General features: G+C 40.2%; 1 protein-coding gene across 1 annotated transcript; it reads left to right on the forward strand.

Moving 5' to 3' along the window:
- The first annotated feature begins 370 nt into the window (after nt 1-370).
- Nucleotides 371-48940, forward strand: TMPRSS7 (transmembrane serine protease 7). The gene is made up of 18 exons (XM_054023348.1): nt 371-421; nt 2827-3028; nt 3888-4018; nt 11962-12029; nt 13991-14184; nt 15347-15385; nt 18568-18796; nt 22216-22346; nt 24505-24617; nt 28937-29043; nt 36900-37036; nt 38218-38325; nt 40268-40378; nt 41727-41843; nt 43861-44038; nt 45147-45415; nt 46273-46409; nt 48696-48940. The coding sequence occupies exons 1-18, from the start codon at nt 371-373 to the stop codon at nt 48864-48866; spliced, it is 2493 nt and encodes an 830-aa protein (XP_053879323.1). The 3' UTR covers nt 48867-48940.
- The last annotated feature ends 5197 nt before the right edge of the window (nt 48941-54137 follow it).

Consider the following 54137-nt stretch of genomic DNA (forward strand, 5'->3'; position numbering starts at 1 on the left):
TAATTCTTGTTCAGTTAATTTCAGTATCCTGGTTTTGGTGCATTAACATGCTGCAGGAGTCTGTTAAAACTCTTTTTTTTTTTTTTTTAAAGACACCTTTCCTCTTCCTCTTCACCCCTCCTTCCACCCCCCCTCCCCAAACATTTGGAGACTAAAGATACTTGATAGTGTCCTTTTAATGCTCACAACAGAGCAACAAGGCAGATGAAATTACAATTGGAAATTCATGAATGTAAATTGATGCCTTCCTTAGCAAGTTGTCCTGGACACTGGTACCAGTTCTCCTTGGAACAGAGCTGGGAATATGGCCTAGGAATAGGTGCAGCGTCTCTTTTAAACCTGGTGTGAACTTGACAAGTAAGTCTCCAGAATGGATGAACAAAACAGACACGCGTCCGCCAAACCTGAAGATAACCTAAGTGTAAGTAGATGATTTAAGTGCCCTCCACCATTGTACCAGACCTTGCACTGTGCATAGAGGGTTAAACCTATTCATAAATTGACAACCTCTAAATTTTTATTGTTAATTTTGTTTTATCACTTTGAATTAAAAAGTCAATCTATTCTCCTGTCTTCTGATGCATTGCAATGAGCATTTACTGACAGAATTGAAATGTCAGTATGACCGTATGTAAGGGTTAGACTGGTTTCATGACAAGGAGCAAGTTTTTGCTAAGAAATCTATTTCCTGGAAAGAAATCCAGCATTCATCTAAGTATAGCTACCTTTCAAATGTATAACTAAGGCTATCACTGCACTGGAGATTACATGTGGCAGAAAGAATGAGGAGTCATTAAATAATTTAGTGTATTGTGATACTTAAATTGCTTTATTAGCTGAACTGCATTATATAGTGCAAAAACTGACCAGAAGCAGGAGAAAGTTGCATGGTTTGAATAAAACAGAAAACCTAATCCACGATGTTTTAAACTCTTATTGCTTCTATTACTATGAAATGTTTTGGGTTAAACTAAATAACTCTTCTCAATAAATCATATTGTGTAACTATACAGCTTAGCCATTAATGCTGCTGTTATCAACTCGGTGCTCCGGCATTATGCACAAAAGCTTGCCATGCTCAAAAGACTTGATACATTAAGTTCATTTTTTTCCAGCTAAAATGATAGTAGCTAACAGACTGATCAACAAGTTTGAAGTATGAATTTACACTTGCACTCATTAACAATGCAAATACTAGGCAGCCATCATGCATTCCTATAGTTTGAGGGAGTAAGTGGATCTCCTTCCTGCACTAAAATTCTTTTAAACATGCCCATCTTTATGATTAGGCCCTAAAGAAATTAATAGGAACAAGATGGCTAGGCTTCTATAGAAATCAATCTTGACCTGTAAGTGCAATTAGTGATTTTTGGGGTGCTCTATTTGATATCTTAAAAGAGCCTGACTCTTTTTTTTTTTTTTTTTTTTTAATATGATGTGTCTTCAGTGTTTTTTGAAGATAGGATCCTTAAGCTGTCATGTTGGACACCGAAATTTACTAGTTACTTGAGAAACTTACTTGAAAACTTTTGACTGCAACTGTCAAATCGACAACAATATCCGTTTTCTATTTTTAAGCTTTCTCTATTACTATATTCAATAGGATAGCTTAAAAAAAGAGAAGATGCCTGTTAAGTCTATGGTGCTTTTCCATAAGGCTATAGAAAATTGATTTTGTTAATTATTTAGAATCTGACATAACATAATAGACTGGTTCAATGCTAGATGTTTAAGGGTTAAATACAGGCATTTTATACCTTCCTATCTTGCTACATCTGTAGTAAACAAAGTTAAGGATGGTCTAAGAGGCTGGGGGCATCTGAGAACAGCCCATCCTAGCTGACTGTTGTTGATTTGTATTGTATTTTATCTGTTCTTTCTGTAATGATGTCAAGAGCCCTTCTATTAAAGGAGTAACATATTAGGGAAGTTAACATACAGCTGCTTTTGTAACTAAAAAGCCAATTAAATCTGGCTTAGGCTGGTCGTTAAGCGATGGATGTGCATGCTGCTCTTAACTAGAGCTGCACAGAAAAACAAACCTTTGTTGTTGATAGAACCAGTGTGAACTTTGCTGGATTTGCAACAAGCAAAATACATAGTATTTCTTCCCAAAATGTTTTTTCTGATGAAAGGGGAAAATTAGTTTTGTACTCAAACCTCCTTCTCTGCCCCAATTTGTGCGAATGCCTCCTCCTAACTGAGCTTCCACCCTGCCTTCTGCTGCTGCGCTTTGCAATCGATTGCTCATCTGCTGAAATACACAAAAAAGGAAGGACATAACCAATACTCTGAGGGATTGGAAAGGATTTTCTGATACCTATTTGCTAAGCTCCACCCCAAAATGGAATTGGTCAGCAAAGAATTCTCAAAGCAAAACTTGCATTCTCACAGCTCTATCTACCATTGCACTGTGATAGGCGACGTTGTTCCGTGGTGCTTTTTTATTACTACCCTAAGCTGCAGTAGCTGCTGTCTCTTTACTTTTCTATTCCTGCTAAAATGATACTTCCCCCATGCGGGGGCTGGTCATGTACAAATGCAGTGTGGGTTTCATACATAAATTTAGATTGTAAATTGTTTGGAACTATCTTTTTGTTGTGTTTGTATGTGCTCAGCACAACTGGGCCCCACATCATATGGAGGGTGAGGGGAGGTTCCTAGATACAGTACTGCCTTAATAATAAGTTGGGTTTGTATAGTAACTTAGGGGGAAAATGTGTAAAGAAAAATCTCCTCTCTTCTGGGTGCAGGTTAGCTGAAGCGCTGTTTGAAATGTTCCCCGTGGCTCACTGTACATTGATTTTATTTATTTGTTTGTTTTAGGTATCAAATATTTCAGTCCAAATAGTAAATGCAGAAGAGAAATTGGCAAAGAAGATACTTGCAAGGAAAAACTATGGCAAATCCAAATCTAAGAGGAAAGTAAAGAGAACAATATGGAATTTTCAAAATAAAATAATTCTTTTTACGCTGGTTCTGTTTGTGATAGGTGTTATAACTTGGACCTTACTGTGGCTCTTCATTGGTGAGTTACTGAAAGCTCATGCATATTTCATACATCAGTATGTTACTGAAGGCACTCAGTAAATTGCTGTTAGGACCCCAGTTGATCCGAGGTTTCTACCTGCATTGCACATGAATTGTTTCAAGACGCTCTTTTAGGATACTTTCCTTTGTCCCTTATGATATGTCTGCACTGCAATTACACACCCATGACAGGCCCATTCCAGCTGACTTGGGCTTGCCGGGCTTGAACTAAGGGGCATTTAATTGTGTGTAGATGTTCAGGCTCGGGCTGTAGGACCCTGCGAGGTGGAAGGGTCCCAGAGCTTGGGCTGCAGCCCAAGCCTGAACATCTACACCACAATGAAATGCCTTCGTGTGAGCCCAAGTCAGCTAGCATGGGTCAGCTGCAGGTGTCTAATTGCAGTGTAGACGTACCCTTGGATCCTCCATCACAGTGACTTTTGCTTCAGCTGAATGTTGGACATGACTACTGCTAGAATAACTCATTGCAGCTCCAAGCATCAGCCACTTCAAGTCGCCACATGCAAAGCATGCTCTTCTCACGATGGCTAACCATGCTAACTTGAATGCTTGTGTAACACTGACAGATCCCAGTCGTCGGTGGGCAGGATCAAATCGGGGACCTTTGAAGCTTAATGCATGAGCCTTTACCACATGAGCTAAAAGCCAACTGGTTCTTAGTTAAGGCTATAGAGCAGACTAATTTTATCTTTCTTTAAGTGGTCTTGGTGCCACTAGATGGGACAGAACACCACACCCACAAGGTGTGTGGGTTACATACTTCCCCTAGCTGAGTTGCTATTAAAAAGGGATTTAAAAAAAAGAAAGAAATTAACCTTCCTCTATCTGTTTTGCAGTTGAAGCAGAAAACAAAGATGCCTTGTATTTCGTTGGATTATTTCGTGTAGCCAACATAGAATTTCTCCCGGAATATAGGCAGAAGGAGTCAAGAGAATTCCTCTCAGTGGCACAGAACGTGCAGCAAGTGGTAAGAACATAGATCATATTACAGTGTTAGCAAACAGTTTAGAGCCATGAATGCAATTAGAAAAAGCTTCAGTTTTGGCAGTGACACTGGCTGTATAAAGGGTTTGCTGCCTGGAGGAATCCTGGAAGTTTAGGCCTGGAAGGTACCTTCAGAAGTCATCGTGTCCAACCTGCTGCTCTGAGGCAGGACCAAGTAAATCTAGATCATTCCCGACAGGTGTTTGTCTAATCTGTTTTTTAAAAAACCTCAGATGACCGGGATTCCACAACCTCCCTTGGAAGCCTATTCCAGTGCTTAACTCTTTCCTAATATCTAAACTAAATCTCCCAAGCTGAAGATTGTGCTCATTACTACGTGTCCTGCCTTCAGTGGACATGGAGAACAACTGATCACTGTCTTCTTTATAACAGTCCTTTAACATATTTGAACACTTTTATTAAATGTCCCACTCCCCTTCTCCCTCCCCTCCCCCCAACCTGCAGTCTTCTTTTCTCAAACAAGAGAAACAAGCCCATTTTTTTAACCTTTCCTCAGGTCAGGTTTTCTAAACCTTTTACCTTTGTTGTTTGTTCTCATTGTTGTTACTCTCCTTGACTCTCTCTGCAATATGCCCACATCTTTCCACCCAGAATTGCACACAGTATTCCAGCTGAGGTCTCACCAATGCTGAGTAGAGCGGGATAATTACCCCCTCTCCCCCATGTCTTACATCCAACATTCCTGTTAATACACCTTACAATACAAATATTAGCCTTTTTTGCAATTGCATCACATTGTTGACTCATTGAATTTGTGATCACCGTTACCCCCAGGTAATCTTCAGCAGTACTGCTATCTAGCCAGTTATTTCTCCTCATGTAGTTGTGCATTTGAATGTCACCTTGTTGAATTCAGACCAATTCTCCAATTTGTGAAGATCAGTAATTCTGTTCTCCCAAGTGCTTGTAACCCTTCTTAGCTTGGTGGCATCTGCAAGTTTTATAAGCATACTCTCCACTCCGATATCCAAGTCATTTAATATAATTATTGAATAGTACCAGACCCAGGACTGACCCCTGTAGGACCGTACTACAGATATCCTCCCAGTTTGATACCAAACCATTGATAACAACTCTTTTAGTACAGTCTTTCAACCAGTTATGCACCCACCTTTATAGTAGTTTCATCTAGACCGCATTTCCATACTTAGCTTATGAGATGTGAGATTGTATCAAAAGCCTTACTAAAATCAAAATATATCTACTGCTTCCCCCATCCACTAGGCCAGTAAGCCTCTCAACGAAAGCAATTAGGTTAGTTTGGCATGATTTGTTCTTGACAAATCCATGATGATTATTCATTAAAACCTTATTATCCTTTAGGTGCTTACATATTATTGTTTAATAATTCGTGTTCCAGTATCTTTCTGGATATTGAAGTTAAGCTGACTAGTCTATACATTTTTAGGTCCTCTTTGTTCCCCTTTTAAAGATAGGTACTGTGTCTGCCCGTCTCCAGTTCTCTGGGGTCTCACCGTCCTCTGAGAGTTCTCAAAGATAATTGCTATCAGTTCCAAGGTTGCTTCAGCTAGTTCCTTAAGTACTCTAGGATGAATTTCTTCAGGCCCTGCTGACTGAATGCATCTAACTTCAACCTGTTCTTTCCCTGTTTTGGCTTGAATTCCTTCCTTCCTTGTTACTCAACACGATTAATATTAGCATCTGGTTCAACGTTTACCTTTTTTTTTGAGGGGGGGGGAGACTGAGGCAAAATAGGCATTAAACATCTTTGCCTTCTTGATATCCTCAGTTATTAGCTCTTCTTCCCCACCAAGTAGAGGACCTACTCTTTCCTTCATCTTTCTCTTGCTCCTAATGTATTTAAAGAAACTCTTCTTATTGTCTTTTATGTCCCTTGCTAGGTTTAACTCACTGTGTGCCTTAATCTTTCTGATTTTATCCCTATCTGCTCGAGCTATTCTTTTGCACTCCTCCTTAGCAATTTATCCATGTTTCCACTTTTTGTAGGATTCTTTTTTGATTTTTCCCATTGTTAAAAAGCTCCTGATGGAGCCATATTGGTCTGTTCTTATTCTTCCTATCTTTTCTTCGTATCGGTATAGCTCGCAGTTGTGCCTGTAATAGTGTCTCCTTGAGAAACTGCCACCTCGCCTGAACTCCTTTTTCCCTCACATTTTGTTCCCATAGAAACTTATTTATCAGTTCTGTGTCTGTCTGCATTTTTGATGTGTATTGTTCTTATTTTGCTGCTCATTCTTTTGTTTCCTGGAACTCATGAAATCATCATTTCATTATCACTTTTACCCAAATTGCCTTCCAGAATCACTACCAAATCAGGTCTAAAACGGCAGTTTCCATGGTTACTCCCTCTACTTTCTGAAACAACAAGCTATCCCCATACATTCCAAGAACTTATTTAAATTTTGTGTTTTCTCCCCTGTCCCCCATATTACTTTTTCTAACAGATGTCTGGGTATTTAGTACCCCACCCCCTTACTACCAGGTCTTGTGTTTTGATGATTTCTGTTGTTTGTTCTAGAAATCCCACATCCTCTACCCCTTCCTGATTTGGTGGTCTATAGTAGACCCTTATTGTGACAGTGTCTGGAGTGGCTCACGAATATGAGTATCAATCTCAGGGGAGACTGTTACAAACCAGGGTACAACCCCAAACTGTCTCTAAGTTCTATACTTAGATTTCACTAGCCAAGTATCAAGTGTGAACTCCTCAAGCATTGCAACAGCCTTAAAATGGAGTCACAGACACTCCAGTTTGTCTTGCCACCCAGGCAAGTCTGCCTTTGTGACGGGATGGGGCCTTGTACCAAAAATCACAACAATATTCAGCTTACTCCTAGTCCCAAGGGACAAGTCACTTAACCCAGGTCAAGTGCACCCTAGATCTCACATCAAAGACCTCACTGATAGACATTCCTATGATAAACTAACTAAAGATTTATTAACTAGGAAAAAGAAATAAAAGAACTATACTTACAAGATTAAAGCAGGTAAATAGTCACACGCAAGTGAGTTATAGTCGTAGGTTCCAAAAGTAATAGAAGCTGTTGTAATATGCAAACTCCTTAGTCCTAAACGACATATGCAGGTTGGGGATCCCTTGCTTATGCAAAGAAATATTGCTCTCTCCAAATTCCAAGAAGGATAACGATACAATTTCTTCTTGACAGGGATTTTTATCCTCTTTTCCCAGAGCTAAAGTTTGTGCACATCTCCTCTTCATGGTATGGGGGGAACAATCCACAACATCTTTTGTCCACTGATGTTCCACAATGGCTTGTCTGATGTCTATGGGCCTTCTGTTGTTGGGCAAGAGATGACACCTCTCATGGTAAACTAGTATTTCACACTTGGTAATGCTTCTCTCCTGGCAGTGTGAGTTTCTGGTTTCATCGCAAACACTTCTATAGTTATAGAGCAAAACACTTATCTATATCTCATGTTATGAAGCAATATTTATTATAAGTGAGATTAATGCATTCCGCAACTCACAAGCTTTTCATCAGGTCTAAACACATTTTATAAATCTAATACCTGTGTGTTAGTATTGTTAAAATAGGTGAGCCAGACTGATTTCTAGCTATGCATTTGTCAGTGTTCAGTGAGGTCTTGGCATGAGCTGGCCCCTGTCTGCCAGTGTCACAAACATCACCCCCTTTTTGTTTTTTTACCCCTTTTCATCTTTATCCAGAGACTCTCAACTGGTCTGCCTCTCACCTTCTTCTGGACTTCAGAACAAGTGTATATATTAATGCATAATGCAACAGCTCCTCCCTTTTTACTGTGCCTGTCCTATCTGAACAAGCTATACCCCTCTATACCAATATTCCAGTCATGAAACTTATCCCACCGAGTCTGATGCCAATTAAGTCTTAATTTAGCTTGTGTACTAACTTCCAGTTCTTCCGTTTTGTTCCCCATACTCATTGTATTGCATATAGGTAGCTAATATATCTTTTATTTATATTTATATAATATAAACATATACACACTTACCTGTGGGGTTTTGTAACCTGCTTCTTTTGAACCTAGTTTAAAGACTTCCTCCTTAGATTGGCGAGTGTGCAGTGATGTTCTTCCCCTTCTTGGTCAGGTGGATCCCATCCCTTCCCAGTAGACCACCTTCTGGGAACAGCATCTCATGGTCAAGGAAGCCAAAGTCCTCCCATTGACAACATCCGTGCAGCCATGCATTCATCTCCAGGATGCACATGTCCCTACCTGGGCCCTTACCCTCAACTGGGAGGATGGACGAGAACACAACCTGTGCCTTTCACCCTTGTTCCCAGAGCCCTGTAGCCACTTCTGATCTGCTCAGGGTCATACCTGGCAGCCTCAGTAGTTCCCACATGGATGGGACTAGCATGATGTATAGTCAGAAGGATGGATGAGTTTCAGTAACCTCTCTGTGACATCTCTGACATTGCCCCCAGGCAGATAACACATGTCCTGGGACACTGTGTCTGGTTGGCAGATGAATGTGTCCATCCCCCTCAGAAGAGTGTCCCCAACCAACTGCACCCTACATCTCATCCTTTTGGGTTTAGTGGCCAAGGGCCTCCCAGCCTTGGGGGCGGGTGGCTTCTCCTCTGCCACTGGGGTCTGTTCCTCTCCCCCTGTTGCCAGCACAGCTTACCTTGATGGACAGAGGGCCTGGAAGTGGGTGGAGTGCTGTCCACTGCCCGAAGTGGCCAGCAGCCAGTCTCCATCCTATAGAGCAGCCAATCCTTCCTCCTCCTCCTCTGGTGTCACTGTTGTCATCTGTAGTCAGTTATCATGTTTCCACACACATCCTGTCGCTGTAGTCCTTGTGCTCCTGGATGTTACAAAGACGAGCCACCTCTTCCTGCAGCTGGCTTACTTGCTTCCTGAGGGATGGCATTGACAGACCCCTCCCACACCCGATGGTTCCCTCTGCCTGGCTTTTGTCAGTGGGGACGTGCAGGCCACACGCCCAGCAAGTCAAAACCAGGGCCTAGGTGGAAACCTCTAGGATCAAGATGTCTGGTGTAAGATCCCACAGGCAGAGGAAAAGCTAGGGGTGGTGTTGGTGACATGCCATTTTCCTCCTATAGTGAGTGGTTCTATGTAGAAAATCAGCTGGCTACCTGCCTTTGTTTCACCAACCATGTGGAAGGAAGGAAAGAACTGGTTGCTTTTGAGTCTTGTTTGTCACAAATTAAACTCAGGATGGGTCTATTTAAGTTTACAAACCTTTCATACAGTCCTGCATCCATTAATGGATGCATTTGATACGGGAGACACTGAAAAGAAACCAGCATGGAACCCCATAAACCCCATTTTTAGGGTCACTCTTCAGAAATGAACTGCCATCTAATATTAAGCTGGAGATATTGAATATGAAGACTTGATATATGTTGCCTGTTTCCTGGCCTGCAGCATCAGTAATGTCTTTAGAACTCTTGAATGCATTTAATTTCCTCCTAATGCTTGCCTGTTTTGAAGAAGCATTATTCTTCCCAAAATGCTTTGCTCCAGTCAGACACAGCAGGAGCAGCACGCAGAGCATTCCATAGTACGGTAGAACTGCTGAACTCAGGGAAAATGGTCAAACATAAGAGTTTGTGACTCAGAGGAAAATGGAGACGTGAAGGCAGTTGTTTTAGGAAAATAGTGAAGATTTAGAGAGGGAGAAGTCTAGTGTTCAGAGATGGCAGTATTGTCAGCCACAAGCATTCAGCAATCATGAATCAGGCTGCAACAAATCAGAAGATTTTTGAAGAATAACTGCTAGGTCTTTTTTTATTTGCTTTCTGATGTTTCAGCCTTTTTGTTAACGTATTGCAGTTTTTCCTGCAACCAGGAGGACCAGAAACTTTAAAAAATGAAACGGCTACGCGTTCATATAAGAGCTATGGATTGTCAACTAAATATAGAAAGAGACTAATGATAAAATGTTGAGAGTTGGCAAAACTGAAAAGAGCAGTCATTGGAAGCCATTTGCAGTGCATCATTAGTATTCTTGTTCCTGCAAAACCCAGCAACTGTTACATGCTCTGGAGCTCTATCTACTGGCAACTTATTTCCATATATATATATATGGATGTATTGCACCTCTGTAATAAATAGCAGCAAGATGGGGAGGAGGGTAACTGTAGGATCTGGCTCAGAAAATACTTGCAAGTGGGTAAGTTAAACTTTCTTGTTCTGTTTTACATGTTTTTGGTGGGGTATTTGTAGAGTGACCAGACAGCAAAAGTGAAAAATTGGGATGGGGTGGGTAGTAATAGGAGCCTATATAAGAAAAAGACCCAAACACCAGGACTGTCCCTATAAAATCGGGACATCTGATCACCCTAGGTGTTTGAGTGTAGACACGCGGGGGGGGGGGGGGGGAGGGAGTTACAAACCCCGCTTGATTATTGGAGGTTCTAAGTCCAGATGTGAGCTCTGTTTGTGTCTCACTCTTATAAGTGGCCTTCATCCCCTTGTCACACCCAGTTCTGATCTTTACCATTCCACAGAATTTAATTTTGGGGAGAGTAGGAGAAATAGGGCTTTTTAAAAGGAAAAGAATGTGATTTTTAGAGCCCATGTGGTGACTGCTGCTTTTTCACCTGAATCTTATCTGCTTGAAAAGGGAATCGTTCATGTAAACAAAGAGAAAATAAAATGGAATAGTCCAATGTGATACACCGACTAGGGAGGGGAAGTTCTTTTGCCCCTGTATTCTGTAGAATGTTTTTGAAATGATGCCCCTTTGACCTTCCATTCTGGCTCAAAGGTCACTGCAATATATGGCTTTCATAAGAGAGACAGTGAAATAGGGGAAACTCATCAAGTTATCTTCCTCCCCCTCAGTGAAAAGACCTAATTGTTAATAAATCACTTCAAGCCTAGTCTGGAGAGGTATTGAACATTCACAATTCCCTTTGATTTACAGGTTTTTAATTAGTGTTTCCTGACATTATTATTTAGTTCCTTACATTTAACGTTATAAATTGGGCACAAACCAAATATCAGTCCCTCCTTGATTTTGTAGCTTATGTCTTCCTCCAGAAGAAATGGCCACAGTGTCTAGCCACTCATGTCCATGCTGAATTAAATGCTGTCTACAGGAATCAAAAGTGGCTCAAAACTACTTGAGGCATATGCCACCTAGTGGCAAAATGTAGTATGCTTCTTCCAACAATACAGTAGCAAAACCAAGTTTTAACTCTATTTTGGAACATTCTAAGACAGTGATTCTCAACCTTTGCCGGCTACTGTACCCCTTTCAGGAGTCTGATTTGTCTTGCATACCCCCAAGTTTCACCTCACGTAATCTACTTGCTTACAAAATCAGACCTAGAAATACACAAGTATCACAGCGCACTGTTACTGAAAATGGCTTACTTTCTCATTTTTACCATATAATTATAAAATAAATTGATTGGAATATAAATATTGCTCTATATACTATACACTGAAATGTAAGTACAATATAAACAAGTCATTGTACAAAATTTTAGTTTGTACTTACGTCGCTAGTGCTTTTTTTGGTGGCCTGTTGTAAAACCAGACACATACCTAGATGAGTTGGTGCACCCACTCATCTAGGAGTATGTGTGTACTCCTGGTTGAGAACCATTGTTCTAAGCCAAACCACACTTATCTGAGGGGCAGAATTTGGCCCTAACAACATTAAATAATTGGTTTAAGTCTTTTTCATTGGAGTATAAAGGAAATATGTTAATAAGATAATATTTTTATATAAAAAAATTATTAGACGAGAAAATAACCTTCTTTACTCTATGCTGCTAAAGTGCACGGAAGGTGCAGTTAAGTCATGGCTACACATAGTTAAATACATGTTTAGAATACTGAGCATGTGCCCGTTCTCCTTAAGATCTGTCTGGAAGTTACAAGCTGTGGTTGTAGAAACACTAACTTTTTCATCCACGTAACGTTTTTTTTCTCTTCCAGATGAACTTGGTTTACACAACCTCTGCTTTCTCCAAATTTTATAAACAGTCCATTGTTTCCGATGTCAGGTAAAACTCAGTGCAGTGCGTGTGCCTGTCTTTGTCAGGTGTGATGATGATGCTTGAATGCCGTAATCTTGGGGAGTGTAGCTCACCATACAAACTTAATTTTGTGTGAAACTCTCACGCGGAGTTATTTTGGCTCTGCCTGGTCCATGCACACAGTTGCATGGATAAAACTAAATCTGTTTAAACTCAGACCCTTAGTTAAACCAGTGCCACTTCGTGTGTGGTTACACTTAAATTGATTTAAACCTGGCTAGGGGTTAGCTAATGCAATACAAGCAGTCTTAAGCACATAAAGGTGTCTAAACAGGTTTAATTACACCAGTGCAAATTTCTGTGTAGACAAAGATTGATGGTTTGGAACTTGTGAGCAGGCTTTGGGGGGAGGTGAAACAATCATGAACTAAAATCTTGGTTGCCACTTGAAACTAAAGAGGTGAATTGACCCTATTGATTTAGTTAACCGATGCAAAAGAGTATGTATACACTGTTTTATATCCATTTGAACTAAGCTTTCTTTAGTTTAGTTTGACTGTTAGAAATTGGTTTAAGCTAACTTGAAATAAGCGTCTGTTAAACTGAACTGGTGTCCACCTGGGGATTTGTACCAGTTGAATGAAATAAACGAATGGTTTGTCTATTGGTGTAGTTTAAAGCAGAACAACCCCTTAGCTCTGGTCTGTGCTACAGAGTTAAACCGATGCAAGGCAGCTTACGTTGACCTAAAACTGTAAGTGTCTACATTAAAATGTCATGCCCTGCTACGTCGACTTAACTCCAGCTCTGCGAGAGGTGTAGCGCTTGGGTTGATCTGGTTAGGTCAATGCAGTGCCAGTGTAGACACTGCGTTGCTTACATCAACTTGATGGCTTTCAGAAGCCTTCCCATAATGCCCCATGCTGAGAATTAAATTGGTAAAGCGTTCCTGCTGACACCAGGAGCATAGTGTGGACATGCAAAAGCCATTTAATAACTGTGGCGGTTGTACGTCGATGTAACTTAGATCGACATAATTTTGTAGTGTAGACATACCCTTAGTGTGGATGCAATTACAGTGCTATAAAGATGTTTTATATTGGTGTAGCTATTCCTGTACTGGAAGGAGAATGAGACCTTGCCTACACTGAAAAGAGTCTGCCAGTATAGCTGTACAAGGAAACTCTCTAGTGCAGGTTCAGCTTATTCCAGCAAAAGAGTTGTTTTACCGATTATACCAGTTCCCAGAAAAAAACATTCTGTGCTGACAAAATGACTCTTTTTGCCAGAATATCTCCATCTACACTAGGGCTTTTGCTGGAATAGCTTTAGCTGTTTGAAGTGTATTCATTTTTATTTATTTATTTTTAACTGACACAGCTGTGTTAGCAAAACTTTTTAATATATAGACCAGGTTTAACTATACAGGTAAGGTACCTTTCTACCAGTATAACTCTGTCCACACTTGGGCTTGTATCAGTTTAGCTAAATTGGTGGTAAAACCACACCACAGGCACATAGTTATACTGATATAACTTTAAAATGTAGACCAAGCTTTAGCCAGGGGAGTAGACAGAAGATAGATAGAGGCTCAGTGCTCTTATGAAACCTAAAGATAGGATTAAATAGTAGTAGAAACTGTTTTAGGATACTGCAAAGTGGTTGTTCAAGGATAACATTATTGGAGAGATGGTTTTTCCTTCATTCCTACTTCATTCCTTAGGGAACCAAGCCAACTCCAAATCAGGTGGAAAGATTTCTATTTGCCTCAATAGAAAGTGGGGGCCCTCTGAAAGTTACTCTATTCGTTTATAATCTTAAATCGTGTCTTCTGAAGAGAGAACGAGAAGGCCCAGTGTGTCAAAACAATGTACCCAGATGTAAAATGGGAATTGTACTCTTCTAAATCACTATCCAGAAGCCCATGTAAATGTCCAGTCAGAGGAACATTGCAATATGACAGACTCTATATGTACATTTAATTTCAGTAACAACAACAATGGAGGCCTTCTTATTCATTTCTGGATCGTATTTGTGGCACCACAGGCTAAAGGCCAAGTGTTCTGTGAGGACTGTGTGGCTGCCATTTTAAAGGGCTCTATTCAGACAAGTATCATCAACCGGACCTCAGTGGGGAGCCTGCAAGGGCTTGCAGTCGACATGGACTCCATTGTGTTGAGTGGTCAGTATTTGTACATGTCTGCATCCTTAATGAATTACTTTATGTATTAGAAGTTTGTTTTCCTAGAATAGCCACTGTTATAAAACTACCAGGTCTCCTATCCCCAGCCCCACTATTAATTTACGATAAAAGCAAAAAGCTACATCAAGTTTCCCTTTCAGATGGAAGATGAACTGAGGCGCTGAATCCCACAGCTCCTCAAGTTTGGGAAGGTTTGAATTCAGTTTAATGTTGTTGGCACCATAACAGTGAACTTCCTGATTTTGTGTGACATAAATCCCAGTCCTCACACTAACCTTAGTTCAATCTCTTTGCCTTTAATCTAAGGGTTGTATTTAAGAACAAAGGCAAAGGACCATGCTTTTGTAGATGAGTACCTTTCTCATCTATGTTTGCCTAGAAAGGGAATTGTGCATGGCTCCTGCTCTGATTGTGGAAGGCGGTGAGAGACTTCTTACCTAGAAGAGTCTTATTCTCACCATGCACTCCTCCCTGGTTGCTCTGTGGCTTACTGAAAAAAATCTTACGTGACTGATGACCAGGAAGGTCCTGTCCTGTATTAAGGATCTAATCTTGAGGGTGCTGAGCACACTCAATTCCTACTGCCTTCAGTAGCAATTGAGTGTTCAACAGCTCACGCAGTTAGGCGCCTTAAGCTTTCAGTGAGGACGAGGACACAAATGATGCATCATTCAGTGCATTTGCTGATGACGATGCCCCAAATCAGATTACAACATGTGCTAGTTGAGCGGTGTAGCCCCTAAGATCTAATACAAAACTCAGTGTTCTGCTTCCATAGTGGCCAGATAGCACACTCTGCACGTATGTAGCCTGAGAAGCAGATAGAGTTTCTGATGGTCAGCAATTGGGCAGGTTATAGGATGGATGGGATTTTCTCAGTGTTGAATCTCCCTTAAAAGTGTGAGAGCTGGAATTACTAAGCTTATATGAATTTATTCCACAGAATTCTCACTGCTTTTTTTCTCTGCTCAGACTATTCAGGGGTCAGACACTCTCAGCAGAGTATTATGAAACTGATAGCTGAAATATGTAAAGTGTATTCATTACAAAGTTTATATGGATTTGGCTAGATTTAAATGCTGGATTTTTGAATTCCATGTAAAATATGAGCAGGTTCACTTTAGTTTCTTTTCCAGTGCAGCTGGGCTACGATCAGATTATTCATCAACAACTGGAACAGGTAATTCTGGGTTTTGTTTTGTTTCAATATTCACTGTTTTTCACTTGTAATGAGATTTGCTTAGTTTTGTTCTACAAGGATAAAATTCAGCCATGGCATATATGTGTGGAGCTGCCATTGCAGTCAATGGGGAGTCCGGCTTGTGCCCAAGCACAGAATCTGTCTCTGAAAATATTGTTTGATACTGGTTTGTGATGTCTATCAAAATACTATCAATATATGCTTTGGAGGGTCCTGTGGCACCTTTAAGACTAACAGAAGCATTGGGAGCATAAGCTTTCGTGGGTAAGAACCTCAGTTCTTCAGATGCGAGTAATGTAAATCTCCAGAGGCAGGTATAAATCAGTATGGAGATAACGAGGTTAGTTCAATCAGGGAGGGTGAGGTGTTCTGCTAGCAGGAGAGGTGTGAACACCAAGGGAGGAGAAACTGCTTCTGTAGTTGGATAGCCATTCACAGTCTTTGTTTAATCCCTGATCTGATGGTGTCAAATTTGCAAATGAATTGGAGCTCAGCAGTTTCTCTTTGGAGTCTGGTCCTGAAGTTTTTTTGCTGTAAGATGGCTACCTTTACATCTGCTATTGTGTGGCCAGGGAGGTTGAAGTGTTCTCCTACAGGTTTTTGTATATTGCCATTCCTGATATCTGATTTGTGTCCATTTATCCTCTTGCGTAGTGACTGTCCAGTTTGGCCAATGTACATAGCAGAGGGGCATTGCTGGCATATGATGGCATATATAACATTGGTGGACGTGCAGGTGAATGAGCCGGTGATGTTGTAGCTGATCTGGTTAGGTCCAGTGATGGTGTTGCTGGTGTAGATATGTGGGCAGAGTTGGCATCAAGGTTTGTTGCATGGTTTGGTCCCTGAGTTAGAGTTGTTATGGTGCGGTGCGTGGTTGCTGGTGAGGGATCCTGGACAATGATCCCTCACTTTCACAGACCTTGGGAGGCAGGCCAGTCTCGCCCACAGACAACCTGCCAACCTTAAGCATATTCTCACCAGCAACCACTTTGTTCCCTCTGAAATTACATAATGCATTTAGTGTCTGAATGAATCCCATGACTTAAAGCAAAAGTTGCTCAAAACTGCTTAGTTTTTCCTGACCTTATGGGTTGACACCATGCAGATCCCCACTTGGTTTCACACTCTCACCATAAATCAGAGTTGCTTGAAACTCAGATCTTATTTGCTAAAATGTTCATATACTTGATTGTTTCTTGGATTCATTCTAGGCTATAGCAGCAGTTGGCACAGGTTCTAGAGTGGTTCTTTCTACAGGCTTTTTTAAGTATGTAAAGGAACCATTTATGGGACTTAAATAGTACAAGATGTGTGTTCCAACTCCATGGTAGCGGCAATAACATCAGATCTTGCATTAATTTAGTCCTGTATGTGGCTCCTCTAGATGGGGAAAGGGGGAGGGGAGAAGGAAAAAGAGGACCATTTGATACAAACAGATGTTTTGAGATTCTCTCTCCTAAACCCCATGAATGAAAAAGATGACATCACGTTCTAGTCTTCCTTTGTCCACATGATACACTCACTGTGTATGTGAGAGCAGTTGGTAATTGGTATTTAAAAGAAGCTTGATAATGGAATACCATGGGGCTGCAGGTGAACATTGAGATTAATTTGCCAGAGTGGTCTAGGAAAACTTGCACTCGTGCTATCTTGTTTCATGCCTGACTTCAGTTAGTTATCAAAATGATTTACTTTCACAATTACTAAAATAACCCACAATAGTACTGTAGTCAAATTAAATTAATAAAAATTAGTTGTCAGCAACGCTGATCTTGTACTGTGGGGAGGGGGTGGAATGAACACCTGTTATGAATCAAAAACTGATTTTTGGTGACTAATAACTGCACTAATTCTGAAAAAGAAATCAACTATGTGAGAGAGAAATTGAGTTTATGTTGAAGGTATGTGACACTTATTTATGCCATTCAATCACTGATGTGAATAAATATTTCAAGAATATTCACGTACATTTGAAAACCTCAGAAATATCTGCTTTTTCCTGCATTGACTCACTACTGATTAGATTCTCAGCTCTAATAATTTACACTTCTGGAAAGATGACTTGTTGGCAACTTTGTTAGGAGCTTGCTGCTACTCATCATGTTAAGAGAAATATTTAATTTGGTTTGCCAATTGCAACATAGTAATACAGCTGCTTTTGGGTTCACCCACAGATGCATTTACAGATATTCCAGTAATATTTTCATTGGTGTTTCAAGGGGGTAACTATCTGAGCTGAGGAAAATTTACCCTTTTAATTTGTAAAGATTGAGGTAATTACCTTGTGTGGGTCCAATTCTTTTGCATTCACACCTTCCCACTCTTTCCTTCCAAAGAATTGTGCTAAGAGTTTCAGGTATGAATAAATTCAAAATCCCAAAGGTTTTGAATTGAAACTAAGGACTTGACAGTAACATAAACTGGCTCATCTTAACTTAAATTAAGGTTTGCACTTCAGTGGTACTTTCCAATGAGCTTTGTTCAAATTTCGATTTTTGTCATAAACTGAAACCAGACAAGTTGTATGTGGTTTGGGGCTTTCCTGGGAATGTTGCACTAAACCCTAATAATTTGCACTATTTGCACTGTAGACTTGCCGGCAGAATTGTTAGCTTGTTTCTTTTTAACACGTAGAAGAGCAATATCTTACCAGATGGACACTTCAGTTCAAAAACCTTAATGACAGCAATATACAACAGTGCACTTTGGATGTTCTGAAGCTTAGAAATCAATGGTGCATAGTGGAGACCAGAAATCACCTGGATTTTTGCCAGGTGGCTGGACAAACTTTTCATAATGAACAATTAGAATTTACCTCTTCTTTCTGTTGACCTGTGAACCCTTGTATAAGTCAAAAGTATTTTGCAAATAGCAGCTTTTCAAAATGACAGTACTTCCAGTGCAAATGCTCCTTCAAATATTTATTCATACTAGCATGCACCATGCTTTTATTCTCTCCCAATTTTCTTGTCACTATAACTGTCTTTAATCATAGACTTGTGAATAAATGAGGCGGTAAGAGCCCAGGGGATATATTGGCATATTCTGTTCACAAGAACCATTATGAATACACTTGTTACATATGCCCATCTTGTTTCACACTCCTTGATCAGGTGCAGTGAGTCAATATTCATGTTGAAAATGTGGTATTTCTACAGGAACAAATTGCATATATGATCTATATGCAGATCGTCTGCATCAGCACTTTCCACTGGACATCACTGCTACCTCCGGGAGGATGATTTGTTATTTCAAACTGATTGCATTAGTGGGCCATCTAATTCGTCTCTCAATAGCATCTATTCACATTGAAGCAGATAATTGCATCACTGACTCACTGACCATTTATGACTCCTTGATGCCAATCAAAAGTAAGATACTCTACCGGTATGTATATATATTTCAATGAGAATTCTTTGGTTCTGCAAGATTTTCATGAGGTTTTTTTGTGATTTTACTTTTTAGTTTAAGTCTTCACTAAATTTTGGTTTTTGTACAAATGATAATCATGACCTTAATTATCTTACATGAAGAAGTGAGTGGAAAAACAGGTCTTGCTAATTAAAAGGCATTTGGAAAATGATAAATATTAAACTTAGATGCAAAAGTGTGAAAATATGCAGTTTGTTATTGGGCAGAATTTCCCATTTCCTTTCAGAAAGCATGAGTAGACTGGAAGAACTTTCAAAATGTATCCTTTGAACAAATTAGGAGACGTCAAGAAACTCTCCTTTCATGTGTGAAAACTGATACCTTTGCACTGCTCTGGCTTTCAAGTGCAAGTAATATTTGTATTTTAAGGATTGTACAGTTTATAACTTATTTAAAAGTTTGAGTTCTGTGAATTTTAATAGCTGGAGAGAGTTGGTGAATGAAGGATCTTTTTTGGAGGGACAGACAGATATTTTTGTTCTGTGTTTGTATTGTACCTAGCACAATGGGTTCTTGTGCCCTGATTGGGTCCACTGGATACTATTGGAATAATAATAATAATAATAATAATTAATATAGAGTACCGGAATTATATGGGCAGTGACAGCTTCTCCCACTCTGCTCAAGTGATTCATCTCTCACCTGGAGGGAACACCATGTACAGATGGAAAGCTTAGTTTTGTAGCCCTTTAAATCCCTTTTCCTGCACAGCAAGAGGGTGAACAAGAGAGCTGGGTTTTGTATTCTGGACACCCATCCACTGGAAACTTTACTGAGATCACTGGCTCAGTTCTTACGGGCTACCAGACCACTATTAGTGGCAACATCCTTGTTAGTCTTTTCTGTAAGTGAACTGTGAACACATCAGATGTGAACGTCTGGATCACTATAGCAGTCTTACCATGGAGTCACAGACAGTCCCCTTAGACTTCTCCAGTTTATCTTGCCACTCAGACAAACTGGACTTAGTGATAAACGGCCACTTAAACAAAAAATCAGACCACATTCAGGTTGCTTCCAGTCGCAAGAGACCAATCACTTACCCCAGATCAGTTGGTACTCTAGAAGATTCTACACCAAAGACAATACTTGTAGCCAGTTCTGTAATAAATTATCTAAAGGTTTATTAACTAGAACAAAGGACTGACTTATTTACAGGTTAAAGCAGGGATTGGCAACCTGCGGCCTACCAGGGTAAGCCCCCTGGTGGGCCGGGCTGATTTGTTTACCTGCTGCATCCGCAGTTTCGGCCGATCGAGGCTCCAAGCCAATGGGGGCAGCGGGAAGCAGCGCGGGCCTAGCGATGTGCTGGCCGCCGCTTTCTGCAGTCCCCATTGGCCTGGAGCGGTGAACCGCAGCTAGTGGGAGCCGTGATCAGCCAAACCTGAGGACACGGCAGGCAAACAAATCGGCCCAGGCCACGATGGGGCTTACCCTGGGGGGCCGCATGCCAAAGGTTGCCGATCCCTGGGTTAAAGCAAGCAAACATATACACACACTAGTGAGTTATTATCTAAATCCTAACAGTGACAGAATTGTAACGATCTGTCTATACAAAGTGTCTTTCAGGGCAGACCCAGGAAGCAGCCCGTGGGGATCTTTGAGTTCAGTTTAGAATCTCTGGCCCTTCAGCCAACAACCAAAAAGATGCAGTTTCCTCTTGTCAGAGATTTTTTTATTCTCTTCCCCCAGAGTTTATGATGATGGGTTGAGTTCACGTGCATGTCTCCTCTTCCTGGGTTGCGGGAGTGGGGAGCAATCAACAGAATAGACAGACAGACATAATTTGAATAGACAGATTTGTCCACTGATGTTCTGCAATGGTTTGTCTGGTGTCTATGGGCCTTCTTTAGTTAGGCAGGAGATAACAGCTTCTGTGGAAAACTAGTATTTCACACTTTGGTAATGCTTCTCTCCTGATTGTGGGGGTTTACAGTTTCAGAGCAAACACTTAAATATTACCTTATAATGTCTATATTATAAGTGAGATTGATACATGCAAAAACATACAAGCATTTCATGGAGTCTAAACACTAAATACATTCTTTAGAGACTAATACCTATTTTGAGCCAAACTCACATACAGGTGACATGGCCTGGTCTCCAGCTACAAGGTTGTCAGTTCTGAGCTCATGCCTGTAGCCTGGGCAAGAGTTGGCATTTGGCCTGCCAGCATCACAAATGGTACCTGTACTCTCCCCCCTGCTCATGGGCCTGCAAGGGCACCTACTCTAGGCTTCAGGTCAATGAGGTTTAACTTAATTCAGCAAATTTTATCTTTGTTTCATAAGGCAAGTTCAGCATACTGGCTTCTTTCATACCCGGTTCTTAAAATATTATTATCTTGGCAAACATTTCAATAGTGTCAATATGAATTAAAAAAAAATCTTATTTCTGTGGCAGAATATCTAACCTACTTGGGTAGATAAGAACTTAATTTGAGCCATTCTGCTCTTTGTGTCTTTAAAAATCCAGAGGGAATAAAAAATGTCAACACTGCCTAAGGGAGGAAAAGGAAGAGACTTTAGGATTAAGTGACATGTCCCCACCCTCTCAGTCAGTCAGGGGGTGAGGAAGAAGGGGGAGGAACTGTTGTGGAGAATGTCTGGTGATGGCATAAATGACTGAGACATTTGGTGGCAAAATGATCAAGCAGCTGAAGAAACCATTGAACAGTAGAGGTGGGGAGCTGAGTCAAACGATGATGAGAGAGGAAGGAGAGCTGGGATGTTTAAGGAATAAGAAAATAAAAAGACATTTAGGAAACTTTCCCACTACCTTTGTTTATGGCTGCAGCTGAGATGAGTGCTGTCACGTCTCTGAATGACTCATTCAGCTTTGAGTTCTGTAGAACAGCAGACTTGGGCAATTATATTTATTGTGGAAGCAAGTTTTGAGAGCTGGAAATGTGAGTAAGACTAGAATATGGAAGGGCATGTGCGTCACTAGGAATTGTGGGAATCAAATGTGTGTGTTGCTCTTTGAAATGCCACCAGATCTGACAGGGCCAGATTTCTCTCTCTGAGGAGTGTCCTTTTATAACTAAAAAGAATAATATGGTGCAGCTGATCAGACGTACTTGTGTGGTTTATTTTCAGTATTAAAATGGAAAACCTCAAAACAGCTCCCCTCCCCCCACCCAAAAGCAATAGTAGCAAACCATGAGCTTAGCTTCACTATTTGCTGACCTGAAAATAGTATGAAATCACATGTCCTTCTAGAAGGGAAGGTCACTGCTTTTAAAGTAGAGTTTGGATGGAAGATGGCTTTACAAACTTGGTTGTCCCATGGAAACTTTGCACATTTAATAACAAGAGTAATGTGCATTTAATACAATACTATTCATGTGGATGCTGTCACTTTTTTCCCCTTAGAATTTGTGAACCAACCGTCTCATTAATGTCATTTGTTTCCACAAATAACCTGATGCTGGTAACGTTTAAATCAACACAAATACAGCAACTGAAGGAAGTTCATGGGTACTTTGAGGTTATTACACAAGAAAGTAAGTTATTATTTAAATGAATTTGTATTTTTCATGGAGATGCCACTCCAACCCCATAGACTGATTTAATGAATTTGGATAACTCCTGGTCAGCTTCTTTTAGTCCTTCTTTCTCTTCTACTCCTATATCATCTTGATCTCTCTCATGTTTTTCAGTACCCACTTGTCTCTCTTCTGAATTGTTTTTATCATGTTGACTCCCAGCATGATAAAATTTCCCTATTTTTTTCCCCTTCCTGTAATCATGTTTGTTTGGACTAGCTATTGTTAAATGATGCAGTCATGGAAGTACATTTAAAAACAACTTGACTGAACTTGTATTTCAAACTAATCACCAGTCCTATACTCCAATATGCCAGTAGATGGAGGTGTTGTGCACCTTATTTATAGACAGTTAACACAAGTGTAAAATATTCCTCCCACAGCTTCTTGTTAAGAAGATGTTATTTACTACAGGCAGCTTTTTGTGATCACAATGTAGTACTATGGGTGGGACAAGAAGTTGCTGCAGATTTTTGATCAACTGAAGGGCCACTGTCCATTTATAAACATAAACAAATCCTGTGTTTGGACATGTTGTTGTTTTAATGAATCATGTTTATAAGAGGAGTGCTTAAGATGCAGCCGGGAATGGGGCCCCATTTTGCTATGTGCTGTACAAATACAGTGCACTAGACAGTCTCTGCCACAAAAGAGCTCATAATCTAAATGGGACAGACACAGGGTAGGGGAAAGGGTATAATGGACAAGTAGAGTGAATGATATGATGGGGGCAAACATCATGTTGGTGCCACAATTTTATTCTTGGCTTGTGGGGTATGGGTTTGGGGGAGTAAGGGAGGGGATAAGTTACATGGAAAGGAAACTGAAAGGAGAGGGGATGTTGCAGGGGCAGGTGTGGAGTGAGGTGAAGAGATGGTGAGGGAGGGGCTGAAGCAAATAGCCAATCAGCACAGGGCAGAGCAAGTCCAGTCTCTGAGATCATTAGCATTCCTGGGTCACTGCTTTAGCTACTTATGCAGCTGTTCCTACAGGCTGAAGTCTGACTGGCAGTACTGAGGCTGAAGGTATTGAGTACTCAAGTATTCAGCATTAAAGCTGAATTTTGTTGTTTAACTCTTCATATCTTGTTTACATTTTAAATTTCTCTGTTTGGGCAATGAATATTGACAATCATGTTTTAGACCTTTGTAATTAGTCCATTTCTTTTCAATTTCTCTTTGAGATTAAGAGGTGACTTCATTGGGCTAAAAGTACTTGCTTGGGGAGCAGAAATTTGATGAAAAAGGGCTCTGCAATCTAGCAGATGAAGGTATAACTTAGTCCAATGGCTGGAGACTGAAGCTAGACAAACTTAGAGTGAAAATAAGTGCAAATTTTTAATAGTGAAGATATTTCACCATTGGAACAACTTACTGAGGGGCCTAGTGGATTCTCCTTCAATAGCAATTTTTGAAATCAAGATATGCTTTAGTTCAAACAGAAATTATTTTGAGAAGTTCTTAACGCCTGTGTTATATAGGCGATCAGACAATATAATTGCAATGGTCCTTTCTGGCTTTATAAAACAGATTCTCATGCACTACTACAATGCTGATGTTTTTTGGTTGCAAATATACTACTTGGTAATATTTTAGATCCATGTAACTGAGTGTAATTAAACTTTTAAAAAGTAAACTTTCAGACACAAACTCACTGTGTGTGTGGTTTTTTTTTTTTTTTTTTTTTAACAAATCCAAAATATGGCTCATGAGTCTGAAGAAGGTCTTGTAAAATGGAAGAAATGGCTTCTGTGAGCCACCTCTACTTTTGAGCTGCAGTGTGTTGGCTTGAGGCTGTTAGTTGGCAGCTGTGGAGGACCGAACAGTTAATATGATCTGGTGACTTTCCTGTTTTGGGAGAGACATGGAGTGGATTTTCTGAGGCAGCATTCTTGGAGCTTGCCAGTTCGGTGTCTGCATTTTCAGTGCCACTCTGCTGCTGCTATTTTTGTACAGCTCTGGCCTCTGATCTTTTGTGGGTGGGCCAGAACATAACCCTTAAGTTGTCCTGTTGTGGAGCCAAAGGTCGGCAACTAATGTAGACACTTATCCAACAGGCTACAAAACTGGGATATTTAAAATAATGTGAAACCCCACCAAAATATTTATTTTTTTAGAATGTGGAAAAACGATATTGACAAAAGAGAAAACTGGCTTTGAGGGGCGAATTGTGAGTCCATATTATCCAAGCTACTATCCTCCAAAATGCATTTGTACATGGAACTTTCAGGTAATGTCTTTTCTTCTTCTTTAGGCATTTTGCATAATTTAGGCAACAGAATCCTTAGGTTTTTGCTAGGTAGTGACGTGCTTTCTGAGAAATGAGGTAGTCATCTTATAGAATGGTTATTGCTGAATACATGCAATGCACTGGGACCTGTAGAAAGTAACCACTGAAACGCCAACAGAAAGTAGCATCTTGAAATAGACAAGTGGGTCTGCAGTAACAGTGGCTGCAAATTTTACTTGAAAAGCCAGGAGGCATCCCATGAAAGATTAAATTAGATTTATTTGTTAACAAGAATTATTCATAAAATGCTTTGACGTAAATAATTTAAAATGTGCATGTGCGAAGTCCCTTGTGTAACAGAAAGTGTGTTCTGTCCACCGCCATTCATCTGAGATGTGGGGCTGGATTGTAAGTGCTCAGCATTCCCGCAGCTGGTCTCACATTTTCCACCAGAGTTCAGCACCTCTCATTTTAACGCTCAAGGTAAAATTTTTCAACACCCTGGCACCCAACACTCATTTTGCTGCCTAAAGGGAAGCTCAGCTCTTTTGGAAAATCTGGCCCCTGGTGCTAATGTATACAAATGTAAAGTGGCTCAAAACAGCGTGAAGTGCAGTGACACCGGTCCATGGGTTGTATGTAGACAGAGTTTGCCTTCTGAGCATCTCAACTCCAAACAGTTCAGCCAGTCTTCTAAAACATCTCAGACTGATTCTGCACAGTCTCTACTTGTGTTGAAGAGGTGTCTGATAAATGCAGATAACTAATGTAAAATACTTGGCACCTTTTTGGATGGTCATTTAATAAAAGTGGGGTCTTGTGTACACATTGAACGGTAGTAATATTACTTTGAATGCCTCTGTGTTCTCCTCTCATATCCATGGATCTGCAGGCACTCTTCGTGCATTATATTTCTCAGGATTGATAGTGACAAGGCCTAGTTATTTGTGATGTCAGTGAATAGTCATTGCACGGGGAAAAGAGACTGAGTCTGTAGCCTGGGGGTTACAGCAGTCATCTGGGATGGGGGAGACCCATGTTCAAGTCCCTGCTCCAGTGACATTAATAATTTATACAAAGTGGACCTGCTTCAACAGGAGAGTGTGGGAATGTCTACGCTTTTAGGTGGGGTGTAATTCCCAGCTTGAGGAGACGTACCTGCACTAGCTCCATCAGAGCTAGTGCACTCAGAAGAGTGTAGCTGTGGCAGTATGAGGGGCCAGCCACCCTGAGTACTTGCTGTCTGGCACATGTACTCAGGGCAGCATGTCACCATGGCTATGCTCTATTTTTAGAGCATTAGTTCTGTCGGAACTAGCCTTGGTATCTTTCCTCAAGCTGGGAATTACGACCATAGCTCAAAGCGTAGACATAGCCTGAGGGAACAAACACCACATGATAGATGTGCAGCCTCTTTGCTTAACTCACAACTAGAATACTACCATCATGAGCACGATATAAAAACCTGTGTAGAATAGAATAGAGACACCCATGCCAGACTATCTCGTAGCTCAGTGACTAAGGCGCTCTTCTCAAATGTGGGAAACGCAAGATAATATCCCTTCTCCACCTCAGGTAGAGGGGGCAATTGAATCCAGGTCTCCCACATCCCCAGCTAGTGCCCTATCCCCTGGGCTAAAGGTTATAAGGAGGCCAGTGGAACCACCACCTCCTTTTCCCTCTCCGCCCCCTACTTTGTGACTCCAGCCTGAAAAATGGAAATGTTTTTGTAATACTGAAATGTAACACTACATTTCAACATTACTGATACATTTTGATTTTTTTGGTTTGGTCAAAACTATTCAGTAAATTCACTAATAGTTTTGTTTCTACTGAAATTGCATTTTTCGGTCTTTAAAATATGGGCAAATTTTTTTTCACCCAGTTCTGGTTGCCAGTTTTTTAACACGGGCAAAACATTTTGCCCTAGTTTTTGTTCTCAGAAACAGCTGAAATATTTTGCCAGAAATATTTAGCCTGTATCAGACTTCTAGCACAGAAAACTTCAGCCCAAAAAGTTTAGGTTTGAAGTTATAAGCAACTGAAAACAGGATCTTAGTATAGGCAGTGTTGGGCTCAGGATATTCCAAGGAAAACAGCTGGTTTAAAATAAAAAAAAAAATCAAAATTTTGCACTTGTTTAACTGTGGAGACAGACCAATTTCCACAATTTTTTGGGAAAACTTTGATCACTTTTCTAAGTATTTTAGAACTTTTTTTTCGTTTTAATGATCATTATTTTTGTGGTAGTGCCTAGCAGTCCAAGTCATAGACCAGGGCCCTATTGTGCTAGGCGCTGCACAAACACAACTAGAAAATGGGCCCTGCCCCAAAGAGTTTACAATCTAAGGATCAGCCAGAAGATGGATACAGACAAACTGGGGATCACAAGGAATCAATGAGACAATATTGGTCAACATGATAGGCAGTGGAGAACTAGAGAATAATCTCCAGCTTGGAAGTCCCTTCCTTTGCGTTCTGTGATGTATCCTGGCCCCCTCTGGAAAACGGAAGCCCAACAACTCTGTTTAACTTGCTTTGTACCCTTGGAACTTGTTAAGGTATTAGGGAACAAACAAAGAGCCAGTCAGTGTAGATAGCAGGAGGGGCGTAAAAGGAATAACTAAGAGCAGTGAGCTACACAGCAATAGTATATTAAAAGTGGTAAAAAATATTTGGAATTTGATGAGGAAGTAAGGTGAAGAGATTCAGAATGGGGAGTAGCTGTTCTTTTTTTGATGGTAGGATTTTGAGTGGGTTGGGAGCAGGGTTGAGGTGGAAAGCAAAGCATAAACTGAAAATGGGAAGTGAACAAGTCAAAATATAGATATAGCTTTTTGGAAGTAGGGATGGAGAGAAGTTGGACTCTATAGAGATAGAGTGGAGGAAATCCAGAAGGACTTAATAGTTTTGATGTGGGAGGAAAGAGTAAAAACCAAACAAAAGCTTTCAAACATGTATATTGAGGAGGATAGTGGTGTTTTCTCATGGTGACGGGAGGGAGTTGGGAAGTTTAAAGTAGGGAATAGGAGTTAAGATTTTTCCACATTGGTCTTGAGCTGTTAGGATACTTAGGCAGAGGAGAGATGTGAGCCTCTATAGAAAGTGTGGGAACAACTGGTAACTTTGGTAAATGCAGTATTGGTAGAGTGGAAAGGGATGGAAACCTAAAGGGAGCTAAAGGAGAGGAAATCAAAGCATCAGAAAGAGCCATCAATCACACTCAAGGAGTTGGTGGGGGGGGGGAGGGAAGGGAAGGACAAACTCACTTAAAAGGTAGGAGTTAAAGTGGTGTTTTTATGTGTATGTTAGAATGTTCAAACTGAAGCCAGCAAAAAGTGAGAAAGCAAATAAAATGAAGTACTGCATGGTGAATAGTGAAAAAGAACTGCGTACATACATAACTAGGAGGGGATGAGTAAGGGAGCTAGAGAACCAGGCAAGGAATAAGAGATAAAGGGAATGGATTGAGTGGCTGTTGTATTGTTGGAGACTAGGCAGAAGAAAATTTGGAATGATCGAGTATGGAGGGAGAAGAACTGGGGCTATAGCTAACTAGCTCCAGACTGTTTAAAGGACATTCTAAAAAGCTTTTACCTTGTCCCCTGCTATTCTTAACTCAAAAGGCCTTTCACAACATACACAGGAATTGCTTTTTGGCATGTAGGAACTAACTCTAGCACTGTCAGTGCGTATTGCGCAAATGCTGTGCGTGTGGCCAAATTATACTTCTCTCATCAGTAAAAGATCGGGATGAGATCATGACTACTAGCTTCTAGTCACTTGTCTTCTGTTCCTGTAAAATGGAACTTCTGTTGATTACATGTGTCTATGATATCCTTAGGCTTAATCTGGGTTTTAAAATGCTTTGAAATCCTCTGGATGCAATGTGCTACCAAAAAGCATGATATGGAATAAAATAAACCATAACCTTGGAGAACTGACACAGATGTACCTCAGTGTCTTAGCTGTCAGTCAGCCATGGCTGTCTGCCCCGGTACTAATGAAGTTGGAATAGCCAGAGGCCTTTGATCTCAGTTTGAAAGCCGCATTCCATATATAGTCAGGAGATGAAAGGATTGTTTGCTTATGAGGGATGGAAAGCCTGCAGCTGCACTTAGCCTCTGCCAACCTAAGCTTTTGCTGGCAGCTGAAAAACCATCAGGCCTGCTCAGGTGCTCTTTGTTGCTCTGTGCAAGCCAGTGCTCTCCTGTAGCTTGGTATCCCGAGAGCATAATAATTGTTAAGACAAATCTAAAGATTTTAATTCTCTGTGTGCACAAAATGTTTTTACCAGCCTTCTTGCTTGTTCGCTACAGACTCCTCAGAAGAGCCTGGGCATAGCACTGAAGTTTCATAACTACACTATCAGTGAGAAGAGCATCAAGGGCTGTGAGCGGGGATGGTGGAGAATTAATGAACACATGTAAGTATTTCCACATGGGTTATTAAACTAGGAATTATCGGTAAACTCATTCACGCTACTGAGGCATCTGGGTTAGTAATGCTTAGAAAAAGGGGGAAGAAGAGAGATTCATAAACAAACATAGCATTTGTAACATGCCCCTTTATTTGGATGATTTGTATAACTATAAACCTAAAATCAGATATTTTTCTAATTAAAAGAGCAGCTAGGCTGAAGAGAAGGGCTCTCTCTCTCCTCATGTAAGAGAGAGGAATGAGAGAACGTGATGAAGATGGATGTCCTGTGAACCATGCAAAATAGCTTTGGGTTCACCGGGTTAATCAAACTGAATTTTTTGTACAACTTCTTAACCTGTAACTTAATTTCATGATTGCTCACAATAGATATTGAGTCTAATTGGAGTCTAGTGAAAGCATATCAGGTATCATGGGGATTTTATTAGGGAAGGCATGGTTCTTCTGTCTCTATCTCCATCCCCCACCCCACCCGAAGTGCTAAGCTGGCATAGTTGGGTGCCCTGTGTGTGGTACATTTACTATGTACCTGTCATTAGAATATTGCTGATTCTTTAGTTTTCCCCACAGGCTCTTTGCATCCTTTTTTCACTCTGTTGTAGTCTTTCCCCCTCCCCTCCCCCCACCCTTCCCTTCACCCTTTACTTGTTAGGTTTTCCCCTCACAATCTTGCTTTACTGGAACATCGATTCCAATTAGCTGTTAACTCACACTTTAACTTCTGAACCTGCTTTGGAAACTAGTCCAAGTTTGGGCTTACTTGAGGATATGAAAAACTCATTAGCTAGAACAAGGGAAAAATGCCTTCCCGTTGTTATAATCCTATACATTTAAGTATTTAAATGAGAGGCTCAACCTCCTTCTGAAGCTTCTCGCATTGACTTTTGATGGAAGCTGGTTACTGGACTACATGGACACTAAGTATTTCCCATATCAAATGGATATCCAGAGGACTTCATTTTTTTCCTGAACTAGTTATAGGGTACCTGTGAAATTCCCCAGGGTACAATCTGGACTGTTGAACAGCTGTGTCCCCTCAATTCTCCAGACTAGGGTGCCTTTTACACTGCTTTGCTGTGAGAGTAACCACTCCTGGTCTCCTCACACACAGCCTCTAGCATGTAAATCACTCCCAGCTATTCAGTATGAGTTCTATGCCCAGCCATTCTTGAATTACACTGCAGAGTAACACCAGCAAATTCCCAATCCCAGACTTTCCCCCAGAAATGTGTGTCTTGTACTGCCCAGCCCTCTCCTGGGCAACACAAGCTCCTAGAAAGCCCATCATTTTATTAATAGAAAATGATATATGCACACATCCTGTTATCTCAAATGGAGTTTCCCAAACACTTCTGTTTGAGCACACTGGTTTAGATAAAAAAGTAAAACAAATTTATTAACTACAGAAAGATAGATTTTTAAATGATTACAAGTAATGAGGTGCAAAAGTCAGAACTGGTTACTAGAAAATAAAAAGTAAACCACAAACGAATATCTAACTTAAGCTAAATTAATTCAAAGCAAAGGTCTCTCTCACCACATGCTTCAGCAGTCTTACTGGCTGGATTCCTTTCAGCCAGGATCCCTCCCCGAGTTTAGTGTTACTTGCCTTGTCCTTCAGGAGGTGCTGGTGCTATGAGCAGAGAGAAAGGGGGGAGTATTTGGGGGCATCTGTTCCCCTTTCTTATAGTTCTCTTTTTCTTTGAAAATCACCTCCAGCTGAGGTTCAGGAGACAAAGTCTGTGGGGACAAGAACCTCTAACTATTTCCTTGCCAAAATGTAGATTTCTTGCCCACATCCTTTTTTCCTGCCAAAGAATGGTCTCTTAACCAGGTGATAGTCGATTTGATTTTGTCGACACCTGTCTGAGGCATCAGTTTGCCTTTTGTCTCTGAGGAACTGGTTTGTGCCTGCTTTTCGAAACATGGAACATGTATCAGCAATGTCATAGAGTAGAATCTTATAACTTTACATACAATGTTGTCACACATTTTACAGGACAGTAATGATCAGCAAAGTATGAGTTTTCAAATGATACCTCACAAGGCATACTTTGTGCAAAATTGTAAAAAGGGTGAACATAGGGATACAGATTGTCACAGTACCTTGAAGGATTTAGGATGTTAGAAGACTTCTGGGGTGATTTCATATCCAATGTGATATCTGAAAATGAAGCTGGGGTTCATTAGTGGGAATCTCTCCATGAAGAACCTCTTTTAAAATAATTATGGTCCAGCTGTTTGCCTTCTGATTCATAGGATTTTTTTTTTTTTAAAGTATGGACCATGGTAACTTTATTGTAGTGGTTTAATTTTCAAATGTGAGGACTGGGACCATATTCCTGATCTTGGTAACCCGGTGATATTACAGCTAGGGCTGGGTCAAATTTTCCATTGAAACTGCTTTTCAAAGGAAAACCAGATGTTTAACTAAACAGACTTTTGCAGCAAGTGTCTGCTTGCATAGAAAACTTGGGGTGTTTTGCCAAAAAAATTTCAGTTCTTTCAGTTTCTCAATGCAAGTTTTTGTTGGGTCAAAATAGTCCAGTTCTGACCAGTTCTAATGACCGTGTTAGCTATGTTGGGTGAACCTAGTTAAAACACTGCTGGAGACTTGCATGTTTTGAGCATTGGAGTAAGGCCTTAGAATATACTGTAGCTGTGGTAACTGGGATCCCCCACCCCAAAATTACTACAGTTGTCTGTTCTGATTACATGGGGATAGATTTAGCCAGTCAGGGACCCACAAGTCCTACTGTATGACTTTCGCTGTCTATTCAGTGAGCCCCAAAAGCTTCTGCCTACCCAGAGAGCACACACATTCTGAGAACTGATTTTGCTAAAGTTTTTACAGGCTTCTAAAAATAGATGTCTTCTTGTTAATGTTTCTGTGTGTGAAAACACCACTGGAAGAATTCCACATACTGTGATAAGCTGTAAAAAATTTCCACAAGGGACTGTTTTAAAAAAATACTCTGCTTCAGCACCTCATTGTGCGTCCCATCAGAAGTAGTCACTGGCAGGTCATCCTGTGTGGGTGAGAGGAGACACTCTCTTCTGGCTTTGGGAGCAGGTGGTCAAGTATGGAGTTGGTTTCTTCACTACGGAGGTGTGTTGGGTGCGGAGTGGGGCTCCCTTGTGTTGAAGGAAGCTGAGGTATGGAGCAGGTCTCTGCTAGCTAGTAGGGGGGAATCAGATGTCTAATAAACCTCCTGCTATTTGCACACTCTGGCAGGCCCTTTCTTGCTGTGGGAGTGTTAGCAGGCATGTGGCAAATGAACCTGACAAAATGCAGGAAGTCTCTGCTCCTAGTAGTAGGGGAACAGAACTGGGGAGCTTGGTCAACAATGCACTTGCACAGCTCCCTTCCACTTACCTGTGTGAACATGGTTTGGGGTTTTACAACTAACTCTTTGCATAGCTGTTCTCATGCCATTTAAAAAGCCATACACCTCTCTCCATGTGCTGCTGGAGCAGAATCTCCTTCATCTGTCAGAAGTACTTTAATTTTGCTTTGCATGGTAGCTTTATTGCACCAAAGTCCCTCACAGAAACACAGTAACAAGTTTTCCCATTCTTTACAGCAGATGGTTGTGGTGCACACAGACACCAGTTAATGTCCATTAGTTCCTTGAATTCTCATGAGAAGTGGACTGATTAACTTCTCTGCTACCTTCTGTATTGAATATACTCTTATCTGTTTGTACAGCATCTAGCACTATGGGGTTCCGGTCCTGTTGTGATAACGGGGCCTAGAAATTTACCCTAATTGTAAGCTCAAATGTAAAAAGTGAGGTGTAAGTTCATAAGATGTCACAGTAACTTGTAATGATAAATGGTGATGCAGGGGAAAAGGTACGAAACAGAGACTGACTGAATTGTGCCAAACAAAAAGGCCGACTGATATAACTCTAGGACAATGTTAAGTTCATACCTGGTAAACAAGAGGTGTTGGGGACTGGAGATCAGTGAATAAAAATTGGTGTGTCAGAAACTAGGCCTAATTGGTGGCCAAAATAATGAGGATGGGGAATTCTACCCTTCGCTCCCTTTTGAGGTTCTTAAAGAGACTTTGGCTACTAGAGCAAGCTTTGCCATTATGGCTGCCATCCCACCATCTCTTGACACCCCCTGGACCTTCGTAATCCTGAGAAATATCCTGGCCAGAGGGGGACCCCCATGACATCGCCATCAATACTGGCTTTAGCTAAATCCCAAACACTACCTGAGATGTGAGACTTTGCCCCCTTTCCTCCACCTTCCCACCTAAATATGTCCTTTTCCTTCCCTACCTTCTTTCATCTCTTGACTATCTCTCTCCCTTTTCCTTCTGTCTAATAAGTGTCTGGCTTAGCTGGCCAAACTGTGTATTCTGTAACGCTGCTGTAAGCCTGTGATTAGAAAGTGACAACTAAAAGCAGTGCCCTAAAAGGCCCAATGCTGTTAGAAGTTTGCCAGGTCTCAAAGTAAGACTATGTCCTGTCCTGGCATTTTTCAAGCAGTGGGGTGGCAAGTGAATGTTAACACCAGTCTTTCTTTTTTCTGTATCTTTAATAAAAGGTTTAAAAGTGTTTACATAACCCAGTCACTGTCCAACATTAAACACCTGTGGCCCAGATATTAAATCTAAATTAATACAACAGAACTACCATAATAAACACAATGAATAAAATGTAACTTCTAGTTCCAGCCTACAAATCAGTCCTTATCAGACAGTGCCTCAAATCTAATAATTCATCTTATCTTTCCTTGAGTTTAGTAGGTGTTAACCAAAGTTGTTTTTGAAACAGTTCTGCTCTTGGCTATGCTTGCAAAATAAAGGTGTTCAGCATCAATTCAACTGCTTCCATTGCTATCACCTCTTGATAATGATGGGTATTTTGCCAGTGTAGATAAGGCCTTAAAGCTGACAGATTATTCCTCATGATAAACTGTTAGTTTGGGGAATATTTCCTTTATTACTGTCAAATTCTAGACCAGCCTCAGTGCTTAAATGTTGCTCAGAATTTTTTCCACTTTCAAAAGCTTACTCTATTTTTAAAATGAGTCTAAAAGGCTGATGGATGGCATTCTTTTATTATTTATATTTTTTAAATATACACACTAAATATAAATATTTGTTTTATGGCAGTGTCTACAGATCATGTGCAGTCTCTGTGGCATCTTTCATCAAAAGATGCCATAGAAATGCAGCTGGACGGGCTGGCTTAAGTGTTTCTTGGCATCTATGGGCAATTTAGCTTTCTCAGATTCAGTAAGTGGCATCTAGGCAGAAATCCAGAGAAGATGTTTGCCAAGATGGCAGCTTAAACTAGATGTGCACCCAAGGCAGTTCTCCATCTTTCATTCAGTCCACTTGTTTAAAGACTTTGCTTTCAAAGGGAAAAGCCCTTGAATATTAATAGTTGATGTGGGGTTGGTGTTTGCTTGCCAGGTAACTTATTTTTTCCCTGGTACCCTTTCTCTCAAAATATCCAGTTCCTCCTTCATCCTTCTGACTGTTTCCTGCCCTCTCCTTAGGAATCAGAGGGCAGCTGGAATGCTACATTTTTATGAGGACATGGGAACAACTTAGGCTGGTCACCAGAAGACCATTTGGAGAACTTCTTTTGACCAGTTCGCTTGTCATGTCTATACCAAACATACTTTCAATGTAACATTTCCTTAATATTTTCAAAAACTTTTCATGGTGAAGTTTTTGGGTTCCAGTATTTATTTTGCCACGAACAGAACTATAATCTAGTTCCATTTTGAACTATTTCACACTAGCTGAAAGAGCAAAACAGAATAAGTCTCCATGAGACCGCACATGTAACGCACTGCATCAGCTCTACCTCTCAGAATGGCATCTGCCCTTGCTGGCAGGAAGACTGCTAGAAAGTTAAAGGTGCAATACAAACTACTCACCTCTCATAGCTACCTGCACTATACCCAGCTCATAAAAAATCTCCCCAAGTTGATAGATTCTGATTCAGATTTGGGTCCTGTTATATTTTCCAAACCCTTCTACTGTACATGCAGTGGAATGTTTCAGATGCTATCACGAGGGAGAAGAATTGTTGTTCTTAACCTCTGAGGATAGGACAACAAGCAATGGGCTTAAATTGCAGCAAGGGAGGTTTAGTTTGGACATTAGGAAAAACTTCCTAACTGTCAGGGTAGTTAAGCACTGGAATAAATTGCCTAGGGAGGTTGTGGAATCTCCATCATTGGAAATGTTTAAGAGCAGGTTGGACAAACACCGGTCAGGCATGGTCTAGATCAGGGGTCAGCAACTTTTCAGAAGTGGTATGCCGAGTCTTCATTTATTCACTCTAATTTAAGGTTTTGCGTGCCAGTCATACATTTTAACGTTTTTAGAAGGTCTCTTTCTATAATATATAACTAAACTATTGTATGTAAAGTAAATAAGGTTTTAAAAATGTTTAAGAAGCTTCATTTAAAATTAAATTAGAATGTAGAGCCCCCCGGACTGGTGGCCAAGACATGGCCAGTGTGAGTGCCAGTGAAAATCAGCTCGCGTGCTGCCTTTGGCACGCGTGCCATAAGTTGCCTATCCCTGGTCTAGCTAATACTTAGTCCTGCCATGAGTGCAAGGGACTGGACTAGATGACCTCTCGAGGTCCCTTCCAGTCCTATGATTTTATGATCAATACATTGGGGACTTAGGGAGCCGCCTGTTGCTATTAAGTTTTCTTTTGCAAATGGTACTAGTCCAACTGACAAGGAGAAGGCTAGCCGTAGTAAAATTATACTAAGATTTGAGAAATCAGCTCTCTCTCCCTACCCCAGTCAACCCACGACGCTGAGCTTCTCCTTTTCCCCCCTAGCAGTTTCAGTAGGGAAAAATAATATTTCTGGAACGTAAAAACCTAATTGCCAGGTGGCGGTGCTTCTGGACATAGCAATGAATGCAGCGGGAGTGCTGTATTCCATGTTAAGAATTATGTTCCAATGAAGGTGAACGCTTCCATGTATCTTCTGGGTCAGCAGTTTAACACAGTTGCCATAGTTTCCTCATTTCTACCTTAAATCTGGAGTGTTAACATTTTTAGTTCACCTTATCCATTAAAGCCTATTCCTGCAGTGATGGGAGCTCTGAGTAGATGGTTTATGATGATTTCCGTTTCCCTCCATTGTCCCCATGGTGCCTGAGCACTTTGGCTGCACACTGAATCACCGTACCCTGTCTGAAATCACGGGCTTACTGAAATCTTAGGTTCAAATCCCAGGAGCAGTGTTGCCAACTCTCATGATTTTATCACGAGGCTTGGGATTTTTGGTGTATATGTTCAAGCCCCAGCTCCTGGAGTCAAGAGACTACATGTAAAAATCTCAGTATTCATTAAAGAAAATTAAGTTTCTAGCTCTCACTCCTGCAGGGAACAGCTTGAAGGCATGCAGTGAGAGCCTAAGGGCTCAGAACCTATAATGCAAAAATCCTGAATATGTTGTTTAAATAAAGTCTCATAATTTTTAAGTCAGTCCCATCATTTTTTTTGAATGCTTGAGGTTGGCAATAGTGCAGTAGGTTCGATTTCCCCCTTTGTAGTTCAGTGGGAAGTAAATTGATTTATGTAGCTTATTGTGCAATTGTTTTTCAGATGAGACCTATTCTCCCCCGTCCCCTAAAAAAAAAAAAAAAAAAAAAAAAAGCCTCATCTGATCTGAGGGAATAACATCACACTTCTCATTTGCCCTTGTCTCCTAGGCTAAAATATGTTAGGCAATTACACTGTGTACCAGGTGGCTGCACTTCGGTGATGTTGTACTTAAATAGTATGTGAAGCACTTTAGTGCAAAAGCAGCTTTTTAACTAACGTTATCATCACTCATTTTTAGGTACTGTGGTTACTACATTGATCACCAAACCGTTTTCCATGTTGCAAGCTCTGTAGTTAACATTGAGCTTCAGTGTAGTTCCAAGCTCTCAGAGCAGCCGCTTCTGGTGGAATATGGCAGCTACAACATCAGCCAACGTAAGATGGTTTTCAATTTTTTTCTGTGGATGTTTATAAAATCCCTTTTTGAATTAAAATATTTACCACAAGTTTAGTTTTATTAAGATTCATGACAAATGAGTTTTGGATTTCGTGAGAAACTGTGAATTAACTTGAGAATAAATATTTCAAGGAAATCCGGTTTATTCACTAACCTTAAGTAAAAGACTTTACACCTAAATTAAGTCAACGACCTACTCTGAAATTTTTTAACTGGTTCAGTGATCTAAAATGTCAGCTACATTTGCCATTCTGTCACTCCCCACCTCCACCCAAAGCCATTGTTAATGCATGTCTCTGCTATGTTACTTTGCTGCTGCTGCTCCAATCAAACAGTGCACCAATTTACAAACTCTGCCCATACACTTCAAAAGTTTTTTTTCTCTTACTTAATTGGCCTCTCAGACTTGGTAAGACAACTCCCACCTGTTTATGCTCTCTGTATGTGTATATATATCTCCTCAATATATGTTCCATTCTATATGCATCCGAAGAAGTGGGCTGTAGTCCACGAAAGCTTATGCTCTAATACATTTGTTAGTCTCTAAAGTGCCACAAGTACTCCTGTTCTTTCTGCCCATACAGTTTTTTCTATGAGTTTACATACTCTGCCATGCAGCAATCATAACTAAAGAGCCAGCCATGAACAGCAGAAGTTGTAGGTAGTTAGTGTGAAAACATAAGGAATATTTATTGGGCAGCGTAACAAGAAAAGATGTATTTGAGGGAGGGGGAAATACGTGAGGATATAATAGGAAAAAATCCCAACTGAGATATGTTTAATTGAGGGGGACTGTGTGTATAAATCTTATACTCTACACTTTCTTATCCATACTGGAACTGGACTGGTCCATACTGCAGTGACATTTGCATTTGAAATGCATAAACAGAAATGGGCGTCAGAAAGGAATTGAATATAAAAAAAAAAATCAGGCCATTCTTGATTCTGTGGTGAAAGTTGAGTGAAGAGTAGGGTGTAAGAGTCTGGCTAACATTAAATGCTTTCCAATAAGTTAAGGTGGCAGTAATAACACAGCTAACAATATTTTTAAACATATTTTACTTTGTTTCCTTACAATATGTTAATGGTGTTACTTTCATGTTGTGAATTACAAATATTTGGAAGCAGAGAATTTATAGATTATCCATTTTGCCTTCAGCATGTCCAGCCGAGTACTTCAAATGTTCCACTGGCCTATGCATTGAGCAGGCTCAGCGTTGTGATGGCGTAAATGACTGCTTTGATGAAAGCGATGAACTCTTTTGTGGTTAGTATTTGCTTATCATTTGCAAATGGAAACCCAAAGAATGTGTTAATATTTTTTCTGTTGGAATTTAAAGAAGAGAGTACTAGAAAACTTGAGATTTCCAGCCTGTTTTTGTAGACCTAAGATAAATTCAGATTTGGTTGCTTAAACACATGTGAAAAATTTGTGAGCCTTGATTTATTTGCTACAGACAAGATGGTGATACTAAAGAGCTAGGGGATAAAGGTCAATCAGTTATCCAAAAATAACTGAAACAAGTCATGTTTATTTGCCTCCGGAGGATGACGTTGTTAAATTAAAACATTCTATGTCCTACCCGCTTCCTCATCCTCTTCATCTTAGCAATGCAACTTTATTCTAAATGCATATTAATGGGTGCTGATAGGGACAGGCTATATAGCGGGTTAGTGCATTAACCTTCAGGCATTAAGGATCCATTATCTGAAGACTATAGTGGAAGGGATGGCTGAACATCAGATTGGAAATAACCAGTTACAGTTAAAATCAATAGGGTGTACTGTATTAATTGAGATGGAATACACAGGCCCAAAGAGTTGACTATGTTTCTGAAACCGTGCAGCTTTAAACAGTGTTAAACAAGGTTTGGGGTTTGGTATATCGAGACCTCAGCCTGCTTAGTACCATGATAACACATGATTAAAAATCCTTTAAACTTTTTTATTAAAGAGAAAGAAAAGAAGGAAAAATAGTTACAGCATTTGAAATGTAAAGTATTAAGACTTTAATTTTAATAATATTGCTTGTTCCCTTTCTCTCTAGCTAGAGAGAGGCTTTAGAAGGAAAATGCCCTTATTTGAGAGTCTCTTAGATGGTATTAACAATGTTAATATCTGTTCTTTTGGGGGGAAAGAGAAGAAATTAGTTGTGATTGGCTGGAGCTGTTTGTTCTTGTTAAAATCCAATCTCATTTCATCTCAAGTGGTGATTGGGATTCAGGTGGAGCCAGGGGAGGTGGCAATGTTATCTGGGTTCGTCTCTCTGGCCCAGTCTGGTCAGGACATTTTTCAGATTAGGATGACAAAGGTCTGGTGTCCCAGGAGATGGTGGGGTGGCAACCATGATGACTTCTCCCCAAACCATGATGACTCTCTCCTTCTTTAAGGAGCCCCAAAGCAGCAATGGATGGAATAGCCCATCCTCTCGTTGTTTTGGCCACCAACTAGGCTTAGTTTCCAACACACTAATATTGGTTCACTAATATCCTGTTCCACACTTTCCTTGTTGTACCAGGCATGATCATAACACAGTCCTTGAGTTATCTCAGGAGGCCTTTTTGGTTGGACTAATTCAGTCTTTCTGTTTCCCTTTTGTATCTTTTCGTATCACCATTTGTTGTTAGAGGTTATTGTGACATCTTATGAATTTACACTCAATTTTTACAGGTGAGATCACAATTAGGATACATTTGTAGGCTCAATAATTACAACAGATGTGGATTTAATTTCTGAATCTGTCACTGACTAGTTTTGTGACCTTGGGTAATTTACTTAGTGTTCTTCTCTTTGGTTTCCTCATGCATAAGACAGTAATAATAGTCAGAGGGGTAGCCGTGTTAGTCTGAATCTGTAAAAAGCAACAGAGGGTCCTGTGGCACCTTTGAGACTAACAGAAGTACTGGGAGCATAGGCTTTCGTGGGTAAGAACCTCACTTCTTCAGATGCAAAACTTGCATCTGAAGAAGTGAGGTTCTTACCCACGAAAGCTTATGCTCCCAGTACTTCTGTTAGTCTCAGAGGTGCCACAGGACCCTCTGTTGCTTTTTACAGTAATAATACTTACCTTTGTAAAGTACCTGGTGATAGAGGAAGATATATAAATCTTTTAGATGGTGGCAGAGGTGGTATTAATAGAACTCTACACAGCCCTCCAAATTTAGCCAAGATATTTGCGTTGCTGATCTCCTGCTTTCTTCCTACTCTAGCTGTGCCCAAAGAGAACTGTAATGCCAGCTTCTTGATGCAGTATACTTCACTTGCCTGCAATGGAATACATGACTGTGAGGATGGCAGAGATGAGCAGAACTGCACCAAAAGTATGGTTACTTTTTGGTCAAGTATGTTTCCTCTCCATCATTTACCCAACTCTAGTTGGAATATCTGGCCCAAACGAATTACTCTAAAGGGCATAGTCAAGTTCTAATATGACTATCCTTAGACAATTGTTCTTGTGTAGGCCTGAAATGATGCTTAGCTTCTTGAGATGCTTGTAAAAAAGCCCAACAAACCTCTGAGGCTGCTCTTAGGACTAAATGCCTGTAAAGAGCTATGTAAGAGATAAGTCTTATTAGGAATCAGACATGCATAGTTTTGTTTGAGGAACAGATATTTCGCAGAACAGCAAGACACCAAAAGACCAAAATTGAGGAAATGCTACAAAAATGTTTTTTTCAGGCTAGCCATGTTTTAGGCCTATTTAACTTTTATTCTAGCCATGTAAAATTTCATAGGATATTTCTGAGTTGGCAAGAAACAAGTATTTTGTTTATTTAATGTGACCCAAGAAGGAATAGGAAAAGATATGAAGGACACAGAGGTCGGAATACTCCTTACCTAAAATATGATTATTAAAGCTTCCCTCATTGAGTTGCTATGGTTAACTTATGCTGTTGTAATAAAAGCATTGATGTCTTTGCCAGGGCCGGCTCCAGGCACCAGCCCACCAAGCTTGTGCTTGAGGCGGCACCTGGAGGGGGGCGGCGCGGTGCGGCGTTCCAGCTCCGGCCGCCGGGGAGAGTGGGGCCATGGCTGGGGCTCGCCGCCCTCCTCCCAGCGCTCTGGCCGCTGGGGAGAGCGGAGCCCCGGCCAGGGCTCGTCGCCCACCCCCTGGGGCTCCGGCCGCCCTCACCCCTGGCGCCCTCCCTTGCCGCGCGGGAGAAGGGTGGAGGGGTGGGGGGGCAGCGTTTGGAGGCTTTTTTGCCTGGGGCGGCAAAAAAGCCAGATTCGGCCCTGGTCTTTGCTAATGACTTTCATTTTTTTCCAGTCTACACTTAGGCCTTGCCTATATTTACAGCATAACTGCTGATTAGGAGCATGGGGAAAAAAAACAAAAAACCCCACACCTCCCAGTGTAGCTATGTCTCCAAAAGCCTTATTGGAGATGCTGCTTATATCAGAAAAAAAATCTTTTGCTAGTATAGCTTACTCTGTTCAGTTTTTGCCAGTACAAGCTGAATATCTAATAGGGGTTTTTTGTAGTGGGCAGGGCCAGCTCCAGGTTTTTTGCCACCCCCAAGCAAAAAAAAAGGGGCCCCTTGAAAAGTGCCTAGAGCCGGCCCTGGTAGTGAGGGTTCGGCCAACCCTTTAAGTGGAGACAATTTCTTAGTCCAAGCTGCTGGATTGACAGTCCAGAAGTATATGGTTCCTTTTTGTTTCCTGTTTCAGGTATTCCTTGCGCCAACCATACTTTCAAGTGCAGAGATAATATTTGCATTAGAAAGCAAAATGCAAAGTGTGATGGGACAGCGGACTGTCTTGATGGAAGTGATGAAAGTAATTGCAGTAAGAGTCTCTCAAATATTAATCTTCAGATTTTAGCTTTTTATATTTAAATTACATTTTTTCCTATTTAAAGTACATACACTTTCTACTCAGTGGTAAGTGTGTTCCGAATGTGTTTAATACATTGGTAATAAGTTGAAGCTTGGAAATCAGGTGATATGGGATCTGATTTGTGTTGTGATGGAATTTCTTTGTTGTTCTAGCATTAGAGTTAAGGCTCCTCACAACACAAACTTTTGTGTGCGTGTGCTTTTAATGTTCAGGTTTAAAATAGATTCTTGTCTGTGGGGCTAGAGAGCAGGGCGAGTTGCAGAGTGAAGTTGGGTAGCCAGTCAAAGAATCAGATCTATTCTAGTTAAAATTTTGCCAACACTTCACAGAGTTTTTTAATCGGTGCCCCAGCTTCCTCAGTCACTTATTTAGAGGATATTGTTCCTGTTACATGATGATCAAATCCTATTAAGAGGAAGGATGCTTCAGCAAACCATCAGTGATTTGTATTTTCTGAGGATCATGGTAGATTCGGAAGAAGAAGGGATAGCCGCCAAGGATAAACTGTAACTTTTCAAGATAACTTAAAATCTAACTTTTTTTACTATGAGCTGTGTGCTAATGAAAGATGCATGGCTGACATCACAGGATAACAGTCCTCTATGCACAGAAAAAAGTACAGCATGGAATATAGTGATTAAACCAATGGAATAATATCTGCCTGAATTTGCAGCTGGTATTAGACAAATCGCTCTGAGAAGTGTAACCTGCCTCTTTTAAGGTCGAGTGCTAATCAGCACCATTTGGAACTTAAGTGGCAACATGAACTATTTTAATGCGGATCAAAGCATGAAAGAAGAGATGCTCTATACAGAAGATCTGTGCCATCTAAGTGACATCTGTTTATTTCATGTATTGTATTGCTCTTCCATTACTTAGTGTTGGCTCCCTTTCTTTGGCAGGGAACATGTTCCATGTTAGGTTAGTACTGTGCCTACAACAGTGCTGTGATTGGGATCCGAGGTGCTACTGCAATACATGTAATCAATAATAATAAAAATCTTATGTTGGCATGATGAGAAGGTAGAATCTTGGCTCATAATAGAGGTGGTGAAATGCCTAGAAACGTTAACAGTCGTCAATGGAAGAACTAGGATGAGAGCTCATGGTATATGGATTTTGTAGTTTAGTGCAACGTCTTCTAGATAACAGGACCTTTGGGGGAGATCTTTCTCCCTTGTATCCTAAGTCACATGATGTGTGGCGCTTTTCATGTCATTGTGAGACTGCCAGTAGCAGGGGCCAAAATTGTATTTATAAATTTACAGGAGCTGGCAACAGTGATTTCAGACTCCGGGTTATTGACCACTCCATGTGTAGTCTGTGTGAAATAAACAAACTTCTTCGGCCCCAATCCATTCCCGAGTGGACAGGTATTCAAGTCATAAACCCTGCACTGTGGCTGCCACTCAACTGCTGCTTTCTTCACAGTTTCAAGAGAAGGGCAACAATTAGAGTAGTTCAGTAATGCAGTGTAGCTCCTCCACAAGGGATGCCTCCAGCTCAGGTTCAGGCACACGAGAGGGAGGTAGGAATGGTATCTGGTCCCTCCCACCCCCGTCTAGTTTATACATTGAAACCCACCCACAGTAAATTTATTCTCCCAACATCTCTGTGAGGTAGGGAAGGGTTATCTCCGCTTTGCAGATGGTGAATTGAGGCACAGAGAGTGAGTGACTGGTTCACAATTGCTCCGGAAGTCTGTGGCAAAGCTAGGAAGAGACCCCAGAACTCCCCAGTCTGGTGCAGTAACCACAAGACCATCTTTTCTTTCCATGAATAGGTAAGATAAATCTAGGACCTCCTGTTTCAGTTCAGAGCCTTTCAGTGAAATGCATTTCAAAATGCCTTTGTTGAAGAAGATAGTGGGGAGAAAGATTCTTTCTTCCTCCATTTGGGAAGCATCCTTGCACATGATGGGTGCTAGTGTCATAGAAATAATAAATTTACCAATCTTCTTTTAAAGGCTGCGGCAGCAGTAAAATCAGCGATATCTACCATCGAATCATAGGAGGCTCTGATGCACAAGAAGGTGAATGGCCCTGGCAAGTCAGCCTCCATTTTGTTGGAGTGGCTTATTGTGGGGCATCGGTGATCTCTAGGGAATGGCTTCTGTCGGCAGCTCATTGTTTTCAAGGAAACAGGTAAACAATGACATCCACTTAATCAGAGCTGCCCAGGGGGAGGGGCAGCAAGTGGGGCAATTTGCCCCAGGCACCACAGGGGCCCCTACGAGAATATAGTATTCTATAGTATTGCACCCCTTTTTTTTTTATGGAAGGGGCCCCCGAAATTGCTTTGCCCCAGGCCCCCTGAATCCTCTGGGCGGCCCTGCACTTAATGCACCCGAAGCATTTTCAGTACCTCTGAATGTGGTGGTTTCTGGTAGATATGGCACAGGGTGAGTTAACTGAACACTGTCACTTGATTGCAGTTCATTTAATACTATGAATTAAATAATGAGGGGTTTTAACCAGTATCCCCTGCACTTCACATATACAGAAATCCTAATGATGTGTGTGTGGGAGGGGGGGGGGGGGGTCAGTTTTCAAATTTACCTTTCATTTCACATAGTCTAAATTAAGTTTTGGTGGCGTGTTGGGTACGTACACCGCGTGCCCTCACAGCATGATTATAAATAACAGCGTAAACGGTGAGGCTCTGCTTAGGCGGGAAAAGCCATGCCAGACCTTACGCTATATATATACCCTATGCAGCTTTCTACATGCTCAAGCAGGGCCTCTCCTGTCTACTGTCCAACCTTTAGCAGTCTAGTGTCTTGCTGCCTCCCCACTATGAGAGCCACATGTAGCTACCTACACACCACAGTGTGGACACTGCCCGCTTTGCACTGTAGTGTGTAAGTACGCATACCCTATATGGTGCCACCAGTGTAGAAAAGGCCGTAGATTCCGGTATCTACAAGGTGGTATTACTAACAGTGTGCTGCTAACAGCAAGTTACAGGGAGGTGTGAGAACAAGGTCCTTGTCCCAAAGAATTACTATGTAGGTAAGACAACAAGGAAGCTTAAAAAGGGAATTGGAAGCTGCAGCAAAAGCATTTTGGGTAAAACGTGATACCAGCATGTATTCTGTTAGTTCCATATTTTGTGGTTTTGGTTTTCTTCTTTTGGGTTTAAAAATTGCCATTTTATAATTCAACACCAGGGTTTTCCTGGGCATTGTGTCCTGAAGATGTTTCCAAGAGTTTATCTTGAAGATTGATTGTACATTAATCCATTGTCAATTAGGCTATCCGATCCTCGAACTTGGACTGCGCACTTAGGCATGCGCACTCAAGGGAATGCCAAATTTGTGTCTGCAGTGAGAAGAATCATTGTTCACGAATATTATAACAGCAGAAACTATGACTATGATGTTGCACTGCTACAGCTAAGCATGCCATGGCCTGACACAATGAAACACGTCATTCAGCCGATCTGCATACCTCCACTTTCACATAAAACACACAGTGGCGAGAAGTGCTGGATAACAGGCTGGGGTCAAAGGCAAGAAGCAAGTGAGCTCTTACTTTCATTCACTCATAGGGCCAAACTAAGTTCTGTCGTATCTCCATTGACTCGAGTGACATTGTACTGGCACACTCCAAGGTTGAATTTCACTTGTGTCTAGTTAGTCTTCACTCTTTCCCGCATTAAGAAGGACTACACTCAAATGGGGGGATTGGGCAGGATTCCTTATTGCCTACTGCCCTGTAGTGTTTGTTCTGTTCTTCCTGTCTGAAGGGGTTACGCTGCTAGAAACAGTGTCTTAGAGAAGTTAACTCCAGACCCTAAGATGGTTAGTTCTGATGGTAACTTGACATCCTGCTTGGAGAACTTAATTCGCTAGAGTTTTTATAGACCTAGGTAGAACTAAAAATCTCATGTGCTCATGTAGTTTGGATTAAACTCACATGGAACTAATCTTTGTATGGTGTTGGATGGATGTACATTTTAAAAGAAAGGAACTTAATTGTTTAACACAAGTTGTATTGAACTTACATTTGTATTGAACAACACATTATCTTCATGGGTTGCATTGAGATAATTGTCTAGATCTGTTTCAGAGTAACAGCCGTGTTAGTCTGTATCCGCAAAAAGAAGAACAGGAGTACTTGTGGCACCTTAGAGACTAACTAATTTATTAGAGCATAAGCTTTCGTGGAAGTGGGCTGTAGTCCACGAAAGCTTATGCTCTAATAAATTAGTTAGTCTCTAAGGTGCCACAAGTACTCCTGTTCTTCTTTTTGTCTAGATCTGGAGCAACAGAAGTTATACTGTTAGGCAGGGAGCAGATGCATTAACTGTCAAATACATGAGCAGTATTTTTCAAGTCTATTAAATCAGGTTGGCTTTCTTTCAATATGTTATCCAGATAACCAGGGTTCACCAATTCTGCAGAAAGCGGAGGTAGAAATTGTTGACCAAACATTGTGTCATTCCACATATGGGATTATCACAGCCCGGATGCTATGTGCGGGGGTAATGTCTGGGATGAAAGATGGCTGCAAAGTAGGTGGTTTGTTTTTTTATATATATATATATACAGCTCAAATTAAATCATTATCTTTGATCTTTCATTGTTGCATTATAAGTGGTAAAGAACTATTGGCTAACTGTCTTGATGTATGTATACTTCTGCTCTGAACAACAGCTGTGCAAAAAACCTCTTTATCAGCAGATCTGCCATCTGTGTGCTGACTTCACTAGCATTAAATGTGTTGGCAGTGATGGGAAAGGAAATATTATTACTCTGGTTAGTACTACAAAACCAACACAGCAAAGAAGAAGCTGAGACCTACTTCTTTGTGTGCATCAATAGCACTGTTTACTAAGTTTCAGTTACAGGGCCAATGGGCCATACAAATGCAAGTCAGGATCACAGAGTCTCAGGATAAATACTGCCTTCAAACAGATGAAGACTTAAAAGAAAGTGTGAACTGGCCTGACTCTTGGATGCCAGGTTGAGATTACAAGGTTGACAGCTGAAGTGCAAGCAAGCAAGCAAGCATAATTTTACAAGTGAATAGCATACTTGATGTGGAGTCACTGAGAGGCAATAAACATGGAATTCAGTAATGCCATTTGTACAATCATTTTGCTCAGTCACTAAGCTGAGTATATCTGCTCTTTTAAAACTTGAGGGCCAGAATCTGTGTGTTTTTAAATCCTGTCATGGCCAGGATGGAAGTGGGACTGAGCCATAATCCTGTCCTGTCCTTTTGCTAGTGTTGGAAAGTGATAGAAAAAAAAATATATTTAAGGCCTTGCTTACATAAGGAATTTGCCCCAATCCACCAATCAGGAGTTAACACTACTGCAGCTATGTGTGTGGGTGGGTGATCAAACATATTCAAGGAAAGCCACAAGTTGCAGCATTGATGCCTTGTCCTATTGAAAACTGGAGTAAGCACCACTGGTGCAAATTGTAGCTGTCTGGTTTTTGTGATTCTTAGATCTAGTCAAAACTTGGAATTTCCAAATTGGGACCAAAAAAAAGTTGAAATTTCTGAACTTTTGTTTTGGTAACATTGAAATGACCTTATCAAAATCTTTGATTTTGACGTCTTCTTTTTTATTAGTGTATTGTATAAGAAAAAATTCCGAACGGTGAAGTTGAAACACAACATTTAAATTGTTTCCTTCAAAATATTGGATGAATTCAGTACACGTCTGTGAAACATATTGATTTAGCCAAATCAGCTTTTCTCTTGGACAATTTTTTACCAGCTCTAGTAATTACCCTGATGGAGCTTTGTTGATTAGCTCCCAATTGTCCGATGTGGGGTAAATTCTCAAAGCAGAAGAAACTTGAATCATAATGTTGACTTTAGATTTGTATCATGAATGTGGGGGAACTATACCACGGATCATTTATTTCTATGAAATTTTGCAAATAGTACTGTTACCAGAGTATCCTAGTGATGAAGAGAATACTGCTACTGGGTTGTCTTTTATAGCATCGTAGTTGCCTTGTGCTTTATAAGGTTTACTATAGTTCACAGCAGATTTCTTTATTATACTCCCCTACTTTCAAATGCTTTATTATTTGTCCATACACATTTTCTTCATTCTGAAGCCTGTTAAACTGTACAGTGTTTTGGAAAGGGAGAAACATAATTTAAAACAAATATGCTTGGCTCTCTCTCACTCAGGAGCTCCACATTTTTTCTATTTGTATTTGACTTAAAGGTCCAGTCCTGTTCCCATTTAAATGCTTTTTCATATTTTATTTTGGAGCTAAACAAGCTATTTGTGGAATGTTATTGTTGACCTATTTGTGTAGGGCCTGATTTTTGCTCCTCAGATGCATGCATGCATGCAGCTGCTGCTATGATAGAAGATAATAGGACAGGTACATATATTAGAGGGCAGAATTTGGTCTTTGTTCTAAGTAGCAAGGATGATGTTGAATCCTAAAATGTATTGCATTAAATCCATTAATAAAGATAATACTTTTCAATAGCAAATGTAGGTACCCCTAGTTTTGGCAAAAAAAAAAAAAAAAAAAAAAAGCCTCTATAGAACTCTAAAATCCTATCCAGTGCATGTTAGATGACAGCAATATTAAACACATAATGTATAGGTGATACAAATGGATAAGTATGATCTACATTGTATTTAATTGAATTTATTTCTTTTATTCCTAATCAGACCTAATGGGCCAAGTTTTTCTGTCATTAAGCAAAACTTACACTGAGCTCCATGGAGTGTTGCCCAAGTATATACTGTGGAATTTTGCCCAGGTTTTATTACTCTTTACCATAGAATATCTAAACTAAAATATTATTTTCTTAGGGTGATTCTGGAGGACCCCTGTCATGTCGAAGCAACGGTGATGGACGGTGGTTTTTGACTGGCATTGTTAGCTGGGGTTATGGCTGTGGAAGACCAAATTTCCCTGGTGTATACACAAGGGTGTCAAAGTTTTCTCCGTGGATTCACAGATATGTGCCTTTGGTTTTGTAATCTGGAAATGGTCAAATGGCAACAAAAAGTATATTGTATCTGGATTATCTCCATTAAAATCACATTAATAAACAGTTGGTGGATGTTCAATTTTTTTGCATGCATCAAAGATCACACAAATGCCTTAGCTTCAAAATGTCCACACATTCTATTTATTGAAATAGAGAATACAGGGCATCTGTTCAGATGGAGGGTGAGATTGTATTTTGCATGTCTGGAAAGCCTAGTGCAAGGGATGTTTAAGGTAGACCACAGGTATGCTAGGACAAATAACTGTCAACTTTTCAAAACAATTATGGACAGAGCAATGACTGCTATGGGAAATGACCATGCAAGTCACAACAATTGTGCAGTTTTGGCAGAAGAATCATAGAGTTAAAGGCCAGAAGGGAGCACCAGATCATCTACTCTGACTTCCTGTGTATCACAGGCCACCAACAGCACCCAGCCGCTAACTCAACAACCAAAATGAGACGGAAGTATTACAGCCCACAGGAGACTAGACTATTATGTGCCACAGGCAGAGACTAGGAGGGACCAAGGTGCACCAGTGCTTGAAGCCCCTGCAATGGCAGGGAAATGATTAAGTGAGATATAACCAGATAATCCTGGCAAGTGACCCAGGACCACACACTGCAGAGGAAGGCAAAAAAAAAAAAAAAAGACAACACAAGGTCATTTTCAGTCTGACCTGGAGGAAAACTCCTTCCTGATCCCACAGGTGGCAATCAATTTGACTTTGAGCGGGTGAGCAAGAACCAGAGGAAACAAGCGGAAGATTTGGGTCCCATGGCAGCAGCTGTATTTCTCTTCAAGAATGCAAAGACAAAAACCAGGCCAATAAGCAGCCTAAGGAAATCAATCCAGCCTTTCTTGTGACCTGTGAGTCTTTTCCTTGTTCATCCCACTTCTCCAATATTAGTCTGTGGTAATATTAGACTTGGTAATAGTCTAAACAATCAGCAGTAATGGCGCCTTCGGTCAGGAGTCTGAATTCCAAAAGCCACTTTCCTCCACTTTCCGAACAATATACTAATTGACTTGGAGAAAGAGGTCCTTCTGCTCTGCTGGCTGAGCACTGCAGTTTCAAAACAGCTGAAAAACCCACCCTGCAAGTGTGCCTGTGTTTGTATATGTATTTGACACTTTTTCTAAAAGCTTTTGAGAACACAATTGCTACTACAAATATTTGTCAAGAAGGAATAAAAAGTGTTATGAATACAATCTAATGGAATCTGTGGGTTTTATCCTGAATTTACACTGCAAGTGTCAGACATTTAGATGTAGCATGTACTAAAAGGATGTTTAAAATTTTGAGGGTGAAGACTCAAATCCTAGAACCATTTTAGACATGCTAAAATCTACTGCTCATCATTTTGACTTTAGGTTGGATTCTGACACCAATACTTAATTTGTAGATTGTCTACTTAAAGGATGATACTACCACCATACGAAATAATGATTACTACTGTGAGTATTACCAGTTAAGACAGTCTGAAGGTTTAGATCTCAAAATATGCCCGTACCAATTTATATATGGATTGGTTACGTTTGATAGTAATCTATAGGCCAATATTTTTATCAGTGATGAATTGTTATGTATTTGTACAGTGCTTAGCACTAATGAGCCCTGGCCTCTAGACACTATTGCAGTGCTTAATAATAATTAATAAAGTATCTATTATTATTTATTATTATTAATGATAATAATAATTGTCTTTGTCAAAACAAGTTTTATATATTCTGATATGGGGCATAGTTACTAGACCTGGCTGCAGAATGAAAAATAAATGTTGTGGCAAATTTGAAACAATGTTTATTCTGTTTCCCATAATGGTCCAAATTTCTCACAGACTATTTTTAAATGACTGAAGGGGGAGAAGGAAGGGGTTGGTAAGTGGGGAAACTTTCTAAAATTAAACTTGTTAGCTTTGGGGTGGGAGATGAAAATTTCACTAAGCTGACGGATCAAAACAGGCAATATAAAAATAGAAGGAAAAAACCCAAACTTGAAAAAATGGAGGTAAGGAGAAATATTTTTGGGACAGCTGCCAGAAAAAAACATTTCACGTAAAGTTTGATGAAAAACTGTAAAATGAATAAATTAAAAAAAAAAAAAGTTTAAAACATTTGAGTCCATTTTTGAAAAGGCTGAATTTTGAGCAATTTCATTGAGGATAAATTGCAACTAGCTTCAGCATTCAACTTAAAATCTAAGGTTCTAGTCCTGCAAAGACATAAATACTAGGGCTGTCAAGTGATTAAAAAAATTAAATGTGCAATTAAAAAAATAATTGTGATTAATCGTACTGTTAAACAATAATAGAACACCATTTATTTACATATTTTTGGATGTTTTCTACATTTTCAAATATATTTATTTCAATTACACCACAGAATACAAAATGTACAGTGCTCACTCTATATTTATTATTGATTACAAGTATTTGCACTGTAAAAATCAAAAGAAATAATATTTTTCAATTCACCTAATACAAGCACTGTAGTGCAATCTCTTTATCGTGAAAGTTGAACTTACAAATGTAAAATGATGTACAAAAAACGGCATTCAAAAATAAAACAATGTAAAATTTTAGAGCCTTCAGGTCCACTCAGTCCTACTTCTTGTTCAGCCAATCGCTCAGACAAACTGGTTTGTTTACATTTGCACGAGATGCTGCTGCCTGCTTCTTGTTTACAACGACAACTGAAAGTGAGAACAGGAATTCTCATGGTACTATTGTAGCCGGTGTCACAAGATATTTACATTCCAGATGCACTAAAGATTCATATGTTCACTTCATGCTTCAGCCATCATTCCAGGGGACATGAGTCCATGCTGATCACAGGTTCTACTTGATAATAATCCAAAGCAGTGCAGACCAACGCATATTCATTTTCGTTATCTGAGTCAGATGCCAGCAGCAGAAGGTTGATTTTCCTGTTTGGTGGTTCAGGTTCTGTAGTTTATGCATCAGAGTGTTGCTCTTTTAAGACTTCTGAAAGCATGCTCCACACCTCATCCCTCTCAGATTTTGGAAGGCACTTCAGATTCTTAAACCTTGGGTCGAGTGCTGTAGCTAACTTTAGAAATCTCACATTGGTACCTTCTTTGCATTTTGTGAAATCTGCAGGGAAAGTGTTCATAAAATGAACAACATCTGCTGGGTCATCATCCGAGACTGCTATAAAATAAAATATATGTCAGAATGCAGGTAAAACAGAGCAGGGGACATACTATTTTCCCCCAAGGGGTTCAGTCACAAATTTAATAAACTCATTATTTTTTTTTAACAAGCATCATGAGCATGGAAGCATGTCCTCTGGAATGGTGGCTGAAGCACGAAAGGGCATAAGAATGTTTAGCATATCTGGCACGTAAATGCCACTACAAAAGAGCCATGCAAATGCCTGTTCTCACTTTCAGGTGACATTGTAAATAAGAAGCTGGCAGCATTATCTCCTGCAAATATAAACAAACTTGTTTGTCTTAGCGATTGGCTGAACAAGAAGTAGGACTGAGTAGACTTGTAGGCTCTGAAGTTTTACATTGTTTTGTTTTTGAATGCAATTATGTAACAAAAAATGACATTTGTAAATTGCACTTTCATGACAAAGAGATTGCACTATGGTACTTGTATGAGGTGAATTGAAAAATACTATTTCTTTTATCATTTTTACATTGCAAATATTTATACACATTGATTTCAGTTACAACACAGAATACAATGTATATGAAAATGTAGAAAACTATCCAAAATATTTAATAAATTTCAATTGGTATTCTATTGTTTAACAGTGCAATTAAAACTGCGATTAATTGCGATTAATTTTTTTAATCGCGATTAATTTTTTGAGCTAATCATGTGAGTTAACTGCGATTAATCAACAGCCCTAATAAATACATATTTAAATGTGTGCACGGCTGTTAAAGTCTATGCTGCTTTTCAGGAGAGGAGCCTTAATTCAATACATTTTCCTATCATTCTTAAATATACTCTGGAGAAGCAATTCATAAATAAAGTTTTAAAATGTGCAGTGGAATAGCAATACCTCCTCTGAGGCATCGAACAGTGGTGGTTATATCTAAGGCCACGTCTACACTACCCACCGGATCAACGGGTAGTAATCGATCTATCAGGGATCGATTTATCACGTCTCGTCTAGACACAATAAATCGATCCCCAAATCAACACCTGTACTCCATGTTGGCAGGAGGAGTAAGTGGAGTTGACGGGGGAGCCGCGGCAGTCGACTTGCCGCTGTGAGGATGGCCAGGTAAGTCGAACTAAGATACTTCGACTTCAGCTACGCAATTAGCGTAGCTGAAGTTGCGTATCTTAGTTCGATCCCAGCCCCCCCCAGTGTAGACCAGCCCTAAATTACAAGCAGCTTTGAGGCTTGTTTTTTCACTAAATGGTATGCTAGCTCTAAGACACTGTATTGCCTGCATATTATTGCTCGTCTTCTCCAAACCCTATCTTTAAACCCATTTCTTTGATGAAGCCCCCATTACAATAGTATGTCCACATACCTTTGTGATTTAACTCTTACCTGGTGCATTAACTCCAGCAGATATAATACAAGTTCTGCAGGGTAAAACTTGTCTTACTTCTCTGAAACATGTGCACTAAAGGGGAGATTATGAGAGGACCAAATGGGATTCGGGCACTTAGTTGCCCTTTGCATGTTTGAAATCTGAATCTTAAATCTCCATTCAACTAATTACGGTGTAAGGGATTATAATTTATTCCTCTCTAATCTATAGGACCCGAATCTTCATAGTTTACAAATACCTAAAATGTGATAAGTTTAAGTGGCTGGAACAAAGGATCAAATTACTCCATTTTCTATTCCAGCTCCCTATGTGACCTTGAGAAAGTCACCGTATTACCCAGCCTCAGTTTCCCTAAATTGAGTATAATGTTTAATAGTTTGCACTACACTAGTTTTTATGCAAGGATCTTAGTAGGGTGGTTAAGTATTGTTTTGCATTCAACCACCTATATGCCTGATCCTGTAGACGATACTTATGCAAAGGTCATTAAAATCCATGTACATTTTGGCTAAGTAATGACTACAGCAAATTGGGTACTATAAACTAGAAACAAGGCTTCTCATGCATTTTTCTTCATGTGTATTGTTTAGGTTTTTTCAGGGCTGACACTATAAAAAAGGAAATCTAAGAGGCTTTCTTCACTAATGCATTTCTTCTATCTTAAAGTTTTTTCTAACTTAAGTCAGACAAATACCAGTCAATCAGCGAGCCAT

Source organism: Malaclemys terrapin, chromosome 1, assembly GCF_027887155.1.
Source record: "Malaclemys terrapin pileata isolate rMalTer1 chromosome 1, rMalTer1.hap1, whole genome shotgun sequence".
Lineage (NCBI taxonomy): Eukaryota > Metazoa > Chordata > Testudines > Emydidae > Malaclemys > Malaclemys terrapin.

Coding starts and splice junctions, on each gene's coding strand:
- TMPRSS7 (XM_054023348.1), top strand. CDS start 371: ATGGATGAACAAAACAGACACGCGTCCGCCAAACCTGAAGATAACCTA. Junction 24,618..28,936: donor TTTGTACATGGAACTTTCAG/GTAATGTCTTTT, acceptor TGTTCGCTACAG/ACTCCTCAGAAGAGCCTGGG. Junction 44,039..45,146: donor CATTGTTTTCAAGGAAACAG/GTAAACAATGAC, acceptor ATTGTCAATTAG/GCTATCCGATCCTCGAACTT.